The sequence below is a fragment of the Rutilus rutilus genome (assembly GCF_951802725.1).
Source record: "Rutilus rutilus genome assembly, chromosome: 12".
Lineage (NCBI taxonomy): Eukaryota > Metazoa > Chordata > Actinopteri > Cypriniformes > Leuciscidae > Rutilus > Rutilus rutilus.
In genome coordinates, this window is record NC_140217.1 from 21,535,034 (window position 1) to 21,607,122 (window position 72,089).

Sequence of the window (72,089 nt, forward strand, 5' to 3'; positions counted from 1 at the left end):
TATAAATAATCAGAGTAAAAGAAGTATGAGTGTTTGGTGTGCTGTCCGAGGGGAGGGCTCAGAGCGCGGAATTTGGCCCGGACCCAGAACACTCCCGCCGTATTCCTGACTGGGATTAGGAACCAGACAATAGTTAGGAGTATGGGTGGTTGAGTGATGCAGAAAACTGTTATGGAACACAGGCGAGTCGGCTATGTATATATAGTCCTTCTCTCATGCAGAAGTCTAAACAGTGGACATGATGATAAATAAAATTAGAATAAAAGACTAAATAAAAAGAATAAAAAACAAGAATAAAAAAATGTATAAGGTCATTTTGTAACTTCCATGTCACTGTGTCCTCTACTATATGATCTCAGACAATAGGTGATTTTAATATTGGGCGACTGACCCACTTCACACTTCCCTCGGCAGACTCGCCAAGTCTTTTGGCAGGTTTGCTAAATGTTCATGTCAGTGCATCTGCCTTTGGCTCCATTGCATTTGGCCAATATCATTTTAGGTAGCCCTCCCTTCCCCTACACAAACTCATTTCCTAAGCCCAGAGAAGTAGGCCGCTGATGTTGGCGGTAGGCTCTGATCACTGTACACTGCTTCCTTATATTGTCTAGCAGTGAATACAGGATATCTGAGTAATTAATACTCCATAACTGTTAAACGGCTTTGTAAGGACATGTTCATTTTAATATAATATATGGCTTTGTTTGACATTCAATACTAATATATTGACTAAAGTATATATCAATTCACCACTCATGTCATTCCAAACCTATACACATATCAGTATTAGTTATCTACATTATCTAAATTATTTATAATAAATACTATAGCATTTATTATTCTTAGTTAATGTTAATTTCAACATTTACTAATACATTATTAAAATTAACTAATGGAATCTTGTTATAAAGTGTTACCCCCTTTAATTATTAATTATTTTTCCATATAGAGAACAAAAATATATATTTTGAAGATCGTAACCCCAAAACAGCACAGAGACATTGTTCAAGATGTATTATTTTGTGTTCCACAGAATAAGTAGAGTCATACAAGTTTGGAAAAACAAAAGGGGTGAGTAAATGATGACCGAATATTCATTTTTGTGTGAACTCTCCTGCTAGCTTTGGTAATTGGTTTAGTCAATTCTTGCTGTTCTGATAGAAAGATCGTTGTCCACTGAGGCGTGCAGACTGGAAGGGGTCTTCCTCTCTGTGAGCGTGAAGTGTGTGCTGCCACTGTCCTAGTGTGGGGATTTCCACAGCTCTGCAGGCTGTCTTCCCATCTGAAGGTGTGTTTCAGAGAGATATCCTGTTTTGGGAGACGTTTGTAGTGGAGAAACAAAAATGGAACAGGAGTCCCTGTTTTCTTTCCTACTGTTTTTATATATATATATATATATATATATATATATATATACATCCAGGCCTTAACTTTAGACAGTAAAATGTTTTACATTTATGTTTGCTTTCTAGACTTTATTTTTACTTTACTGTAAAATGTGATATTATGCCTTTTTATATATAGGCTAAACTTTTACATGGTCTAACAGACATTGATATTCTGGGTTAAATACTGAAAGCTTTAGAATTTTAAAAGATATTGCACTGTTTCTATAGGTATCCAATAAAATAAACAAATTTGTCACGATGACCATGTAAATTCCACAGGCACATCGAATTGCCTTGTTCATTGAAATGTGCAAGTCTTTGGAACATTGTCAAATTATGATGGATACGATCATCAGGTTTTACACAAATGGTGTTGTCAGTTCATGCTGCTGTAAAGAGGAAATCATTATTATATTTATGTTAATCCATCAGTTCAACATTTCAGTCATGTTATTTTGCTGGCAATAGAAAACAATTATAATAAATTAGAAAAATGCTAAAATCAAAGCATTTTCACTTATCAAGTGCATCAGTTATCTGAGGTAGTACAAAGTTCTCAGAGGTGCAAAGTGCAAACTCATGCAGCAAAAGTTTTACTTTGCTTAACATTACACTGCGTAGTCTGTAGGACTACACAGCTGGGCACAGCAGCTAAAAATAGCATGCAGAGGAAGTGGTTGTTGTTCCTGTAACAGAACTTAGAACTCCAGTGTCTAGCTCAGATGAACCCACTCTTTGAACAGGACTGTCTGCATTTATCAGCTTCAAATGAAAACACTATAGACACTTGCTAAAAAAAGAAGAAGATGCTATTCAGATGCAGGGCTGTGAGTTCCGTCAGATTTCATCTCCTGAGACACTGGAAAGTCTGCAGCACCGAAGCTTGAATGAGTGGGCAGTGATATACAGGTACTGCACACACAACATTCACTCGAACGGTCTTGCATAAACCTGTTATCCTTTCTTTCTCCATCTCACTAACATAGCATAGTATGGTGTACTTGCACATGAATTAAGCCACTGTTTCCTCCCACATTTTTCATTTATCTTCATTTTTGTCTTGTAGCAGTCAATCGTCATCTGTAGTTGTTTTTTCAAATGTTTTTGCATGCTGTTTATTAGGCCTGTTTGCACATATTTATCTGCATGCATTTATGCCTTTTATTTGCTGTATTTGAATCAATTAGGCGTTTTTTTTTTTTTTTTTTAATGAATAATGTGGGCCATTGTCATGACACTCATTTTTGGGTAACACTTTACATTTGTTTAACATTAGTTAATGTATTAACTACTGTAGCATGAACTAACAACGAGCAATACATTTGTTACAGTAGCTATTTATTAATCTTTGTTAATGTTAGTTAATAAAAAATACAGCTGTTCGTTGTTTGTTCATGTTAGTTCACAGTGCATTAACTAATGTTAACAAGTACAACCTTTGATTTTAAAAACGTATTAGTAAATGTTGAAATTAATATGAACTAATATTAATAAATGCTGAAGAAGTATTGTTCATTCTTAGTTTATGTTAAGTTAATGAATGACTAACTAACGAACCTTATTGTAAATGCTACACTGTAAAAAAATATTGTGATTTTAACAGTCAAAGACTGTAAAAACGCTACAGTGACAAACTGTTTATTGGTTAAGAGAAAGTTTCCTTACTATATACGGTAAACAACTGTGATAGATCTAACGGTACATTTAATGTAATTGTACTGTAAAATACCGTTAAATTTAGTTTTTGGAAGTGAAAAAGAACAAGTCATTGTATAATTTACATTGAAAAATTCCCTGTGTGACACTTCACATTTGATGAATTTTTGTTGAAATAACTATGTTTCTTCATAGTTTTCTTCGTTTTTTCTAATCAGTTATGACATTAGGGTTTTATGTTACATTTAATGTTGTTAAATTAATGTTTATTGCATTTTTAAAACACTTTAAAAGTGTTACCATGATGGTGTTTAGTGTTTAGTGTTTGTGTGAATGACACTGTGCAGCTTATTAGAATTAACTTTCTTGTGAAAGAGCTGCTTGTGATGAGCAAGTTGAGCAAGTTGAGCAAGTTGATTATCAAGTGATTTTCATCTCCACTGTAATTGGTGGTGGTCAGTGTATTACTATGGTACAAAACAGATATAAATACTTCAATAGGTCAGTAAATTAACAATATGTCAGATAATTAAATACGGTTTATTACTGTAAATTTGTGCTACCGTATTTTTTACAGAAAATTTCTGGCAACCACAGCTGCCGGTATTTTACCGTAAATGTAACAGATTTTTTTTTACAGTGTACCCATTGTTGTCAGTAATTTAGCCACACATGCATTCAAATATAAATTCATGTATACAATGACTTAAACTGTTTTTAAGTAGGCTATGTTTTTATAACAGGCCAGTATTGCTACTGGGCTTTTATTTGTCATAGACCCTCATCTCCACACCTTAAGGTTATTATATGTTTAAAGAGAGTTCTTATCTTAAGTAAGACTGAACCTAAAGCGACAAAGTACAAGTAAAAGTGTAACTCTTTTTTCCCTCCTGGCTGGTACTAAAAATATCTCAGCCGTGTGTGTCGTCCGCCCCCACATTTATGGGGGAAGGATGTGTGTCAGGCCCTGTCATCTGTCTCTCTGAGAGTGAGGGCCAAGTGAGCGACAGGAAGCCTGTGGTTCAGCGAGCTGCTTTCTGTGCTGATACAGCGCTCTTGACCCTGTTTCTCTTCACTTGTTCAATGCCTTTATGTGCAGGATCAGGGGCTTAATCTTTGCACGCTGGTTTTGCCGTTCTGCAGCACTAGGCTTATGCAGACCGCACATGCATATGCATCACGCTGCTTGGCTGGATATGAGAAAGTTCCGCCTGAACTTGTCCAAAATTAGGTTCAAGGTGTTGTTTGAGTATATTTGCTTAATTTATCATTCATATTACAGAGGACTTTCCCTTAAGTTTGTCCACACACCCACTCTGCACGCTTCTTTCACACATTTCTCCCCCTAATCTTCCTTCTAAACTTTCCTCTGCCTTGCCTCTGTCAAACTCTCTCTCTCTCTCTCTCTTTCTCTCTCTTTCTTGTCCCTCCCTCGCGTTCACTCAGCTTTGAGTCAGAGTTGCATTTGTCCTCAGTATCAGCCGCAGCAGTTAGAGGAAGTGTTACATAGAGTGCAGCTCTCACTCTGACTGTCTGACCAGAACAAGTTTTTTTTATACACATGCCATACGATGTAGTCCATTAATATACTCACAAGGACGAAAGGTAAGTCAGTAAACTTTTTTTTTTCTCTTGAACTTCTACGTATTATTTCCCTAACAGACAGTTGCAGCTTACTGGAGGTAGCCTGAGTTCAGCAAGTGAGAAGCCAATTAGCTATCGGAAAGTTGCATAATTACGTGCTGTGTCGGTCACTGAAAAAGGCCCCTTTGTTTAGTTCCAGTTATTTATTTTTCGTAGTAGGCTACTACTGTTCGGGGGTTTTTTTTCACTGCTTTTTCATTTCCTCACTCTATTTCGTGGAAGTAGACTTAAAAGTGTCTCAGAAGTGGAGCAGTTAGTTGGTCAGTTGTAAACCGTATCTAAGAGGGTGAAATGAAGAGGAAGTTTTCTTGTGTAGCCTTCTCAGTAGTGGGTAAAAGTGCACCTGAGTCTGTTAGGCATGGTTGTGTCTTGTGTGTGTTTGCTTTTTGGTAAACAGCTTTAACTATCAATTACAGTAAAGAGTTCACTGTTAACACAGAGTGCAAATTATCATGCTCAAAATAACTTGATGTTACTGTGTTTATAAGCTGAAAAATATGTTGCAAACTCTCAGCATCATGAAGTGGAAAATAGAAGAGTGAGTCACATTGATATGACCAGCACGCTAAAGGGTTATTTCAGGAAACCATTTATTCATGCTCATGTCATTCCAAACCAGTATACATTTCTTTTGCCTGTGGAACACACACAAATATATTTGTTGGAAAATGTCATACAATGAAAGTTTGGACCCTAGCGTTATTCAAAATATGTTCTTCTGTGTTCCGCAGAAGAAAGAAATAGAACAACATGAGAGTGAGTAAATGCTGATTTTTTAATGCTTGAATGCTCTTTAGTCAATTTTCAATGTATAGTGTTCTTATTTTTTCTTGTTTTATGCAATAACGTTCTGTATAATTTGTGCTTGTCTTTGTGTCAGCAGTCACAGTGGTGATTATTTCCTTTTACCTCATTATGTAAGGACCAAGCTACATTATGGCATCTTGGAGGAATTCTAGCAGTATTAATATTATGGACTCGGCAGGTGAGACTTGCGCCTTTTGGAGAAACTCATAGTCTATTATAAATAAGAATGGGTACTTTGTGAGAAATTTCTATGTTAATATTTGATTATACATTTGTATCCGTTTTAAATGTACACTACTATTCAAAGTGATGGTAAAGCTGAATTTCACCAGCCATTTCTCCATTCTTCAGTGTCACATGATCCTTCAGAAGTCTAAAATGTTCATTTGATGCTCAATTAACATTTCTTATTGTTATTATCACAGTTGAAAACAGTTTGATCAATTTAACGCATCCTTGCTGAATAAAAGTTGTGATTTCTTTAAAAACAGTAGTGAACAGTAGTGTATCTCACACACGTGGTTTGATAAACATATCAGCATTCAAATGTTATGTTGTTGGCTTCTGTTTAAAAAGCTGAATATGCTGCAATCGAATCCGAAGTCTACCGTAGCCTGCTAACCATTATGAGAGAAATGGACACTGAGCAACCAGCTGTAAACAAAGGTAGGATTTAACAGATCACACTCACTAAAAGAACACACATAAAGACTAAACCTTGACCCAGTTAGATGGCCAGTAGTTTTAGTGAAAAAAAAAAAGATAACCGCCGTGGCCAACGTGTTTGTTCACTAGGCCTATTTGTGTTTCTAAACCACTGCTTTAACACATCTCTGGGTTTAAAGGGTTAGTTCACCCAAAAATGAAAATTCTGTCAGTAATTACTCACCCTCATGCTGTTCCAACCCCGTAAGACCTTCGTTCATCTTCGGAACACAAATTAAGATATTTTTGATTAAATCTGAGAGCTGTCTCACTCCTCCATAGGCTTCTCTGTAATTTAAAGTTAGTAAAGACAATGTTTAAAATAGTCCAAGTGTTTATCAAGCGATGAGAATACTTTTTGTGCGCAAAAAAATAACGACTTTATTCAGCTATTCTTTTTCTTCTGTGTGGGCCTCGTAGTGTAACAGTGCAGCGCTTCTGGGTTGTACGTCAGAACGTAGGTTCACTATTGCCGACGCTGGTCATGAGTGTGATGCTGGCCAATAGTGAGCCTATGTTCTGACGTACAACCCAGAAGCGCTGTGCTGTTACACTATGTGAACTCACTCAGAGGCCCACACAGAAGAAAATTAATAGTTGAATAAAGTCATTTTTTTGTGTACAAAAAGTATTCACGTCACATGATAAACTGAAGGTTGAGCCACTGTAATCACTTGAACTATTTTAACAATGTCTTTACAAATTTTCTGGGCCGGCAAGTTTCAATTACAGAGAAGCCTATGTGAGACAGCTCTCGGATTTAATCAAAAATATCTTAATTTGTGTTCTGAAGATGAATGAAAGTCTTACGGGGTTGGAACACCATGAGGGTGAGTTATTACTGACAGAATTTAAATTTTTGGGTGAACTAACCCTTTAACACACACATTATCTTCAGCCAATCAAAGTCTGTTAAGGTTATAGCCCTCTCTGCAATATTTTTGTTGGTTTGTTTGTTTCTATCTATGCATTCTGCCTAACATCTGATCCTGCATTAAAGCTGAATGCTTTTTTATAGTCACTTGTCATTTTTTGGTGTGCTGTAAATAATGGCGCAAATAGCAGTAAATTGACGAGCGCAAATCTTAGTAAATCTTGTTGCATGATTCATTTACTCTCCTCCCAATGCTCCCATAAATGTTTAATCTAAAAAGGAAACTCCTACAAATACATATGCAGTAAGGTCAGCAATAAATGGATCTACAATCTAATCAGTAGTGTCATCTGTTTATGTCAGCCTATATATAAATTACATGTCAACAAGTCACACTACTTTTTAAACATTGATATCATGGAACAACTCGTGTGCCAGTTTTGAGTGACAATATCAATACACAAAATCTGACAAATACATATTCTAGCTTGGTCTGAATTGTTCATGTTTGTTCATTCTGCAGGAATGCTGAGATGGACATTACACAAGAAAGTGCAAGCCAGTTCTGTCAGGAGTCTGGCTCTGGTGAGGGTGGCCATCAAGGAACTAGAAAGAGTGAGTCACCAGTTTATATGGCATAATGCTTGTTAGTATGCTGCAGTGTAATTCCCATTTTAGTGATTGACACAACAGTTTAATCATGTTTAATGAGTATAACATAAATGCTATTACTTTAAGAAATGACCATATAGTGTTTGTTAAGAGAACATTGGTTACTTGAAAATACCTGATTATCTGTTGCTGCTGGAATAAAAAAAAAAAAAAAGAAGAAATTTGATTCATTATAATAACGGTTAACTATTATTAGTTAGTTATCTCATAATTAATAATGATTAACATCATTTAAACCCACAAAGGACAGCTGTAGGCTGTGAGGATTTACAGAATTTTGTGAATGACCGGATGAATAGATGGTAAACATGATTTTCTGTTTTTCGAACCTTTTTGTACGTAGGCTGAAAGAATTGACTGCAAGAAACATCTCATTCCTCTGCTTAATACACTCATCTATGCTGTGATGCAGGTAAGAAAAATTGGCTATACTTTTATACCTTTTACGTTCCTTTCTTTTTCTTTTTAACAAGTGATTCTCAACTGGTTTTGCTCCATATGATCCAGATCCATGATTTCCAGTGGTGATCCAACACAGTCAAATTGTTTATCGCACAAAATGTTATATAAATAAAATTAAATATGTAAATGTGTTGTTATTACCATAAACTGAATCTAAACTGAGAAAAAAAACTTTACTTGACACACAATGAATAGGACATTTTAATTGTATTAGTGCTTACCATATTATAGCACTAAAAGAGTTTGATTGTTCTGATGTGATTTCTGTATATAAGTCTCAAACTCTGTACCAAAAATCACACATTCTCATTTCTAAATTTGGACGAAACTGCTTAACTAACACCCTTCATGAACACCCATGTGTTTCTTTGCAGACAGTATACATTCCTGATGACCTCTATAAAAGAGTTTATGACTTCTGCAAGAGGTTGTTGACTCTGCCTCAGCCGTACTGTACTGTGGGTTTCAGTTATGCTGGGCAAATGAAAGCAGAACGATTAGCTCCAGGTTAGTCACCTTTTTAAATCTTCAGGCAAAATATGACAAACATTCTCATCTCTCTTGATTTTGGTGTTGATTTTGGCTTGTTTTTTTGCAGCCAAAAAAACAAACTTATCAGTCAATCAAGTTGTAAACAAAAAATATGATCCCTACGAGTCTGAAGTACATTCTTGCTTGAGTTTGTCTTGTTGGTAACACTTTACAATAATAGTACATGAATAATCATGTACTAATACCTGAATTAATAATCACTTTACTATGAACTAATGATGAGTTAAGACATGTACTAATGAGGAACTAACCTTAACTACGACATGAGTCATATGAATTCCTGCATGAATATACCATCTTAACTACACGTTAGTACATGCTTGTTAATTAATATATTAGTTAACATTTCGGGTTTAAACTAAATCAAACATGTTCCAGATCAGAAGAAAGATGTACTAAAAGGGCACAATGTAAAATTGTTCATAAATTTGACACCAGCAACTGTCACAAACATCAGTGAATGACACTAGATGTCTTGCAATGTTTACATTTAACCTTACTCATTGAACACACAATGATGCATTCATCATTAAAAACGATTTAATCTCATTCTGTTTTAAGTGATTCCACTGCTGCCATCAAGAGTGAAATACCTACACTAACATGCAGATGCAATTTTCAAAATTAAAATCAGTGTTAGCACAGATGATGGTTATTTATGTGGTTATTTTATGGATTGGTTTACTGTCTTTATATCATAATGCAGTCGGATGTTAGTCAGTTAGGGTTCTTGCTCTTCTTTTGGGACACTAAATGTGTCCATTTTCTAGAGAAAGTTTGATTTAGTTTACCCCGAAATGTTAATTAATACATTAATTAACAAGCATGTACTAACGTGTAGTTAAGATGGTATATACATGCAGGAATTCATATGACTCATGTCGTAGTTAAGGTTAGTTCCTCATTAGTACATGTCTTAACTCATCATTAGTTCATAGTAAAGTAATTATTAATTCAGGTATTAGTACATGATAATTCATGTACTATTATTGTAAAGTGTTACCGTCTTGTTTCTTTTCTCATAGGCCTTTTGTATCAGAAAAGGATACTTGCAGAACAAAATCTAAAAAATGAACACTATCCCCAGGAGAGGTGAGTCCCTTTCATACCTTTGCAAAACTTAAAACATAACAGTTGTTATGTGCATTCAATGCCTTTGCTTATTTGCAACCTTTTGCATGAGGGCTATATCATCATCATCATCATCATCATCACACAACTGCTAATATATTTCATTGACCTATAGTGACCCTAAAAACTATTAAACACTTATTTAAACCTTATTTTAAAAAGAGTGTGTTTTATCTTTAAATAACTGGCAAATATTGCATAAACATACACATCGTTTAACAAAAGAAGTTTCTACAATGAGAAAAAATGTAGGGCGTAACTTGTTTTTGTCCATCGGAGCTGGCTGAATCATTGTCGGGTAGTTGCTGCAAACCTTTCATGTTAGTGTCACATTTCTGGAGCGTTTTTCTTTCTTATCTTTTTACAGCAACATTCTATAAACCAATACAAACTGTTCATTTTGATTTCATGTTTTCTTTAACATTAATGCAACATGAGCAATAGTTCAAGCTAATATGAAATAATAATACTTTTATAGCATTTGTTAATATTGGGTAATGTTCATTTCTATATACTAATACATTTCAAGTTAACTGAGTGGAGTTTCTGTGCTTACTAATTGTTGAAACTTGTACTACCAGATTTTTCAGTTTTTTGGAAGGATATCTAAATGTGTAAAGCTAGAAAGTAATAAGGAAACAACTGTTGTCACGGCTGTTTATTAAAAAGATAATACTAATTTGATTGGTTAGATTAAAACAAAGGTGTGCCCTTTTCTAAAGAACCCCACATAACATAGGAATAGAAGGTGAAAACTAGAAGATTAATTATTTGTAAAGTCAGCAGTTTTTAATATGTTGTGCATCCAGATATTTCAAAGCCTGTTAACCCAGTTGCTGATTGTTTTGCACTGGTAATAAATTGCTTCCATTCTACAGGGTTGATGTGGCTGCTAAAGTCAACAGGAAGCTTTATCAAATAAACCTTCACTTCAGCCCAGGCAGAAGTGAATCAGAATGTTTAGGTTTTTTTCACTGTGTGACTAATTGTGTCTGTGAGGTTTGATTGGCTATATTCTGTGTTCAGGGTGTTTGTGTTTGCGGATCCTGCGGTGTTTTCCGAGTCTCTCAGCACTGTCCTGAAGGCTGACATTGAGGCTCAAGGAATGGTTCGGACCCCGTTGAGCATGATGCGCTGTGTAGTGCAGCACAGTATTCAGGCGATTCTGGGAGAGGATTGTCACGGACCCTCTCTCAATGATGCGCTGCAGGTTGGTCATTTTATTTAGAAAAGCTGAAGTTTTGGACTAGCGTAGTCAACCACAACAACTGACCCTTTACTGAAAAGTTTCTTTGAAGAGAAAGCATGAATTATTTCTAAATGAAGGGGAAATTGCCTGTACCTACATTTAACTTCTGTATAACAGTGGAAAAACTCTATAATTTTAGTTGTTAGACTACACAATGATGGAGACAAAGGGTGAGCATTTATTGCAGGTCAGCATCTCTCTGTCTCTGTCCACATGTCATCTGTCTGCAGTTTGTTTTCAGAAAACTCAAAGCAACAGGACAGGACATCCACAGGACATCCCATATGTGTCTGTCTGAATTATGGCTATATGTTGTGTGTGCATCTGCACGTGTGATTTCATGCTGTGTGTCTATGCGTTTGTGTGTCTGATTATCTATGTGTCTGCGCTCATGACAGGACTTGGACCAGGACGTGGAGTCATACTTCAATGAAGTGCTTGCAACAGTAGAACAGAGCACAGATGTGAACAGAGGTGGACAGGGTCAGATCAGACAGAAACTACAAGAGTTATACTCACAGATCCTCTGTGACACCAACAAAGGTGCACTACACCTTCTATTCTATTCTATTATACACTATTTCTATATTCTTATCTATACTCTGTCTCACAAACACAAATAAACACTCTTGACAGACTCCATCTGTACCAAATTAGCTTTTTCTAAAATATCTTCTCTAAAAAAAAGATCTAGAACTAGATATTTTGTTATTTTTCCTTTTGATATCAGATGTGTTTGCCGGATCAGGAAGCAGGATTTGTTTGTGGTGTCATTGTGACGGTTTTGGGTTTCAGGTCTATTGTCCCATGGCTCCTTGTGCGATGTTCCACTTCCCAATCCGGAGATTAGTTTCCATCTGTGGTGGGAGGAGGAGGAGCTCTGTAAGTGGGATGCATTTACTAAAATATTTTGGCAGTGGCTATTTGCACTAATACTGTTACAAGACAATATTGCAAGTGTAATGTGTACACTTTTCTTTGCACTAAGTATTTGTCTCCATTTACACAGTGTATAAAATAGTATGTAATAACAACATATTCAATGCATATTTATCAAAATCATAAATGAATGCTGCCTTATCTGGACTTTATTTGCCCTATCTCTAAAGCCCACCCCCACCCCTACACCTACCCCCCAACTATATTGAACCTGCTGATCAGTAAAGGTGTCTCAAAAGTCCAGGAAGGGAGCCATGTTTTTGAGCATTGTAACAAAATGAGCTGCACACATTGCAGTCGATGTGCCGGCCTGTCCGATCGATGCGAGGATATCACATCCAGTTTCAATTATAGGCCTATTACATGCCCTTAAACACTTTATTCCTTCTATTAAATACCCATTATTGCTTTATTTACACTTTTATTTAAAATGAACACCTTTCCGAGCTGGTATGCAATGGGAAAAGAGATAAAAATGGGATCAGAAACAGACAGATTCAAACTTGGATCAGTCATGTAAAATCTAAATTGAGTGTCCACCACTGACCCCGCTACTGATTTGGTTTCTTTTGTTAATGTAAATGTAAGTTAGTGTAAATTGTCTTTGCCACACAAGATGGGCACTTAGTGTAAATAAATACTCTAAAATAATATTTTCTCCATTAATACAATAGTGTTGTGTTGTAATGTGTTATGATCATTTTTAACAGAAGGTACAACTTTAATTTCTTAGAATCTAAGAAACTTGAATTTCTTAGATTGCAGATTTTAGTATCTTGGCGAATCTGACCATAGTTTATGACACTGTTGAAATCTCTTATGATAATCTAGAAGGATATATTTGAGTTATTACACAGTAGTTTTTTGTTTTTTTTAAGAAGCCTAAAAAGAATAAAACAGTCTGCAACACAATTTTTCAGGGTTAGGCCACATAAAAATAGATCCTAGCACACATGAACTCATCCAAACCCACGAGAGTTACTGAGATGAGGCTGTTCACTAAAATACAACATATCCTTTCATCGTGTCTGTCACAGGGAGAGAACTGGCCAAATTCATCCGTTCCGGATCCTACGGTGAAAACCTCTCTCTCAACCCAGATGAGTTCTATATGTCGGACCTCCACACAGAGCTCAACTCAGAGATGCCACGGCACTCTGTCATGTCGACGGACAGCGGTATAGAGCGTGACATGCAGGGACCCGAGGCTTCTGACATGGAATTTACTGGAGGAAGCTCAAAGTCTGAAAACACCAGTGGGCGGCTCTCACGGCGTGGAGGAATCAAGGTGAAGCCATCGGTCACTGACAGCATGGCCCTGATGCAGGACGCACTGGAGGAGACGGGCACAGCTGGCAGCAGTGGCACACTGCAGAGGAGAGCAGGAAACAGTGGGACCACCTTGCCCAAAGAAGAACGGGACTACACTGCTAAAATAGTGGTGATGGGGGATGACCGGGCAGTGGGAAGGCTAGCCAGGGCGTACTACTGGTTTAGGTAAGAGACAATAAGCCATCTGTGATATTTGTTATTATTTGGGTCAAAGAGATACGAGAGTCTCTATGATAAAGAAAAGAAAAATCAGTAACACTTTAGAATACTGTTCAGTCATTAACGAATAACTACACAGGAGCAAATGAGTAGCACAGTATTAACACTCTAGTATTTACTATTGACTAACAAGAAACTCTGATTAACCAATTAGTAAGTAATAGTGCTTTGTCGAATGTGGTAATTACTAAGAAAATACTATACAGGTTCATAATTAACATGAATAATGCATAATTTATAATTAATTCTAAAGTGAAGATCATGGTAACTCACTAGTAATGACTCAAGTATTACCAAATACTTCAGAAGGAATTACTAATTATTTGGATTGTAAGGTTTTTGTAAGGTTTTGGACAGTAATTCCTTCTGATGTAACATTTGAGTTAATTAACACTTACCATGATCTTCACTTTAGAATACTGATCCAGATAATTAGTAGTTCCTTTAGAAGGATTTAGTAATACTTGAGTCATTCTAGTGGGTTACCATGATCTTCACGTTAGAATTAATTATACATTATGCACATTTACTATGAACCTGTATATAGTAGTTAGTCCTCTGGGAGGTATGAAAAAAAGGTTTTATTATTTTTTATTATTGTTTTATTATGGTTTTATTACACAGATACACAGACAGTTAAAAAAAAACAGAGCAATACAGTCAAGGGAACATTATCTGGACTTTTTCAAATCCCCACATTTAACTCTGAATGATAAACAAAACAGTTGGAAGAAAAAGAAGAAGGGTGAAAAACGGGTGAATTCAGACAAGAACTAGACAAGCCACCCCACCCCACACACACTTAAACCCCTCTGGAGGATTAACAAGACACTGCAATATCTATAATAATAATAACAATAATAAAGTAGCCTAGTAGTTTTTGATTAGCTAATAGTGAACTACCACATTTTACTAAGCACTGATACTTACTAATTCATTAATCAGAGTTTCTTGTTAGTTAATAATAGTAACTAGAATGTTAATGGTGATGGTAAATGCTCATTTGTTCCTGTGTAGTTGTTCATTAATGCAAAACAGTATTCTAAAGTGTTACCGAAATATCTAGTTTAAAACATTAAAAAAATATATAAAAAAAACTCATGTGGTGTAGCCATTAAGTCAGTCACACCACTTGTCTCAGATTTTTTTAAATATTAATAAGCTGTGTGGTAGTATAAGCTGATAGTCCTAAAAATGGCTTAAAACAGTAACAACATTCATATTTACTGCAGATTAAAGGTGACTTGATTTCTGTGGTTGTTATAGAGTAAACATAGTGTAAAGACCCTATAAACAGGTCACTTCAGTTAAGCCTCTTAATTATCTGTAATGAGGAAGTTATCAGTAAGTTTCCTTTTTTTAAAACACTGTCTATGACAATTGTTTGACTTTGCTTCACAGGAAACGGGAAGCCAGGAGACGGTTTCTGACTTCGAAAGTCAACCTACAGATGTACTACATCCCTGTTGCTCGGCAGTCGTCTGCAACCTCCCCTGTAAAGGTACAAAGAATTATACACTTTTTCTCTTTAGGTTCACGTGTGGCAAGTGTACTGTGATTAGTTTACTAGTGTAGGAAAAAAAGTTTTAAAAATACCTTCCATTTTAGCAGAACTAGCATGATCTTTTGTTTTAGGAGACCACCGTGCCCTCTACAAGCAGTAACTTCTGTGCTCTGGGCTCTTATCTTGGAATGGTGGATCCGTGGTATGACTGCAATGTCTGTAGTCTTGGACAGATGATTCCTGATCTTGCGAGAACGGTATGTGAAAAGATAGGCAGATATTTAGCATATTAGCCATTCTTGGGTACAAATATATGATCATGTATTTTTAACAAGTGATGCCAGTCAGAATGGAATGAGGAAGTTTGAAAGTTTCTCTTTCAGGCATTTTTCGTTTCAGTCATTTCCTTGTATAAATGCAAAGCCAGCAACTGTTCATTGTGAAGAACACTTAATTGGCATTTTAGCTTATACGTTTGTTTTAATTTGTTAGGTTGTTTATTGCTTTGTATATAAACAAATTTGTGAACAACTGACATCATTTAATCCCAAAAATATTTATGTCACAGTACTCATGACACATATTTCAACATCCCCTTACTTCTAAAAAAAAAAACCCTACTCATTATGAAAATAATATACTTTAAAGAATATTTGAAAGTGCAGACTGAATGTAATGTTTCCGGGTTCTTAATTGCATCTTAAATGAAATGAAATATATTATAGTTTAAATTAAATTAACTTTTTTAGACACTGAAGTAGAATGTCTTAAGTGGACCTTCGAAACAAAGTGTAACCTACTTTTATAGTCCTGGAAATATGGCTAAAGTGCACCTTTTAAAAGTTTACTTAAGTGTGTAAATAAACTTTGTCATGGAAGTGGCTTTTCATTTCATTAATATATATTATCTGCAAGTACAGTTTTTAAAGTATATTAAGTATATTACAAGTGCACATTCCATACAATTTACCGCACTTCTTTTTCACAAGAGTCAATAACATCTCTCCCAGTAAATGTTGTCAATGTAACTTTAAATTATAAATAAAAATAAAGTCATGTGACATGGTCTTGAAAAACATTTAACTAAATACAGAGTTTTGGACTTATTATCTTCAGATTTTAAACATAGAATGTTTAGACATGTGGCTTTAGCTGTAGTGCATTTCTAGATTGCTACAGTGCCAACTTCAATTTTATTTTCATGAGGATGTTTCATAAAAATTAATTTCTAGTAACTTTACAAAACTTTGAAGCTATTTATAACAATTTTTGTCATTATGACAATAATTAATTCTACATTTACAATAAACTGCCAGGTGTCAGCTTTCAAACGAGATCATACTTGTGCTTTTAGTGCAAAGGGTTCATGAACTGTATCTGTTTCAGTTTGAGTATGTCATTTCTGGGGATTTTTCAAAAGTGGGGTTGCAGCTTAACAGGTTAAATTATAAATAACTTTACATGCAAATGGTTCTACCATTTTTTTTTTTTTTTTTACTTTTCCAGGCCAACATTGGCAAACCACACGAATCTGACCTTTTCTTAGCTGACATCATCTCATACTACGTCCGAATGGGACAGCAGCCAGTGTACTTCAACATTTATTACATCAAGGTGAGAATGAATTACTTTTAGTAATGTTTTATGTAGTCAGCTTTTTTCAGCTATGATGCAATGAGAATAAGGTGTAATTTAGTAGTTTGCAGTAAATAAACAATACAAAATAAGCATAAAGGATGTGAAAGCGGTTTGAGAGAAGAGAAAGCATAAAGAGTTATCGATATTGTTTCATAATGAGCCACAAATTTGCCCAGAATGCCAAGCTGTTGAATATAGAACACTTTCTGACCTATAACATAAGTCTTGTTTTTATTTTCCGTTCTACTTGTGCAGATTTACTTTTCCAACAAGTCTTCCAAAGAAGCTTTGGAAGAAGTTTTTGTCACAGACCTGGAAGTGGATTTCCCAGACTTCAAAATGGCCCAAGTAGCACAAAAAGGTGTGTGAGAGACTTGCGTTTTTAACTTTTTAACTATATTCAACAACAAAAGTCAGGATAAGTATAGTCATTGGCACACACAAAAAAAGCCAGTGGTTTGTTCGTCCAATATTTAGAGCCCACATTCTTCCCTCAGACACTGCCAAACAGAAGAAGATGCCTGCTGAGCTGTGCGGGGCTCTGATCTCCTTTAGCTACTTAAAAGTGAGTGTGACTTATGCTGTCTATGCTTATATGATTATCGAAGTATTTAAACAGTATTTTCATGTAGTCACACACAATGTGACTGTCCTGAATTGTCGGTTTTCCAGTGAGTCACATTTTTACAGTTTCAAAGAGGCATTCTAGATTTTTTTCTAGAGTTAAAAAGTAAATGACCAGCAAATGTTAGTTTACCTCATATGACCCTTCACATTCCTTTTAGGTGTCTCTAAGCAACAGGGAGGTTGAAAAAGGGTTCTCTCTCAGAACCACTGGCGCCCAGATTTCAGCAATACCAGAAAACAAAACTGAAGGTAAAGTGAAATTATTTTAATGAAAGGTATTTGTTTTTGTTAATCAATTTAGATCAACTTAAATTAAAAAGTCATGACTATTTTTTTCTTTCCATTTGTAGATCTCAACTGTCTCACAGTTACTTTCAATGACACAAAACCAAAGAGTAACACGGTAAGTCTGGCTAAACCTTAGAAACTGTACAAACTGAGAAAACTGTATTTTAAAACATTTTGAGAGAATAGAATGGAAAATATTGTGCTGGCTGTCAGCTTGGGATACTGGTATGCTGATGCTCTGCTTGGCTATGCTGGTTAGACAAGCATAAATCCGAGACTAGACTAGACTGCCTGCTCAGCTGCTTCTTCTGCGGTGAACGAGGACTCATTGCTCGCCTCTGATTCTGACAAAATAGACGTGTTGTCAGTTGAGTTGGATATATCTAAAAGATCTGTTTCCTGCTTCACGCAGCAAAGCAATGAATACGATGAGCTATTGGAGCTTATGACTCATGCCACAGCCTGGCTAAGACTGGACTGGTCCGGCTCGAAACACGAGACTGCAGATGGTTGCTTAGATTAACCATAATCTCCCAGACCTGCACACTGAGGTGTCAGATTCGTGGGGACATCCATACTCTGCTCGCGTAGTTAGTTATTCGAATGTGGAGGGGCTGTGTGAGCAGGGTTATAGGAGAATGCATCCGGGGACATCCTCAAAATGCTGAAGGCTCCTGTTTTGCCCTCTAAGCCATGTCAGGCAACATTCAGGCTGGTGGGCATAGTGTATGCAGTGGCTGGTCAAACTGGTGGAGCTTTGCACACTATGGCAGTACTGCAAGCCTACCAGGCAGATCTGCTGATACAGTCTCTGAACTGTGTATAGCCACAGATCTAGCTCTTCGTACCATCAAGCATGTGGCCCGCTCCATTGGCTGGTCTATGATGGCTATGGTAGTGACGGAGAGGCATCTATGACTTAATTTGTCAGGCATCAGGGAGTGTGATAAAACGGTCCTCCTTGATGCCCCTGTATCGCCCTCTGGACTTTTTGGCACTGCAGTTGAGATGGACAGGTTGGACAGGTTTAGAGAGGTGAGAATACAGTCCGGCCACCTTTGGGAAGTATATCCCTCGCCGGGTCAAGTCTCCTCTTAAATCGTCTGGTTCCTCACCAGGAAGAAGTTCCTGGAGAAAGGAGCAGAAGGCGAGTGTGGCTGCCCGAGACTCTCCTACCAGGAGTGGAGAGCAGAGGAGCTGTAATAGCTCTCACCGCATTTAGTACCTTTTCTTGTTTTTCTTCCCTTTCTTCCAGTCTCCACATCCATCACCCCAAACCCCATCAGCCCTTCTTGGGTTGCAGGAGGTTGCTTTCAAACTAAAACTTAAGAAGGGAATGGCATCAGGTTGAACCTGCCACTTGTGGCCCCTCAATTATGTTAGTATTGGGGTGACCTAAACTGAGATTGGGCCCACTCCTTACCTTGAAGGAAAGTAAGCTAAGCTTGGTTTAGTATTCATGAGTACAGAATGGGTTAGTCGCTCCCCTTGTTGTGTCAGTTTATGTAGGTACTCACTTTCAGAAGTAGAACTGGATAGATGATTGAGATGGCTGAATAACAGTTATACTCTCTTGTCTGTCACCTTCTCCAGGACTGGTTATTAATCAAGGTTATGCTCCTTCTCATTGCCCCAGCCTATTGGTTATGGCTAGCCTATCTAGATGTGGGTCATGGACTTAGGCCAAGGCTATGTAGATTTACTGGTAGCTCTGCTCTAAGGGATCTAGACTCTCCTGGAGCATGGCTTGGACTAGTTTGAGAACCTCATTATATATGGTCATAGAAACTTCAGGGCTTTTCCTTACATTGCTATACTAGTTACTGTTAGCCATCAAGCTGTGTAACACTCGCCCTCTGACACATTATTGGCTCAGGGCTGAGGCCTTCGAGTTAGTGCCTAGACCTAGGTTGCTAGATTGGTTCTAACTACTAGAGGGCATTGGTCAGCAAAGGGTAGTCGGTGTTGATGTCCCCATAGCGTCAGAATCTGACGCATCATTGAGTTCCCTCGAAAAGGAATGTCTTGGGTTTACATATGTAACCCCGGTTCCCTGAGAAGGGAACGAGACACTGGATCAGATTCTGAAGCTATGGGGACGTCAATACCAACTATGTTTCCATGCTTTGGGCATGCGTGTGTGTCTTTTTTCAGAAAATACAAATCTGATGTGTAGTCAGGCGCCCTTCTTATACTTTAAGGTGCACCTTGTGACGCCATCACACTGCGTCGGCCAATGATTGGCTTGATGTTACATGTGCCTCAGACACCAGGTTCCGCGAGGACACGTAATACATACGTACATACGTAACGCTAAGATGTTTTACATTGTTGGACTGCAATTGTGAAGTGTTTTTTAGAGTAGGAAATGCAAATTATACCTGATGAAGTTTGGACATTTATGCTGTTATTTTTGTTATAAGGAGACAAAGATCAGAACATGCAATTTTAAATTGAAGACGCCAGACAAATCAACTTTCACAGTGCGTTTGGACAAAGACTTTCGAAGGAAATTTATGAACGTTGAGAGGTGAGAAATTCTGCTCAAATTATCATAATTTTAATCCAATCACCTACACTTTTGTTTAAAGTTTTGGGGTCAGTAAGTTTTTTTAATATTTTTGAAAGAAATCTCTTACGCAACAAGGCTGCATTTATTTGATTGAAAATACAGTAAAACAAGTCATATTATGAAGTATTATTACAATTTAATTACAATTTCTTTTTTCCTGTGATGGCAAATCTGAATCTTCAGTGCCACATGATAATTCAGAAATCATTTAAATATGCTGATTTGGTGCTCAAGAAACATCAAACACCAAAGTTGAAACGGTTCAAACTAAAGTTTAAAGGAACAACATTTATTTGAAATAGATATTTGTGTGTATTTACTGTCACTTTTGGTCAATTTAATGCATCCTTGCTGAATAAAAGTATATAAAAAAAATCTTACTGACTGGCCTTTTTCTGGTCTTAAAGTGATATTGATGTGTTTGTATTTCATTATATTTTCTAACACAGCATTGAGGTCTCTCCATGTCGGGACCCTGGATATTATATTCAAAAATCCTTAAAGTCAAAGTTCATGACAGAGGACGACATCGATGCTGGACTGAGCAAATACATGAGCAAAGGATTGCCTTTGCCCATTAACACGTTTGCGGGAATAATCGACTAAATGATCAAAGATCAGGATAGAGAGGTTGCTGCAAACTTAAAGGCCAGTTCTGGACTCTTGCAATATGTGTATTGTGTTTTAAACAATGCACTATTCAGTAGTGTCTGTATGTGATCAAATGATCAGCTAAGACACTTCACCAAGCAGGTTTTACTGCATTATGTACTTTCATTTGTGAATCACAAGTTGATCAATCCAGGAAGTATTTTAATCTGCAACTCGGCTAACTTACTAACACTAAATGTAGTCATGGTATTGAGTTTCTCAAAGACTTACGAGTTACTTGAACTTGTTTGACCTTGTTCTCTGCATTAACAATGTTCCTGTTCCTTAATGTGTAAAAATTAAGTGCATGTGAAAGAGAGAATTCTCCACACCAAGTTTTGTCTTTTATTAGGATTTTCCACCAGAAATTTTTTATTATTACAATATAATGCAGAAATAATGAGCAGTAGTTAGTCTGCACACCGAATGCCATTTGACCAAGTGTTTCAGAGAAACTGACATTACCTTAATCGACCCCCATGATTTGCACTTCTTTGATACATGTTTGATGACATGTTGGCTTGATGATATTTGTTTACATTTGGAGTTTCATGAGAAAGACATGTTTTTCAGCGTCAACAACATTATGTTTAAATGATAAAGTATAGTGGATATAAATGTTTCTTACTGTCTATGTGACTGATGTGTAGAACAGCACTATTGTTACACAAATGGTTCAATCTTTGAAAGGTTGTGTTGTGCATTAAGCTGGTCATGAGTGAAAATCTTTCTTTCAACAATTATTGGTGCAAATATTTTAATCTGACTTCCTCACATGATTGTCTGTACAGTATTTTTCCAGTTTCCATATCTTTTGAAGAACAAATATAATCTCAATAATATAATTAGCCAAACTAATTGAGCTCTATATCTTTTATTTTTATGGAATTCATTCATGCCAACATTTTGCACAGTTGTTGATTTGACCTCTGGTTTTGTAAATATTGTAATTTGAATTTGCAAATAAATGTAGCATTTTCAAATGACTGGAAAAAAACCTGCAAAACCCTGCAATAAGTTTGGATCCAGATTTATTCACACAGTTACGATGTATACAACTTTTACCACTAATAAAATAGAAACAAACGTATATTTCTAAGAAGAAGAAGCGTTATTATGATACTGTGCACAAAACTTTAAGTAACCCTGACTTGAATTTTGTTATTGTTGTTGTTCTTTGACCACACGATGTCGCCAACGAGTCAGGAACAGCAGTGTAACAGCAGTAATGATGTCCAAGTAATCCTCTGCCGTCGCTATTTTCCTCAGTAACGAGAACCGCTGGATCCGCTGCATTATTTTAGCGTGCTCTCTTGCTTTGCATATCTCAACTAAGTCAGGATTTGTTTATATACTCGTACAAAATAAGGCTTCAGTGACTCGTGATGGATGAAAAGCGCAGAGCATCCTGTCAGTATGGATCCCTGGAATGCACGAGATGGAAAACAGATGTGGACCAAACAGGTATCCCTACACCTGTCACTGTATCAAAACCTGTCAGAACACTTGCATTTTCTTGTCCATTGGACTTTGTGCAGATTGAATGCTACAGGTGGAACTTCAGCTCATGTAGAGATTGGGTTCAGGTTAAAATAGATGTTATGCTGAGATCTGAAAACAGCTCATAGTTTAGCCATTAATAACTTAAATGTTCTACTTTTGTCTTTTGAGATTGTGTGGCTTGAAATGATGGTATTAATAGTAACAGTTACAAAGAGAGATGTATGAAGGGGATTGGGGATAGAAGAAAGAACGTGTCTTTCCCGGTGCTGATGTTGAGTTTACTGTCATATTGGCTTCATTAAATTTGCTTAACTGTGTGTACCCCTCTGCTCTTCTAGCACAGGGCAGTGAACCTTCTGCTGTCTCTTACTACTGAACCGTTGTAATAGAGTTTTGTTAAATAATCTTATGGAGATCATCAGGGTAAAGCAACTGTGGTCCACTCAAATAAGCAATTCCATTTTGTTTTATTTATACTAAGCTACTAAAATGTTACAGTAAAACCCTGTTAATTTGTTACCGTACCATGATGAAAACTTGTAAATATTTAGTTCATATTTTACCGTAAAAATAGGCTACTGTCAAATGTATGCTTTTTTGAGGTAGCCTAAGAACTGTGAATGACCACGATTTATGAAGAAAAACAGTAAAAGGACATCTCAGCGTGACACAGATCGTATTTGATTTAGGCTTTATTTCCTTTACATGCTTTCTATTACATCTCTAAACGAAAAAAAAAATCAAGTTCAAGTTCTTTTCTGTACTGTATCAAATCCATTCTACTGCTTTCTCACTCAGAGTACATGCATTTGAATGATTTTTCCTTATCTATCTTGACATAAAAAGCCTCAATGCTTCAGTGGAGTTGTTAACTTGTGCACGAAGGAGACACTTGCTTCTTGGCTTTTGTAATCTAGATGTTAGTGTCTTCTCAGTACCTTAAGATGCCTGTTGATGGTTTGGAAATACAGACGGTCATGTGAGCCAAATAAGAAAGAGGAAAAGGTCAAATTCATACCATTAATATCAGTGAGTCAGACAAGAAATGTATTGCATGTTGTTCTTCTGGCTTGTAGAAAGTACAGGAATACGAAATGGCTGTTTAATCTGTTTAAAAAACACACACAAACACACACACACACATGGAGAGAGAGAGAGAGACACACACACACATTAAAATGTTAATAAATACTATAATAGTATATAAATAATACAAGAATAACAGTGCAAACAATACTGATCAGGCATAGCATTATGACCACTGACAGTTGAAGTGAATAACACTGATTATCTCTTCAATACGACACCTGTTAGTGGGTGGGATATATTAGGCAGCAAGTGAACATTTTGTTCTCAAAGTTGATGTGTTTGAAGCAGGAAAAATGGGCAAGCGTAAGGATTTGAGCGAGTTTAAGAAGGGCCAAATTGTGATGGCTAGACGACTGGGTCAGAGGGTCTCCAAAACTGCAGCTCTTGTGGGGTGTTCCCGGTATGCAGTAGTCAGTATCTATCAAAAGTGGTCCAAGGAAGGAACAGTGGTGAACTGGCAACATGGTCATGGGTGGCCAAGGCTCACTGATGCGCGTGGGGAGCTAAAGCTGGCCTGTGTGGTGCGATCCAACAGACAAGCTACTGTAGCTCAAATTGCTCAAGAAGTTAATGCTGGTTCTGATAGAAAGGTGTCAGAATAAACAGTGCATCGCAGTTTGTTGCGTATGGGGCTGCATAGCCGCAGACCAGTTAGGGTGCTCATGTTGACCCCTGTCCACCGCCGAAAGCGCCAACAGTGAGCAACAGAACTGGACCACGGAGCAATGGAAGGAGGTGGCCTGGTCTGATGAATCATGTTTACTTTTACATCATGTGGATGGCCGGGTGCATGTGCGTCGCTTACCTGGGGAACACATGGCTCCAGGATGGACTATGGGAAGAAGGCAAGCCGGCGGAGGCAGTGTGATGCTTTGGGCAATGTTTTCCTGGGAAACCTTGGGTACTGCCATCCATGTGGATGTTACTTTGACACATACCACCTACCTAAGCATTGTTACAGACCATACATTGTTTCATGGAAACTGTATTCCCTGGTGGCTGTGGCCTCTTTCAGCAGGATAATGCAGAGACAACCTCCCAAGATGGAAGTGTGGGTCTGAACTCTGAAGGCCAGAGGGTGAGCTGGAGCGACCGAGGGTGGAGGCGGAACCTGAGGGAGGGCTGAGCGTGGGCCGTAGTCGAAGGGTTGAAGGGGCGGAGAGCAGTGGCAAGTTCTGGAATCGAGGGCGGGAGGAGTGCAGGAGCCAGGGTGACAGGTCGAGGAGGAGTGAAGTCCGCTGAGGCTGTAGGCGGAGTCTCAGGCTCTTCTCACCCAGGAGGAGATGGCTCCCAGCAGACCCGAGGTGGAACCACGTCACTGAGAAGAGAAGAAAACACAGATGGATTGGTGAGAGACAGTGACGACTGTGTGGCAGGAGTGGCTGAGGACGAAACTGGAGAATAATAAATAGTCCAATGAGACCAGTCAAACCTTTTATAGTGGTTAAAAGAGATGGTGGGACAGGGAGGCTGGGCGGGACTGACGAGACAAATGAAGAAGATTCTGCGAACAAGATGGTACGGGGTAATATTGAATTATTTTCTCTCACAGTCAATATTTAGTGCTGCCAGAGTCTCACTCTCAGTGGCGGGAAGGCAGGCGGGGCTCTCATCCTTGCCCTCTGATTCCACAAACACTCCCTTGGCGGCAGATGTCGCAGACGGCACACGCACCTGGTACGACTAACGCAACTCAGGCTCCGTGGCGATGTTCAGCTCACACACCTTTGATGGTGTTGGCTCACAGTTCGTGGCAGAGAAGGGCTCGACGTCTGCGGACTTATGCTGCTCCACACAGTCTGATGGGCCCGGGCTGGGCACTGGGTTGGGAGTGGGGCAGGTAACGTCATCCACAGTGAATGCAGATCCACAGGATACCAGCAACCACTCCACAAAGGCGGCAAAGCTCCCTCGAGGAGCCTCCCCGTACAACTGCTCTCGTATTGATGTGTTCAGTCCAGTGAGCAAAAACGAGATGAGGCAGTCGTCCGGGAAAGTCGTTAGGTAGGCCAGATCGAGGAAATCCTCTAAGTGAGTTTTCCCTGCTCAAGGCACAGTAGCTTCACAGCAGGGATGTCCATAACAAACGAAAACAGGCAAACCGCTTACTTTCACTTTCCGTCGAGTCTTCTGTCACGGGTTGTGTGGTGCAAGACAAACACACAATGATAAAGATGAAGTATAACAGGTTTTAATAATCCACAAGGCAAATGTCAACTTAGAATAGCAGTCCAACACAACGTACACACTGACGAGAGCCCACAATGAATATTATATTATTTGTTATTATTATTTGAATATTTCTGCAAATAATATAGAGCATCTTCATTTATTTTCTAGTAACAGACCACTGTATATTGGCCAGGGCTGCGTTTCTCAAAAGCATTGTGAGCTAAGTTGATCATAGAGACAATTGGTGCCAATGGTTCTACAATCCACTTAGGCTTACGATGCTTTTGATATTGTTGGCCTATTGTTGGTTTGATTGCTTCTGTTTTCCTCAATTCTAATTTGCCTTGGATGAAAGCATCTGATTAAATGTTAATGTAAACTGACAGAACATGTTAGCCTCAGCCTTGCATAATGGTTACCATGCCACTCATGAGAAAGTAGCAGTTACATTACCAACTGTAGGATCAGACGAAGAGTTATGCTAGGCCTCTTGCAAGTAATAATTTGTTGTCTGACAGCCGAGGCTGGTAACCTCGACATGCTGCAATTTTCTGCTGCTGCTAAAGCTTTGATTCATTGTTGCAGGAGGGATACGGATGAAGTTGGTGAAGAGGTTTAAGAGGTTAAGAATCTATTAAAGAAAAGGAAGAAGGTAGTAATGATAGACCTGAAGGAATTGTATAGGTTTACTTTACACTTGCACTTCCTTTACGTATGCTATTAAAGAGGCTCAGTGGTTGTTTATTGATTGATGCATCTTCAAATGTACCTCACTTTTCAGAAATTCTGCACAAGCACTGCTAATCTTGAAAGAGAAGACATTGCATTAAATCTGAAATGTTCTATAGAACGCAATTTGAGCTGTATTCATCTCCTTGTGGTTGTGATGATCAGTGTGGTTTTAGTCCAGATCTTCTTGTTTCTGTGTTTACAGAGGCAGACGTGGTCTCAATGGCGGACTCTACTACCACAGTGGGAGACATTGAGGGGGAACTCTGTAAGATTGAACGGATCAGAGACATTTTGGTCAGGAGGGAATCTGAGCTCAGATACATGTGAGTAAACTGATTTTCACATGTAAATACCTATAATATATACTCTGAGACCCAAATATCTGTAACCACTAGTGAAAATACTTCTTTTTTATTACACATTATGTTATCAGGGCCAACAGTGAAACGTTTAATTAAAAAATGTATACATGAATTTCAGAATTTCATCTTTTTTCCTTTTCCTTTTTTTTTTTTTTTTTTGCCATTTATTAAGAGTAGTGTTAGTTCTGGCAGTTAGTCAAGCTCACATCAGCTGACTCTCAGCTGATCCATGTCTACCTATAGGAATACAACACCTATCACTGTATACATATATAAGCTCTTTCAGTATTATTAGTAAGTATCGCCTTCTCAGGAGCTAATTACCCTCCTCAATCCCCAGCTCCTCCTCTCGTGCAGTCAGTATCTGGCCTTCTGAGTGCCCTTTGAATCAGAATAAATTCTTGAATCATGTTGTACTTAAAATCTTGAATTAATGATATCTGCAATACATCCATGTTGGTTCTGTTCTGTTTACCCTAAGGGGGGGTTATTGCTGTTCTCCCTGCTCTTATCCATGCTAGGCTGCATGGATGCGCAGGGGGTTCTCGCCCAGAACAGAACCATACCGCCAATCCAAACTATATGCTGTAGCAAATTAGCTCAAAAGATATATATATATTTTAACAGATTATAATTAATTATAAATATTTGAATTATTTTTTTAGAATTGACTATAGCAGAATTAATAGTACAATTATTTTATCAGTTCATCCAATGAACAGAAAGCATAATCAATTAATTCTAGGAAATATATTATCTTCCTGGCCAAGAAAGAATAACTTTTTCCAACTAAAGTAAATAAAGTACTAGCAGGGCAATAGCATAGGTATCGCTAGATCAAGATGTTTAAGTGACTTTTTGTGAGTGGCAAACACAGAGACAATAAAGCGTGGATATAATGGTTTAATAAACGAAACTACGGTAGGCTACACACACAACTAAACTAAGCAAAGATTGTATACAGAATCAAGAAAGTAAAGAAAAGTGAAGAAAGAGAGAGAAGAAAAGAGAATGGCAAGATTACAATCAGTTAACCACAACAACCTACGAGAAACATCAAAGAATCAGGGTCAACTTAAAGGGGCACAATAACTTAGAAACGCATCTAAAGGCGGGTACTTGCATTGACTTCGGTTGCTGAACAAGTCCAGATGCTGGAGATTCTTAATGATTTTGCCAGGAGTGCGCTGAAGTGTTCGTTTGGGTTCTTGGGGTGGTCCACGTTGCATCCAAAGAAATTAACTTGGTCCATGTTGAATCCAAAGAAGTTAACTTGAAGATGAAGTTGCCAGAAGGAGACATCTCAAAGAGATTGAGCAAAGATCTGAACTAATCACACACTCTTAAAGGTCCTCTCAGTTCACACCCATTTGGTGAGGTGACCAATCATATATGACCAGGAGAAAGTCTTTGTTCCATCTTATCCCCATTTGCATGTTCATGCTGGCATGGAGAATTTGTGCAGTCTTTACACAGAAGTATGGTAAAAATAGCATGATGCAATTTATCATAACATATTGTACACCATTTATTATAAAATCAAAAGAGGATTCTTTTGATACCAAGAAAGAGGGGATTTGAAGATGTTAAAGCAGTGATACATCATCTTTGGATATCAACATTAGAAGTTACTCTAACCCTAACTAAAAAATCATTACTAGGCTAATAAAACATAGGGACATGCATAAAACACAGGAGAAATACTATAAACATTTGGAAAAGTTTGTGGGTAAGAATGGAGTAAATGTCCTTGTGTATTGGAAGTTTATCTCTATGTCTTTGACCAAATGGCTCGTGCCGTCTGGTCTCCTGTGCTGTCTTTGAGGGTTGCAGACACAGTCTCTTGCGGAGATCGTTCAGGGAAATAGAGGTGATAACGGTCTTTGAAGAGAACTGGTTTGAGGGGACGATGACAACAGGGGAGAGGGGGAAGGTTTTATGATGTCTAGAGCATTTTGATTAAGTCCATTCGTGACAATGCTAATGGCCAATCGTATTTGACAATAGTGGTCCTGACAGAAATGTATTTCATTAATAAATGTGCCCAGATCACCCTGCCTGGATTTATTTTGTGATAATATCCTGCTGACTGTAGATTATACCTTACATATTAATATTTATATTTGATTTTTTTTTTGTACATCAAACACTTTTTGAGTTGAAAGTGTAGCCATGTTATTGTTTTTTGATTAACAAATTATTATAATTAATATAAAAATTATATATAATATTATAATATTAATATAATTGTCAGGGTTGGTGGCTGTAGAAATCGCATGACCAATGAGAATTTAACCAGAATTATATTTAATAGCGCCGTAACAGTCAAACAGAGGCGGGAGGGGGCTCAGGTGGAGGATATGGAGCTGGACAGAGATGTAACCAATCAGGGGCAGGCAGAACAGTCCATGGGGAGTGGAGGGAAGGAGGAGCCAGGGAGAAGCCAGGAGCAGGAGGAGCCAGACGGGCAACCAAAGTGCAGCCAGGACGATGTCCCACGGCGGAGTTTAGGGAGGGAGAAGCCAAGGTGGAGGTTTTAATGATGACACCAGGGGGATGACTAATTGAGATGGAAGAGGAGACCAGGGTGCAGACAGAGAGCTGAAGTGATCACACAACACCAAAGGCTCTGGAGACTGAGGCGGAGCCACAGCGAGGAGTATCCGAGGTGAAACCAGGGCACCGGAGGAATGTGGCTGAGCGACCAAGGACCAAGTTGGAGCCAGGTGAAGCCATAAGGACGATGGTCCCAGGTGGAGCCGAGGGAGGGAGGAGCCAAGGAGGAGCTGACAGGCCGAGGTGGAGTGATGGGCTCAGAGGCTGGAGGCAGAGCCAGGGGATCCTCTTAGCTGGGCGGAGCTAGGTAGGTCCACACAACAGAGTGGTATTAGAGGAGAAATCGAGGGGCTGAAGGGAATGAGTTGAGGTGGGGCTGACAGACTGGCTGATTTTGGAAGAGGAGGTGGGAGAGGGAGGCTGGGTGGAACCCTGGAGACACAGGAGACTTTGAGCTGGGTGGAACTAGCGGGAACACATGGGATTTTGAGCTGGGTGGATCCAATGGAGACACAGAAGACTTAGAGCTGGATGGGACCAGTGGGGATGGGAGAATCAGGGAAATATGCTCTTCATAAATCTTCATAAATATTTGCAAAGGCCAGCTGCAGCTCACTCACTCACAGTGTTGTCGGCTCATGCTCCTGGTCAGACTCTATGTGGGGTTTGGGCGATGTTTGGCTCAGTCCTCATCTCTGGCACTGGCTCATGCAGAGCAGCAGACTCGGGCTCTCCATCTGCGGGGGGCTCTAATGTTAGCTCCGTGCAGTGTGTGGGCAGTGGCTGGCTGGACTCTGGGTCCGGAGTAGGGCTGGTGATGTCGTCCTCAGCATGACAGATGGTGAATGCCGATCTGGTATTCACCAGCACCCACTCCACATGTGCGACGAAATCTTCCCGAGGACTGTTCACTTCAAACCGTGCCTTGGACCACTCGCTGAGGCTGGTGGGGTAAAAAAAAGTGAAAGGTCCTTTTGCTCAAGGCAGAGCAGTTGGATGGCCGGCAGGTCAATAGTGAAGGGGGAGAAAAAAGCCTCAAAAATAAATCCAGTCTTGGTTCGGTTGGTGGCTATAGAGAACACACGACCAAGGAGATTTCAACCAGCTTTATATTTAAAAATATTTAAAAAAATATATATATATAAAAACATTTTTTCCAAACTTTTGTCTACTTGCCTTGTTACATGTGCGGGGCATCGTGTTTGGATCCCAGCACGTCGGCCTAGTTTGGTTTCAGTTCTGTGTCGGGATTCAGACATCCATGCTTCGTGTATTTGTTTGCTGTTGTGAGTGGACGGAATGGGCTTTCGCTCGTTCTCGTGCGCTCTGTCTTGTCTCGTGAGCGTGCGGTTTTCGAGTTCACTCGAGCCGTACGCTCTTCCGTCTGCCGTGTGTTGTGTCCTGTGTAGCACACGGTTCGTGTTTACGCCGGCCGCGTGCTTTCATGTCATGTTTTGTCTTTTGCTGTGTAGCACACAGCTTGTGTTTTACACTAGCTGTGTGCTTTCATGTTGTCATGTTTTGTGTGAACACGTGGCTTATGAGTGTTCTCATTGGCTGCGTGTTCATGTCTGGTTTTGTGTAAGCACATGGCTTGAGATTTGTTTTTGTCATGTTTGGTGTGAGCACATGGCTTGTCACTTTTCCTTGTGCCATGTGCTCTCCTGTCTATTGTCTAACCCCACCCACCTTGTTACCTGATTATTTGGTTCATTTGCCCCACCTGTCCTCCCTCGTTACCTGCCTTGTTTGCTCCCTATTTATTCTCCCTGTGTTTGCAGTCCTGTGCTGGTTTGTTGTTGTTTGCATGTTGAATGTACCTTATGTGCCTAGCCTAGCCTAGCCTAGTTTTGTTTTCCCCCTCTGGGTAGTTTTTGTTTGTTCTTGTTTTATTGTTTGAGTGATAAAAGCCTTTTTCCTGCAATTGAGTCCTTGCTCCCTTCACCCAACCTGACAGAACGAACCAGCCATTATGAGGACTGAGCAGAAGAAGGGCTTGCACCATCCACCAGCCTCCACTCTCTCCAGCCCCCTCTATGAGCTCATTCTCCAGTTCAAGGCCTTGAGCTCCCTCCGTCAAAGGGGGACTGATCTGAGGAAGTTTGCTCTAGAGTTCAGTGATGCTGTAGAGGGGCTGGGGTTCAACAACGCTGCTCTCAAGGATATTTTTAACGCTGCCCTTGATGACCCTCCTCAGCTGGTGGACAATGAGAGGCCTGGATCACCTAACTTTTGGGGGTTTTGTGGAGTTTCTTGCTTGCCAGACTGGGAAGGTTGCAGCGCCCCCAGTGGGTGCCGAAGAGGCTGCAACGCGCCCCCTTGCTCTCGGAAACGGAGGAGGAAGACTTCCTGCGTCCCACAAGGCCTGGATGTCGTTCCAAAGCCTGCTGTCGGCCCAGAGGCCGCCCCCAGGCTCATTGCCCTGCCGGTGCCTCCCAGGCGTCTTGCCCTACTGACGCCGCCCATGGTTCGTTGTTGTTTGCATGTCATTTGTATGTTGAATGTACCTTATGTGTCATGCCTAGCCAAGTTAAAGTCAAGGCATGTTTTCCCCCTCGGGGTAGTTTTTGTTTTATTGTTTGAGTAATAAAAGCCTTTTTCCTGCAATTGAGTTCTCGCTCCCTTCATCCAACCTGACAATTTATTTTATTTAAAAATTGTCTAATTCAATTAAATGAATCCGTTTTAGATTTAGCAGAGTTTGGATTCACTGGCAAAAGGTCTCAAACCTTTAGTCTGTCAATCATGACTTGCTTAAAACCGGTGCTTTTGAAACCGGTGATGTGCTGGCTTATTTTCAGAGCCATCCAGTTATTGAAAGCCTGTAAGACTGCTGCAATTACTGCAGAAAGTTAATTTTCTGCCTGTGACTTAAGCAAATACTCAGGAATATGAGAAGTCACAACCACATCAACATAAATGCAAACGTAAGGGCTTAAATACAGACAGGGCTAATTAACATAATCAGAAACATGTGCGAGCTCAAACAAAAACCATGGAGATAAACTGGCAAAGGCAACCAGGAACAGAACACTAAAAATAAAACCAGAACAATATTACGTTTATGAATATTCTTTTATTAGTATACATTTTCACACTCCAGATATAATAAAACACAATAACTACATGGACAATGAACTACTAATGAATGCAAAAAAAAAGTTTTATAAATCAATTATAAATGATAGTCAACAGCCAAACTCACAAGCCTTGAGCAGTTTGTAAAGTTGATCTGAGATCACATCTACAGTCATCCGTCCTTCTTTTTCCCATTAACAAGAGCTACAATCAGCCAGCTGCCCCTCATTAAAATGCTAATGCTTTGCTTTTGATGCTGCCAGAGTGTCTAATGCATGTATATCGGTTTCCCCTCACAATCGTTTGGGGAAGAGCATTGCCTATTACAAAATCAGTGGGGCATTTCTTCCCGAGTGTTTTATTGGTGCTCAGCCTCAACTGCTTGTCTCAACTAAACCAGAGAGATATAGAGAGAAATCCTATTATTACCATTATCCTGCATATTTTCTTTAAAATGGGACTGAAATGCGGATTTATAGCAAACAGCGATATTGGCAAGAATGTTGACATGAGCAAACAGGTTTACGGACTAAATGCATTCTAAATAACTATCTGGCTATCTGACAACTCATTGGATTATACTTTCAACATGAGGTCATGTGACAACAGTGTAGAAAACTGACTGTTTAAATGTTAATGGTAGAATAATGCCTACTGTTTTACTTCTTTTTTTTTAAGTAGGCAGTGTACAGTGTTTGTAATGATTATGTTTGGTTTTGACATTCTGCTCAGTTTCCTTTAGTTCCTGTTTCCCACTCTGTTTAGGGGCCATTTACACGACAACGTTTTCAACTAAAAACGCGTAATAGGCGTGTAATGTTTCTTTACAAAGTGTCGTCGCCAACTATTTTTACCCGATCCTTCACTTAAATTTAGCTTTGTTGGTTTAACCTAGGATATTTAAGTTGGTTCAGTGATGTTAAATAACATTTTTCATTTAGAGTGAAATAAAATTAATTAATTTAAATGTTATGAAATTAAGCAGGTTACCAGCTTTATAGGTTATCATTGATGTTGTTTTTAGTGAATCATTTAAATGCTTCTCATGCTTTAGAACAGTATGAACTTAACATGTTTGCGTGTCCTTTTATTTTGCAGGATGGATGATATCCAGTTATGTAAAGAAATTACAAGACTGAAGAAAGAGCTTCAAAAGCTTCTGTCTATCCCAGGTGAGATCTGGAAATGCCTCTGGCATATATTACATAAAAAAAAAAAAAGAAAAAAAAAAGGCTAAGTAAAACTTTATTAGCGATCAATGTTTTTGTTTTTACAGTTTACCGATTTAAAAGTCCCTTTCACTGTACCTTTACTAAAGTTACCGATACAAATTTGAGATCTCTCTTTGTTGAAATGTTTTACAATTTTCTAAAAGTAACACAACAAGAAAGCATGCACTACTACTTAAACCACTAAATCCCAACCTCATTTTGCATAGATTATTTTGTTTTGTTTTGTCTGTTAGAGTAAGAAGTGTTAAAATCCATTTTCAGATAATGACAAGTCTAATGAAGACAAACAGAAGGAGGAAGAGTTTCTGAAACAGATTCATAAATTAGTGGAGGCAAGAGACTTCCTGGTAGATGACGTGGAGTTTGAGCGCCTCAGGTGAGCCAATATCAGCAATGCTGGAAAAAGATGGAGGCTGACACACAATTCATTTGCACCCTTTATTAAATCTCTGACTGAGCTCAATTCCGAGGCAGACAGGATTCTGTCGAAGGCCTGAGGGGAAAAAAACATTACTCACCCTATATGTACATAAGTAATAGGATTTTATTTGTAATAAAGCCATGCTGCTGTGATTTCAGGAATTTAATTCAGGCTTGTGGCGTCTGCACAAATTTGTGATTGAATCTGGACTCAGTGTTTATGTTTATGCTTTGCCTTCCCTTACGAAAAATAAGTATACTTCAAGTTAATTTTATTAACTCTACTTGAGTAAAGTTCAAGTATATTTTTAAATATACTTTATATAGTAAGTAAACTAATATCAATGTAGGCTACTAGAAGTATACTTGTAAGTTTACTGTTTCAATACTACTTGGGACTAAATTTGCCCACTTTTTAGGGTGTGTTCACACTTGGCATGTTTGGTTCGATTAAAACGAACGCTGGTGTGACTGCTCTATTATTGCGGTTCATTTGAATAAGTGTGAACGGTGCGATCCGAACCCCGGTACGCACCAAACAAGCGGACTGCTGAAAAGATGGATCTTGTTCCGCTTCCAAACAAACTCTGGTGCGGTTCGAATGATATATGGACGCAACATGAACCAAATAGCCTACATGTAAACGAACCAAAAACAGGAAGATAAAACACTGAAAAGGACAGAATGCTCACGCATATCGTTTAGTAGTAAAAGTAGTAAATGTTTAGTACACAACTAGTTTTCATTTGTACTGCAACTATACTACAAGTACTTTTACAGTCAAATATACTGTAAGTATATTATGTCAGTAAGTCGAGTATACTTTAGTGCAATTTAGTGCAGTGTAAGTATATTTTCTGAGAAGTACATAAAAAGTGGACTGAAAGTATACTTTCTTATTTTTAGTTATAATAAGTATACAAATAGCACACTTGAATAAACTTTTTGTAAGGGTTGTCTATAATTATGGTAGATATTGATATAATTTAAAGACAGCTGACCCCAAAAAATGCTTCACAGACTTTATGTATTATTTTCATCTATTCTTCCAGTTTTAGTACATTCTTATTATGGGTGCTAAAGAACAATTACTATATTGCTGCACCATGTTAAGAAGTTTCAAATGAGGAAAGATTGAACAGTACTGGATGTATTTTTAGTCCAGCTGGTGTTAAAGATGCAGTGACCATCCTGTTGCCGGCTCTTTGTAGGTCCATCACCAGCCAATTCTGAAAAGCTGAAATATAAGTCATGGAACAAGTTGCAAACTTTTCACTTCCACTGAGCAGAAATCTTTTTTAAAGCCGGTAGAATACTATGAATAAATACAGAAACATAAATGCATGATAAATGAATGCACATGTTATATTTTTAGATTACATTTCCCAGCAGTAATATCAAACCTTGAACTAACTGAAGGACATGAAAACCATGCAAAAATGAATGAAATAGTCAGTCTTCACATAATGCTTTGCACCATAATCATCATAGTTACCTCTGCTACACAGGGAACGGGAGGAGGACAAAGAGATGGCTGAGTTTCTTAAGTCCAAATTACCAAAAAGCTCTCAAACCAAGAGTAAGTCATTCTTTTATGGTTGGTTGAACAAAGTAATGTTTACTTTAATGTTTAATGTTAATGTTCATTTAAATGTCTTTCTAATCATTTGTCATTGTCTATGTTTTAAATATTTCAGTATAAAAAATCTAAAATATGAAATATTATCGTCAAAGCTGGCAGCCCTTACTGGCAAACTGTCAACATTTGTTTTTAAATGTAATTAATAAAATGCATAATAATAATAACACAACAATACAACTTATTAACAATAAAGTAATTTTAGATTCCGCTGATTTAACGCCTTCATTGGCCTGTTCTCAACACACATGAATTATATGAGTTAGAAATTGTACTCTTATGACAGTCAAGTACACATTTATTCCCCTCATTAAAATGACATAAGTGGATTTCCCAGTTCACCAATAATGTATTGTCACAGTTTAACAAAACACTGTGGCCAAACTGGGACCGTGTCAGTGTCGCATTAGACAAAGAAAATTAAAGTTACATGAAAAATATTATGAAATAAATCTGATTTGCATACAATATTGTTCAGAAGTTTGCGTTCACTAAGATTTCTTAAAATGAATTAATACTTTTATTTAGCAAGGGTGCATTAAATTGACCAAAGGTGATGGTAAAGACATTTATAATGTATTTTTTTTTATTTATTTAATACTGTTATTTTGAACTTTCTATTTATCTAAGAACCCTTAAAAACAATCATGTCATTGTTTACGCAAAAATATTAAGCTGCACAACTGTTTTCAACATTGATAATAATAAGAAATTATTGAGCACCAAACATTAAATATTGCATATTATAATGATTACCACGAGTAATGGCTGCTGAAAATTCAGCTTTGAATAACACTTTAAAATGTATTAAAATAGAAATCAGTCATTTGTAAATTGTAGGCCTAATAATATTTCACAGTATATAAAAAAAAAAAAAAAAAAAAAAATCAAATAAATGCACCCTTGGTGAGCATAAGATAGTTCTTTAAAAAAAAAATATATATAATAATACCGCCCTCAGTCTTTTGATCTGTAAAAATTATATCATAATTACAGTATACCCATCATATTTTGTATTTTTATAACCTTAGGATGGATGGGAAAATATCCTAACTGTCCTCACCATGATAAAACCTACACATTTTCCCTTGGTAAAATCGCTGCATCTTTGTGTATAAAAATCTGTTTGTCTATGAACCTCTTCAATGTAGATGTTGGGAGGAGACCCCCCAGAGCCCAGCAGAACACTACTCCCTTTGCAACCAAGACTGGCCTCACTTTACTGAAAGAGTGCTGTGGATTCACCTGCTCTATAATGTAAAAGACTTTTGGCAGTGGCAGCAGGAACACAATGCGATTCTGGAGCCTTGGAAGAGGGTGACCTTTTAGTGACATCAGGAGACTCAAAGAATATAAGCCAACACTAGAGTTCTCTGAAAGACGAAGCTATGAAGCTGTCTGTTAAAGAAAAGCGGTCCATGCGTCTCTCTTAGATTCTTTCGCTCCCATTTGCTATAGCTTTCTACCTAACTTCTTTCTTCTGTCCAAAATTCTGTTTCACTGTATTACAAAGACCATTTTCTCCAGGGTCCTGCTGTCAGCAGCTCAGCTGGTTTGCTGTCATTCCCTACCCTTATCTTTTCCCTCAGGAGACATTGCTACAGCACTTCAGTACCTGTGACTTCATCATCCATAAATGCTCAAGTGTCTGTAGAGATTACATTTCGTACCAGTGGTGTGTACCTGTGGTGACATTTCTACAAAATGATATTACATTGTTCTTGCAAGTTTCATGACACTTTCAAAGTGAAATATCCACTGAGTGGGGCTAAAAAATATGAATGTGAATCTATATTGCTGAGGTTTAGAACTGAAATGTCTAGAGAGTGGCACTAAAAGGTTAATGCTCTGTTGTGGTTAAAAATAATGTAGCACCTAAACCCTACCTTAAACCTAGACTGACAGTGTTAACAAAAGCATAAAAATGCATTTGCTGAAGCAAGCATGCCATTTAAGCTTGCTTCTTTTAGCTCTTTTATCATGACTTGTGTCCCAAAGCTGTACCAGATGAGCTACCAAGCAAGTTAACTATGTCAGAAAAGCCTTACATATGGAGCTGGTTATGCGATGGGAACAGTTAAATGTATTAGTTCACAATCCATGCATATGATACAAGGGTTTTAAGGTCATTGTGTTATTGTGCAAGGAGCCATGCGAAAATAAGCCTTTATTATTCAGTAATCTGCCCCTATAATCATACTTTGTGTGATAAAAAATTGTTGGCATTTTACTGCCTCTAATGTTAATTTCAGATGGAATTGTATATGCATAGGTACGTTTTTGGAGTTTTGGCATGTATTTCCAAAGAGCCTATGTTGTACAGTGTCTCAATGGCTAATGAGATTGCACCACAAGTTGAACAATTAAGCTAAATTAGTTCTTTTATTATGTTACAACAATTTCCATAATTGACAATATAACAGTTTTCTCAGTAAAAAAATTCACAGGAGCGCAGACGCATTCACAAAAAAAAAAAAAAAATTAAAAAAATTAAATGAAGAACATTTCATTCTGTTGAACATCATCTGATAGAGTCACACACCAGGAGCCTGTATATCCACAGCTTGAGGTCCAGCATCACTCACAGTGCCAAAGCACTTGTTTATGTTCTCTAGTAGAGTGCTTTCAACATGTCAAGGGCTCTTCTCTGTGGAGACAAGGTTCCATAGCAACCAGCGCATAGAACAATTCATCTTTAGTCGCTTTAGTGGCTGTTTAGTAGCTAAAAATGCTGTTAATCAGGAGTCAATTCACACACCTACAGAGCTTAGTTGTAGATGCCAATGGAAAAGATCAACAGGCCATTATGACCAGGTGGATCCAAGAACAATGGTTAGCAGTTTGGATTTTGTTTGCATGAGTGGAGGACTGTACTAAAACGTATAAATAATTCAACTAATCAGCTTTGACCCCGAATTTAATTATGCTTATCTACTTTATTACAGGATTAATTACGGTATTAATAAGCATCATGAGGCATTGCTTTAAGAAGCCTTTTAATTAGTATGTTAGACTGCGACCCACAGTTCTCAGCGGTGAGCATTGTGAGTGGAAACCCCTGTTGACTGTGGTCTTAGTGAGTCTTTATCGCTAGATAAAGGTCGGTCCTGTCACTCATACACTAATCACCTGACTGCAGTCTGTCTCTTCTGAGCGGACTGCTCACATCAAACTTAATGGTGTGATTCTCAAACATGAAATGAGCTGATTTTGAACTTCCATTTTCCATTTTTGTTAAACATTTCCATTTGGTTTTATGTTGTACTTTCTTTTCTTTCTTTTTTTTTTTACATATGAAAGCGATAAGCCATTAATATTGAATTATGTGATTTCTTTTTTTCTTTCTTCATGTGTAAAGTCTCAAAATTGCAACCGAAAATGTATGAATGATGTATACGGATTTATATGAATTCATTATTTATCAATTCGCAAAAAAGTGAATTGTCATGAAAGTGTGTCATCAGTGTTATATTAGCATTATTTATATAGTTTGTGTTAATATGTTGAATTAGCTCCAATTTTAATTTAATACCTTGCGTTTGTCATTTTTGCTTTTTAATATTTCTAAATCTAAGTCATTTTTAGTTTTAGTTTTATTTCATTTAAACGTCTAACATACTTAATTTCAGTTAACAAATGTGTTTTATAATAATTTTAGTTTTAGTTAACTATAACAAACACTGGTTGTCATTTCAATTCTGTTCCACAAACAACAGATATCCATTTTCAATGTGACTGTGGCCCGAAGGGATTTCCCTTTTCATCTGGAAAACATCTGCTGCCTTTAGTAGCTGGTGACTGGATGTAAAAACATAAAGGCTGTGTCTCTGAATGACTTGAACTACTATAGAACGCTGCAGCTACAATTAGAGTAACTGTTGCCCCTGAGGTTGTCTCCTTTATGAAATAATAAAACAGTCAGTTTACACACTAATGCGTTCTTTCATATCGCTCTCATCTCTCTTTTTCTTTTTCTGTGGTAAGACACTGATGTAGTCCATGCACGAGCTTACAGTTCAGTACCAGATTACATCAGGTTGTCTTGCTATGCTACACTGTCAAATTTATTTCGATAAAACTGCTGAAACAAAATTTTAACTATTTATGTTGTTTTTAGCAACTGGTCTCCCGTATCTTTATTTAGTATATTTACATTACAGTTGAGCTGGATGATTCTGAATAATTGTTTTTACATTTTTTTGCTTAAAATATAGAAATCATGATTCTCCCACTATTCTAAGACAACTACCCTAAACAAAATAACATGTAATTTTACTAGAGGTTCTGATAAAATGTAAATATATATATGTATGTATTTTTTTGTATCTGTTTGAATGGATGATTCAATGACTCACTTATAAAAACTTCACTTGTTTCATTACAGGATGAATCAACAAATCTTTTGAATGAATGATGCAATGACAAATACATTTTTAACAGTCACTTGTCGCCACCTATTGGTGTAAAAATGTAATTGATGCAATCTTAATTAAAGCATCAAGTTACATTCATAAGGTGGTTTACTCTATTTTGATCGCTACCAGACATCAGCGCTTTACATCCGAACTATAAACTTTTATCAGGACACCTGTGATCAATTACTGTAACACAAACTGAGTGGTTGAAAAGACTGTGAAGTTGTCTCATACATGTCAACTGCTCTCTCTGGGTCCAACCCAGATTTGAATGTTCTGCTGTGATTTTGTCAAAGATTTAATAGACAGCCGAATCAATGTAATTTAATCGTGCAGCTCTACATTACATACCAACATGAATGATTATAATTATTAATAATTATGTAGTATATACGTCATTTGCTAAGTCACAATATAAGTTGAAGTATTAATGATGAATGATGAAAAAGCTGATGGCATTAAAGGTTGTATCAGCGATTTCAGGCCCAAACATAAATGATCACATTCATCTAATCTTTCCGCTAGCTACCCGCCCCATAAGCATCACCGACAGGGGTGGGTGTTGTGAGGTTTTGCGCTCGTGCACGGCTGCCTATGACGGCTGCACGCGAAAACCTCACAACACCCACCCCTGTCGGTGATTGGTTGGAACACTATTTATTTTGGTTTTGAGTGGTGGTGAAACCAACTGTTTTTGTGTGCAGATCTCAGAGCCTACAGAGACGCGTTTTTTTGACGGCATGCTTATGGGGCGGGCAGCTAGCGGATCGTTAGGAAAGATGAATGTGATCATTTATGTTTGGGCCTGAAATCACTGATACAACCTTTAATACTGTACATCGTCACTGTAGTAGACTATTACCATAGTCATCGTCTTAGCACTTCCACTCTTTAAATTTTATTGAACTTTTAATACCATGAAGTTTTTTTTTTTTTCCTATGTAAATTCCTTTATTTACCGTTTTCTTTTTAGTAGTATTATTTTTTTTACATATTTGTATGAAAAAAAATTGCTGCCATGCTACTTATTTATTTCTTATTTTGGCAGCAATTGCATTCCATACTTTTGTGCTTGCGTTAAGTTTTTCATTGTTTGTGTTAAGTTTTTCTCGTGTTGTTAGGGGTCTATTATATTTTTACCACACAAATGTTATGCTTATCTGACTGTCAGTTGCTTGAGGAAAAACAATTAAATATAAATCATTGTTCTAAGATAAAAAGCGATATAGTCACTGATTGTATTACTGTAAATATTTATTTCATGATTATTATTTCAAATAATGAATCTCTAAATGGTCTATTGCCGTTTTCCATTTAGATCAGACATTGGTTGTGATTTTGGCATTTTAATTATATAAGAAGGATACATGTTAATGATAAATGAACACACTGAAAATGATGGCTCCCTATCTTTTAGAATGGCACACATTTATATCTGATCTCTGCACAGTACAGGCTACACTCCGATAAATCCAGTCCCTCTATCATGAAATATGCATGCTAATAACCCAAGGGTGTCTGTCTCCCTAATTAATGACACCAGCACGTCCGTCAGTCTTATTCACTTACACTGTATGATGTGTGAAATCTCATTTTAAGTCCTTGAGAGATTTTTCACTTCATATTCTATTTACAGATCTATACAAACCCACCTGGACCAGCCAGCTGTACCCACCACATTTCCCCATTGTGAAGAAGAACAGTGGTTAATCTGTAAAAATCTGTATACATATGTTCAAACAAAAGAGTTTGTACTTCAGCTGTTTACAGATGTGCTCTGACAGCAGAGCCATGTCTCTGACTCCTGTACTCAGGGCTAAAATAAACCTTAGATTTACTATGATAAATGTGTTTTGTAAATGAACCATTCCAAGGTTTTTGTTTGGATGCTTCCTGCCAATGAGGTACTCAAGAGTCCAAGTGCACATGGCCAGTGCGATAAATCCATTCATTCAGATTCAGGGTGACACTAATTCATCTCACTGCTTATTTTTCTCACATTATGTAGACCAGAATAGCATGCAAATGCCTGATTACACATAATATATGTATGCATGTGCTTACTGAACACCAGGGTAGTCTGAGACATATAAGGTTGCCATAGTTTGAGTGTTTAATCATTCCATTTTGAGTATAGAAGTCGTGTTTAACTTGTGCATACTCTATTTTGCCTAAATAACTTATTTATTCAGTCACATGTTATATTAGGTGTCTTAAGCTATGTAGTTACATCACAAAATAAGTATTTTTGTGTTGATGTATTGCAAAACACTTTTGCTGCTATTGAGGTGGGAGACGCACTGAAAAAAAATATTTTAGCTGCTTGTTCAAATTGCTTAGTTAAAATGAGCTTAAGCAACACAATTGCTATACAATTTGTCCTAACTTAATTTGGTTGTGTTCAGTCTGCTTAAATATATGTAAAATGTAAGTTTACTTAATCCGTTTGTGTTGGATTAACTGAAACTGGGCGGTGCTTGTTAGTTGGGAACTAGTGGGTTACAATTGTGGAGAAGAGTGGAGCATTTGGTTAGGCTGTGGACTGATTCAGATACTTTTAACTGTTTTGGCTAAAGGAGCATGCAAATCTTAGCATTTAAGATGCTAATAAGTGCTATTATAGTGCTAATAGCTAGCTATAGTCCATCAATTCAGTTGTGTGACAATAAAATAAATCAAATCTTATTGGGATGATTGTATAAATGAATTTGAATGCCTGAATCATATCAGAGAGCTTTACAAAATTCACTTTGAGGAAAAGGCTTCTGGGGGATGTTTGGCTCGAGGTCATGGTGCAAAGGACCCTAGGTTGATTTTACTCGGAACCATCCCTTTAATTGGGTCACTTAAAATGAATTCATTCCATGATGTTGAAGTTACATGAACAAAAAATGTTTGTATAACTTTGATTCATTGATTCATGTGGGACCGGTGTACACTATTAAATCATGTAAATCCAACACACTTTTTGGTTTGGTGGGTTAATGGTTAAGAGAACAGCAAACAGTGTTATAATAGATGTAATTACAGATGTAATTATGTGCAGGTATTTTTTAAATGTAAGTGCAATTTAAAAAACATGCATGTACACAATAAGTGCATTATATCAAATTATTGATTTAAATGTTAGTACATAGTAGTTAAAGACACCCCAAGTAGGCTACCTTTTATTATTCTATTTATCCATACATAAATGACAGGGGATGATTAACGTAACTTAGGAACAAGCGCAAATGCAATGAATAACCATGGAAACCATGTCTTATGTGAATTGAGGGTTTTTTTGTCTTGTGTGCTTTTTTTTTGTTTTTGTAAAAAAAAAAATGGCAAAGGAAGAAAATGATAATTTGATACAAAATTTAGATTTTTTTTATTTATTTTTTAGTCAATGTGTGACTTAGTGAGTCTCCTGCATGATATTCCCACAGAAAATGGCATCATGGAAAACTGAGTAGGCTACATCAGACTGGTCTACATCTGATCTTATGTAGTTTGTGTCTGTGGTGGAACCAAAGCTCTCATGGGAAGCTTCTGTCAGTCTCCACCCTCCCTCAGTATAGGTTATTGTGGTGCATTGCAGAGTCTGATGACTCACCCACAGGTTTCACTGATCACAGGAAATTGAAGGGTGTGAACACATGATTTATTAACATTAGCATTAAAAACCAGTGCATAAATAATAGGAAACTGATGTTACAAGTCATCCAGGACTGGGAGCATATTGAAAAGCTGGTAAATACAAATGTTTATAGCTATACACAATTATTTTCCACGAAAAGTGTTTAACTGAAGATAAAAAAAAAAAAAAAAACCCGAACAACAGAACAGACCCTTGAAGAGCAAACAACAGACCACAACAACTCCCACCTCTTGCAATATGTCTAACACCTCAACTTTTTCAGTTCAGATTGTTACCATGACACTGAGGCTTTGCTTTGGTTAACTGCACTTGAATGCTTCAGTTAGTTAAAGTAAGTGCGACAATAGTGCATTGACAGAGTTCAGTGTAACCACGGCAATATCATATTCAAGCCCAACTGGGTAATAATCCCACAGAGGAGAATCAGCAAACTGGCCTGTCTAGCCTCCTAGCTCATTAGTCTCTGTGCATTAATTAAGGAAACATATTCCTCACACTGCCTGGGTGACAGGGATTGTAATGCCATTAAGTGATTCACTCCCTTTCTTATTCCACTCTGATGCTTTTTCAACATATGTGTAAGGTTATTAAATCTAAAAAGATGTATCGCAAGTTAAAGCTTAGGCCTATTAAAATGAAACAGCTGGGTGGCCTTTATGACTTGTAAGAAAGCAAGTATTAAAATGAACATGTTTCGATATTTACACAAGAATCACGTCAGAATGGCATGACGTGGTTAGGATGAGGATTTGGTGTGAATGGAGAAGACGCTTACGTTGATTGTTGGTTGGGTAGAATCGGGTCATAGGAAACGGTCTCACTCACTTTTTCTGATGGGCAGTGAGTCATCCAGCTCTACGTCACTGGACAGTGACTACTCTTCGTGCATGTGAACGAGAGAGAGAGAGAGAGCGCGCGGGGGGAGGGGGCCTTGTAGATGTGTTTGCATTATGGTAGCCTATGTAACTGCTGAATTCAGTATGACCCAATGCAATAATAAGTTAGACAAAATCTTTAGTTTAATAAAAACAGACGTCCAGTATAACGATAAACACCTATGTAAATGTTTCTAAGACAAATATTTTAGATATCTTTCATTGTGGGCAGGATCACCGTAAATGCTGGATCTCATGTGTCGCTTTAGTTTCACTAGAAAGCATGAAATTAATAAAGCGTAGAGCGACATCTTGTGGACATAGCAATCAATTGTTTGACCTCGTTCATATCCTGTCATTTACAACAGACATCATAAAAGACATCCCTCCACCATTATGTTTAATATCTAATATTAACTAACTAAATAAAAAAGATTAATTAATAATAATAATAATAATAATAATTTAATAAAAATAGTCCAGAGGGGGTACTATTTAGAGCTGGAGTTGATTGTCACTCTTGAGCCCCTCTTTTAGAGACAGGCAAGCAAATGTTTAATCCTACCAAGCTTTTTAAGGACGATGTGAACTCGTGAAATTTGTTTTCCTTCGGTCATTGATGGCTAATATCCATCTTGTTACTTACAGAATATGCCTCATGACTCATTTTTATCAAAGCAGAAATTGGCATAGGCCTATAACATTTATTTTGTTGTTGTTGTTATAGCGAGACCTGCTCCAAAAACACAATTTATTAAGCTACTGACATGACTAGAATATTCATCTTATGTAAATATATGTGATGTTAAACATCATTTAATTGTTCGTTCATCCATCCATCCATTCATCTCCAAACCGTTTGGGTCACAGGGATGCTGGAGGATGGATGGCCAGTCCATCACAGGACTCAAAAAAAGACACACAAATTCGCTCTCTCATTTACACCTATACGGACAATTTAGTGTCTCCAATTCACCTATGCTGAATGTTTTTTGGATTGTGGGGGAAACCAGAGCACCCGGAGAAGCCAACACAGGGCAAACTCCACAGAGAAAGGCCTCCTGGCTCAGCCGGGACTTAGAGGATCTTTTATCTCAAAGGCAACAGGGCTACCCACACTGAGCCTCTGTAGCCTACCGCTCCCATATTTTAAAAATTATGTTTAAAACTTTTTAATAAACAAAAATTTGTGCACCTTTAAGAAAGCTAAAAGATCAGACCACTTTACTTAAATTGCTGGGAGAACTACAACATTCATTATGGAGAGTTGCTCTATCCTACCCAACTTAAAGGAACACTCCACCGTTTTTTGAAATAGGGCTTGTTCACTTTCTTTCCTACATTTAGATAGGTGGGCAAATGCATTTTTGTCTCAGTGCATGGATTGTTTTAGTTTGACAGGGTCGGCGCGAGCTTAGCTTAGCTTAATGAATGGAATCCTTTGTTGCCAGCTAGCATGTCCTGAGTAAAAGTGATTTACTTTTTTTAATTTACTCTCATAAATGATTTATGATTTACTCTCATAAAATCAGCCATGTTCATCGCCATTCATGTACTGTAGGAAAAATAGCCAGCTACTATTCACGCCGGTATGTTGACGGAAGTCGTGGGATTTCATGTGTTGCGTGATATCTCTGCGCTGCTTCGGCTGTGCTTCCCCCTAAAATAGTCAATATCTGCCTAGGAAATCGCCTAGTGTTAATCTGCATCGCTATTTGTACTGGTTGTGAATACGCAGGCCACAAGAAGTAATTAGGGTTTTTTGGGGGGTTTTTTTTATAACTTTTACTCAGGACATGCTAGCTGGCAACAAAGGATTCCATTCATTAAGCTAAGCTAAGCTCGCGCCGACCTTGTCAAACTAAAACAATCCATGCCCTGAGACAAAAACGCATTTGCCCACCTATCTAAATGTAGGAAAGAAGGTGAATAAGCCCTATTTCAAAAAACGGTGGAGTGTTCCTTTAACAAGGCACTTAATTACCAGGAAGGTCCAGGATTATTACCCCTGCAACCAGTACAGGTGTTGTGCCGAATTTCTACCATTTAGACGCGTAGAGCCGTCTCGTAGAGGGAGCTCTAGACTGTGTGATCGTGTTCACAACCCCTTTTGGCAGGTCAACGGGTATTCGTTGAGTATCCATGCATGCAGAGACCAGCGCTCTGGATGAGGATGCCAGATCGAGCCGCGGGTTTGAGAGAGGAGGTCTCTTCTCACCGGGATCGGCCATGGGGCTGTGTCTGCCAGCCGCATTAACTCCGGGAACCACGTTTGATTCTCCCAGTGCGTGGCTATGAGGAGCACCGAGTGGCGCGTTTCCCTGATTCTCCCGATGACCTGTGGCAACAGTGAGACCGGGGGGAAAGCGTACAGCGGGCCGCTGGGCCAGGCTTGGGCCAGCGCATCCTCGTTCTTTGAAAAGAACCTTGGGCAGTGAGCGTTGTCTTTTGACGCAAAGAGGTCAACTTTCGCTTTGCCGAAAAGGCGCCACAGTAACTGGACTGTCTGGGGATGCAAAGACCATTCCCCCGGGGGAACATTGTCTCTGGACAGTCTGTCTGGACCGTCGTTCAGGTGACCGGGCATATGCGCGGCTCTCAGCGAGCAGAGTGAGTGCTGAGCCCAAACGAGGAGGCGTTCCGCCAGGGCGCAGAGAATTTTGGATCTGACACCGCCCTGACGGTTCACGTAGGACACCACTGACGTATTGTCCGTGCGGACTAGTACATGGTGATCCCGCAGGTATGGGAGGAAGTGCTTCAGCGCATTCTCGACCGCCAGCATCTCTAGACAGTTTATGTGAAGGCGATTCTCCTGGTCTGACCAGAGGCCATAGACCAGTCTGCCCTCGAAAAGAGCCCCCCAACCTCGGTTGGAAGCGTCTGTCGAGACAACTTTTCGGTGCGAGACAACTCCCATTGTCACTCCCGTGTGGTACCATTCGGCCGCCAGCCAGGGCTGCAGGGCTGAAACGCAGCCATGATTCACACTGATTCGCGAGCCGCTGGCAGTCCAGGCTCGGTGAGGCACTCGCGCTTTCAGCCAGCGTTGTAGCGGGCGCATGCGCAGTAAGCCCAGCTGGAGCACAGCTGCAGCTGAGGCCATATGGCCCAGCATTCTCTGAAATGTTCTCAGCGTGACCCGACTGCCCGCCTGGAAAGACGCGGCGAGATGTCGAATGCGGCGCGGGCGCTGCGTTGACAATCTGGCCGTCATAGCCACCGAATCCAGTTCTATTCCCAGAAAAGAAATTGACTGACGGGGCAGTAATGAGCTCTTGGTCCAGTTGACCGAGAGACCCAGGCTTTCCAGATGGCTGAGGAGCGCTGTTCTGTGAGACATCAGCTCTGTCTCTGACTGCGCCAGTATCAGCCAGTCGTCCAGATAGTTCAATATCCACATCCCCTGTCTTCTCAGGGGAGCGAGGGCCGCGTCCATGCACTTCGTGAATGTACGGGGTGCTAAAGACAGGCCGAACGGCAGGACGGTGTATTGATATACCTGACCGTCGAAGGCGAATCTCAAGAATGGCCTGTGACGGGGTATAATCTGGATCTGAAAATATGCGTCCTTCAGATCGAGAGAAATAAACCAGTCCCTCGGGCGAATTTGCGCGAGGATTTGTCTGGTTGTGATCATTTTGAACGGTCATCTCATGAGAGCTTTGTTCAAATATCTCAGATCTAAAATAGGTCTTAGAGCTCCGTCCTTCTTGGGTACGAGGAAATAACGGCTGTAAAAGCCCGTCTCGCTCATAGAAGGATGCACCTGTTCTATAGCCCCCTTGCACAGCAGCTTTGCTATTTCTGCCTGAAGTAGGTGCGCTACTTCTGTATTCACTCTCGTCTCGGTCCGTGCTCGAAAGCGCGGGGGACGGCGAGCGAATTGTAGTGAATTGCCCTGCTTTATAGTATTCAGCACCCATTCTGACACGCCCGGGATCGCTTCCCATGCTTTCGCACGCATAGCTAGGGGTCGAATGGTCTCTGGGTTCAGATCGCCGCGCTGTGCGGGATGGGGAACCTGTATCAGAGGGGATGGGGCGGCGCGCGCGCCGATGCTCGAATACGGAGGCTCGCTGACAGCGGTGACGGGCTGGGCAGCACACAACGGCTCGGCCGCTGTGGACGGAGAACATTTTGTGGCGAGAAACCCGTGGCGCGAGAGCGGCGTCGGGTGTAGCGTGTTTATTGGTAAGTGCGCACGCTCGTGAGCGGTCACAGGGCTTACGTTCGCAACACGCCCAGTGTTTGGGAGCTTTAAAGGAGCCAGTTTGGGAGCCAGTGTTTCACGGAGCGCTCAGATTCACTCATATCTGCGAGCGTCAACCAAAGATGTCTTTCGGTGACGGTGAGCGAGGCCATGGATCTCCCGATGGCTTGTGCCGCGGACTTTGTAGCGCGAAGCGAGAGGTCCGTCGCGCTGCGCAAGTCCGTCAGAACAGTTTGATCCGGGCCTTTCTCGTCCATTTCGCGAAGGAGATCGGCTTGAAGGATCTGGAGAACAGCCATAGAATGCAGGGCGGAAGCAGCCTGGCCGGCGGCAGCGAAGGCGCGGCTGACGAGAGCTGATGTGGTCCTGCAGGCCTTGGACGGCAGGGCAGACTTTGAGCGCCATCTGGCAGAAAACACCTGTCGAGTCTGTCAGGGGCGGGCACCTTCGGTGGGGACCACTCGAGGCCCAGTTGGTCGACCGCCTTAGTGAGGAGGCGGAGAAGTTCCGCGTCGACATTGGCGTGGGACCTGCTAAACTCCCGTGTCGAAGAGGAGGCGGAGCGGTGAGATCCGGACCACTCTTCGCTGTCCGAGGCTAGGAGAGAGCAGCTGTCACCGATAGCAGCCTCGTCAGCTTCATCCCCTGAGGCGATGGCAGTGCGGGCGAGAGCCGGCAGCTGCGCGTCGGAGAAGGGGGGCGGAGAAGGAGAGAGCGAGGCTCGCGGGAAGGGATCCAGCGAGCACTCAGCTGCTGCATCGGGTTCCGGTGGCCTCTAGGAGAGGCGCTTCTTCTTGCGCGGCCCGGTGGAGGCAGGCGGAGAGACAGCGAGAGCGTTGAACGAGGCGAGTCGAGCCTGCAGGGTCGACATCGGCAGTTCTTTGCAGAATTCGCAGCCCCCCGAAGAGAGAGCGAGGTCTCGTCCCAGGCAGAGAGCGCAGATCACATGGCGGTCCCTGTCGCTGAGCGGGGCTCTGCAAGAGCCGCAGGAAATGCGAGGCATTTTGAAACAAACGCCTCGCGCTCTTTTAGAATAGTGTGTCGTGGAGCGAGCACACAGTGAAGCACAGCAAAAAAGGATACTGTCGCCGGATAGCGAAGCAGGCACGGATGGCTGAAGGCGGCGAAGACGACCGGCTTCCTCAGACTCTATCCTCGGCTTGCTGGTCGCTTGTTTCGACGGCGGCTTCTCTCAGAGTCCAGCGATGCGGAGAGCTTCGCTGAAGAGACGAAAATCAGGGGAGCAGCCTCCGAGCCTTCCTTACATACGCTAAACCACGCCCCTTCTGACGGGTTGTGACACGTGAGGGCGCCTAGCGCCCTCATTGGGCGTGACGTCACGCCAGGCTCAGTGGTAGGCTGCTGCAGTTGCCGCAGGGCAGCCAATGAGCACGCTAGATAGCCTGCTCTAGGTCTGCGTGCTGCTGCACTGCATTGACAAGATTATATAAATGAAGGAAAAATTTTTGGCTTCATATCTCGAGAAAAGATGACTTTACCTGTAGCATAAGCAACTTACGCAATGCGAGAGAACCTCTCGTAAGAGAACCATGGTTACATGCATAACATGAGACGTTTTTATTTATTTTTGATTACTGATGTAGGTTATACTGACACAAACTGAAAATTACAGTTCAGCATGGGGCATTTCTAACGAAACACAGTTGATTAATATTAAACCCGGAGATCTGGACTGGAGTAGTGTTTTTTTTTATTTTTTTTTATGTTTACAAAAAAACATATGCATACCCTGTTTTCTGCTCCGGACAGATGTTTTTTGGAAGCCATATAGCTAAATGTCAAGACTCATGTCATTATCTGCCGCAATGCATGATGTCCGAGTTTTAGAAAAAATACATTTCCACATGACTCCGCTAAAGTTGAATCTGCATTTATATTTGAATATTACTAAAAAATATGTTTACATAGTGATATGCTACTTGATATTTAAGAGCAAGGGGTCCGCAGGTGGCAAGCAACCCAAAAGCCATCACGTGGTAGAATGGAGAAAAAAAAAACTTTGGAGAAACCAGGCCAGTTCTCTGGACAACGAACGAACACGGTGTCATTATAATTCAGACTGCATCATAATCAGAAATCAGATAGGCCTAGGTAGCATTCAAATATTCATCCCGTTCCTTTAGCTTGGAAGATCAGATTCATCACCCCAGTATTGAGATATAGCATATGGCAGAGGACCTGTCTGGTTCTTGTAGTCTCTTCTGAAGATCTGTGCTGTCATGTCGATGGGGCCTTCACAGGGAATTGTCCATACAATCTCTGCTGACATTCAGGTGTGGTCGTGTTTAGGTGCAGGTCGACTCACCCTTTAGCCTACCATGTCTTTAGTTTCATAATATGCTCTATTATACACAAGTAACAAAGAGTCATACAATTTAGAAGAGTTTCACATCATTTACACTATGTGATCATACTCTTTTCTTCCAATTGCATTCCACTTGAATATAATTTTCAAACAAGACTTTGTTTAGCCAATAAAATAATGATTAAAAAAAAAAGTTTATCAAAACTCAAATAGTACTCAACACTTTGCACAAAACCTTTGAAATACAGTGTTGTCCAAAAGTCTGAGGCCACTATAATGAAAATTGTTTACTTATTTCTGATTTAATATGGAGCCAGGAGCACAACAGGAAATGCCCGTTATTCGATGGATCAAAATGGAGGACCTATCTGAATGTTGACCTTTAGGCAGTGAATTGTGATTAGTGTTTTTATTAGGTAGGCTACGTCTATAATATTTCACGTACAAAACTTTCAGCTGTGCACGTTTGCTGTTTCCACAACACCACTAGAGTGCGTGATAGACCGGTGATTGCTTAAAGCCTCTCTTTTTTTCTTGAAATCGACAGTCGTTTTACTGGCTGGTTTGCATCTGGTTTTACTGAGCAACAGTGCTTTGGTCAGTGGACGGTCATTATGTTCAACTAATTATTAAAAGATGATGTACAAATTATTTACATCAACAGAATATTTGATGTTCTTTGTCTAAGGAAGACATCCTGAAAAGAATGGGATGATCCGCCCATTTTCAATGGGGTCCAATCATGAAAGGATCATGTAATATGACGACACCTAGCCAAACTCAAATCACGTTTTACTTCATCCAATCAGCAGCGAAAGGATCTGAAACCCACTTTAAAAGTTCGGCCAAAGCAAGCCCTGTTAGTTTGGAGGATGAGAGGCAAACAAACAGGAGTATTTTCTAAAACCCTCTGGAAATACAGCCACTCCTTTAGTGACTATTTATACTCGCTTATAGGTTTGTATCTTCGTTAATAATTAAAACTTGTTTATAGTAGGAGTGAATATTCTGGTTAAACGATGTTTAAATGGCATGTTTTATTCTGAAGGGTGTAAATGGGTCATTTCGTAGTTAAAATCGAGGGCTATAACATTTATGTGTTAGCCGGAAGCGCTTTGAATGTAACTTGAGTTGCTTCGATGTCGTCACAGCAATATGTTGCATCAGTTATATTAGCCAATGCCAAGCATTTAAATGGCTTAGTTGAACATTTGTTTGTTCCACCGGTTAATTTCTTCCCACTGATCCTTATTATATTCTGTGGTTTGTGTTAATGACGTTGGTTTCGTTTTATTCATTAACAATAAGGCCGTATTAACTTAAGAAAATTGTCGCTCGCGCTCGGTACTCTATTGTCTGAGTTATTGCGTAATGACCTGAGTGGCTCAACCGGCCACGTTGTTTCTGGTTATAGGGATTTCTATGCGAGCGCTACCGTCAAAAGTTTGGAATTGGAAACATTACTATTTGTAATCTTTTTAAAAGAAGTCTCTTTTGCTCATCAAGCCGGCGTTTATTTGAACAAAATACTGAAAAAAAAAAAAAAAATTATACTGTGAAATTAAAATTTATTTTAAATACTTTAAAATATAATTTATTTCTCTAATGCTAAGCTGAATTTATCAATCATTTACTCCAGTCTTCAGTGTCACACGATTCTTTAGAAATCATTATAATATGCCGATGTATTATCAATGTTGGCATTTTTGGAATCTGTGATAAAAAAAAAAAAGTAGTTTTTTTTTCTTTCTTAGGATTCATTGACTAAAAATGAAAAAGAACAGCATTTATTTAAAACCGAAATCTTTTGTAACAATATACCGTTCAAAAGTTTGGGGGCAGTATTTAGTTTATTTTTTATTTATTTATTTTTTAAAGAAAGTAATAGGCCTAGGCCTACTCTTATTCAGTAAGGGTGTGTTAAGTTGATCAAGTGAAAAAGAAAATATTTCTATTTTGATTGAATGCTGTTCTTTTTAACTTTTTATTCATCAATAAATCCTGAAAAAAGTGTCACAGGTTCCAAAAAAATATTAAGCAGCACAACCGTTTCCAACATTGTTAATAACTGCGAATCAAATCAACATTTTAGAATATCTGAAGGATCATGTGACACTGAAGACTGGAGTCATGGTTGATAAATTCAGCTTTGCATCACATACATTATTTTAAAGTATATTAAACTAGAAAACCATTATTTTAAGTTGTAATTTCACAATATTACAGTTATCTGTATTTTTGAGCAAATAAAAATAATGCAGACTACTTTTATAAACATTGTGTATGTATGTGTGTTTTTATATATATATATCACACACCCTTTTTGAATGCTGTGAGTTAATTTACAGTGTTGTCTCCTGATAGGTTTGATATAGCACCACCATGGCCACTTCAGCCAGTTCCAAGCTGAGCAAAACTGTGAAACAGCAGTACTTGGACCTCCCTCAGGGAAACGAGGTTCAGGCGATGTACATCTGGATTGATGGAACCGGGGAGGGATTGAGGTGCAAGACCAGGACTCTAGATTCAGAACCTAAGACCATTGAAGGTAGTTATTGTCAATTCAGATTATCATGTTTCTAAAAAGAAAAAAAAAGGTTTACTGAAACAGTGTTGGAAAAATGAGTATTTGTGTTCTTATGTGTCTCTGTAGAGCTTCCTGAATGGAACTTTGATGGCTCTAGCACATATCAGTCTGAGGGGTCCAACAGTGACATGTACTTGATACCCCAAGCCATGTTCAGAGACCCTTTCAGAAAGGATCCCAACAAACTGGTTCTGTGTGAGGTTCTCAAATACAACCGCAAACCTGCTGGTAAGTAGATTTCAATACCATAATTGATATTGGATAATTCGTTATACTGGATGATTTTACATTTGAAGGTTGCATTAATGTTTCTTGTGTTGCTCCCTAAGAAACCAACCTTCGTCAGATGTGCAAAAAGATCATGGGTATGGTGCAGAACCAGCATCCTTGGTTTGGAATGGAACAGGAGTACACTATTCTCGGTACAGATGGTCATCCATTTGGTTGGCCCTCCAATGGCTTTCCTGGACCTCAAGGTAGATGTCACCTATGGATGTTTTTTTTTTTTTTTTTTAAATGACAGGAAGACTCCTGTTGGTTTAATGAAATTAATTTGATTTGATTTGTTTGATTAGGTCCATACTACTGTGGTGTGGGAGCTGATAAGGCCTATGGACGAGATGTTGTAGAAGCCCATTATAGAGCCTGTTTGTATGCTGGAGTAAAAATCTGTGGCACTAATGCTGAAGTCATGCCTGCACAGGTAAAGTTATACATTTAGAAAACCATTTTTCAATCGAATATAGAAATGAGTTGCTGAAGTTGTCTTGTTATTCTTCAGTGGGAATTCCAAGTTGGCCCTTGTGAGGGTATTGAGATGGGAGACCATTTGTGGGTCGCCCGCTTCCTCTTGCACAGGGTTTGTGAAGACTTCGGCGTTGTAGCCTCTTTTGACCCAAAGCCCATTTCAGGGAACTGGAATGGAGCTGGCTGCCACACCAACTTCAGCACCAAGGAGATGCGTGAGGAAGGGGGTTTGAAGTAAGTGTGTGAAAGAAAGCCTTGCATCATGTGCACCAAACAATGTAGAGCTGACATAAAATGGTTTTTGGTTATGCTAATCAAATTTAACTTAATTTTAGATATATTGAGGAGTCAATTGAGAGGCTGGCCAAGAGACACCAGTACCATATCCGTGCCTACGATCCTAAAGGAGGGCTGGACAATGCCAGACGACTGACTGGCCATCACGAGACCTCCAATATCAACGAGTTCTCTGCTGGAGTGGCTAACCGTGGTGCTAGCATACGAATTCCACGATCTGTTGGCCAAGAAAAGAAGGGCTACTTTGAAGACCGCCGTCCCTCAGCCAACTGCGATCCATACGCAGTCACCGAAGCTCTTATTCGCACATGTCTGCTCAGCGAAGAGGGTGAAGAGCCAATGACATACAAGTGAAATACTGGACATTTTAAGTAATTATCTCTTACTGATGGCTTGCATTTTGTTCATTAGTCCATGTGAAATGAGGGATGACACTAAATGGATCACTTACTTGTTGGTTGTAGAAAGGCACAGTTTATATCCTACAAATTTAGCTTTCTCACTGCCAGTTACTTTTTAAAACTGATTTTAATGATGAATTATATCTGATTCTGGCAGGAATCCTAGTTTGATAGAGGTAAAAGTGTGCACCCAAGATCACTATAAATTCTTCTACTTGACCTTTATGACTAAAGCTGTTCTTGTTTATTGATCCGTTTTAAGTATGTTATACAATTTAACATGTTTTTTTTTTTTTATAAACTAACTGTAGATATTTGAGTTCTTACTGTAGGTTTTTTTTTTTTTACCAGTTTATAAATTATAGTACTTTATCACAGGGACCAAAATGCATTGTTTGTACTAATATGGCTCTGACTGTTGCCTGTTCAAAGGGTTGTGCATTTTATTTGTGATGCCATGGTTCAGAAAAATGTAACTTTGTCTCTTTACATTAAAACACCAAGAATTTTACCAAGATGTGATTTCTGTGTGTTTTTTTCCCCCTCCTATCAGTCCTCTTTGACTGATTGCTGCAATGTTGATTTTTGTAGGGTAGCCTGGAAGTTCGCATCACCCTGGTTCCCTTGACAAATACCAATAGGATTTTTTTTTTTTTTTTTTTTCATTAGACTTGGATCATTGCAGAAAATAAGCTCTGTGACCAACAAAAGTTTGATTCGTACATGTTTTGTTCATTAAAAAAAAAAAAAAAAATTCAGAAATTAACAAGTTTTATGAATTTGGAAGCCTAAAAATAATTGCTTGAAGTAAAATGCTACATCGAGGCAACTATATCACAGTTGCAATGTCATCTCTATTAAGGCTCCCAAAAAACTCATTCAATCTTTGACTAAAAATTTTTTTTCCTTAAAAGTCTGAGTGAAAATAGTTTGAAAGTATGAGTATGTAAAAGTGGACTAGTGGGTAGGTTTTCCTGTTTGGCATGATTGTTTAATGTCCCCAACAAACTGTTGTTAGCTACCGCCTTTTCCAAGAAAAGTAAACGCTTGAAAATCATAAGGTGGTGTTACTTATGTTTTTTACATAGAAACAATACAATATGAAAATATCTTGAGCTTGTCTTAAGCACAGATGTTTTTTCAGGCATTTAACCATAAATCCATTGACTTAAGGATGACAACTGGAAGGGCTAAAATGCTAACTTGTTGCCAGCTTTTAGACCACAAAAAAAAAACACATCCGTGCAATGCTTTATATTCATGTTTTTAGGAGCTTTAAAGATAAATGATGGTAAACTCTTAAAATCTTTAAACAGTGGAGTACTGAGGTTATGGGATGGTTATAAGAGTAGAAAAACTGGTTTGGAGTTGGACCAAACAGTATTTGTGTATATAATGTCATGTGTTACTTCTATTTGTGTGATGTGCAAGACTGTGAGTACTAAAGTGGACCAGAACAACACTGCCAAACAAACTGACAATAAATATTTTTATTTGACTGTGCTGGAAAACCATTTTGGATTGTTCCTTCTCAAATTTATCCCAGTTTTATATGTGCTTGTTTGTGAACCCTGCCAAGACTCATGTTTTGATTTCCAGAAATGCAATTATAGGATTAAAAGATGTCAGTTCTCAGAAGGTAAGCAATGTCAACAGTTCTCAGACGGTAACAAGGAGATGTAGGCTTAGAAATATTCAGGGAAGTAACTTGTTTTTATGAACCTGTTTTTGTATGTTTTCATATCACCGAATTCCTCAAAATTAGTTAGTTTAAGATTGCGTAAAACTGAAAGCATGTTGTTTGGTATGCAAAAGAGTTGTCATTCATTGTTGCCTGTATTTACAGTATTCTTCAAATAGAAATCAAAACTGCCTAACCTTTTATCACGTGAGGATATGTTGTGGCTATATCTAGTGCTGTTCGGTCATTTTTCCCCCAACATTTTTTACTTCATCGGAATGGTGCAAAACTTAGTAAATGTTTTGGCACTTGCTATGTGAACACGCACACACAACACACACACACAAAATTGTGAACATGATTCAAAATGGTTAATGGTCACACTTGTACTGTTTGCAGAAACGAATGACCACATTGGAAATGAATGGGAAGCAAATGTCATCTAGTGAAACGTTTGGTACTCTGCCCAAACAAAATCTCACTGAAAGCTCAACTTGTTTAGATTTATGGCTTTGATTTTATGACAGTTTTAGAGTAAAACATGTTTTGGAAAATATATATTTCACCTAAAATTTAAAAAAAGTATTTGTGTGCACTTTTCATAATAATAAATTCAACTTCTGTAACTTTTATTTTTTTAGTTTAACTTTTATTTTTTTAATTTCACTTCACCAATAATCTGCCAAGTGTCTTCTTTAAAAAGAGATGAAACATGCTCTCCAAATCATTCAAGATTTACAACAGTTTAAGTTGGAAATTGCATTTTCAGGTCTATGCTCAAAAAGTGATTAACAGGTTATAATTGGATCATAACTATTCCATAAATATAATTTAGCACCATAAAAATACTAAATATTAAATAAATAAAAATATGCTCAAACTAAAATATAGAGTATACATTAATTTTATTGAAAAACAAATCTGTAATTTTTACAGCAAAGAGGGTTAAGATTGTGACTGTGATTTGGCAGAAAAAAACGGATTTGAATGACTACTCTGTAGTCTGCAGTCCAAACACACAGGCCTGTTTTGCATCCCATATAATTCAATGTCACGTTTTAATAAACTGACCATAACCCTTCCAAATGAGCTCACTGGAATGAGTTCACTGGAACTTCAAATTTGCTGGAATAATTGTCCTGATGTTCCATTAAACAAACAAAATAGAAATTTACAGATAAAGGTGACTAATGAACCAAACTAAATGTTCCAAAGAAAAGGGTAACATTTGTGAATGTACACAGCTGAACACCACTCAACTTCTAACCAAATAAAGTTCTTTCACACAAACATGGCAACATTCTGGGAAGACAATGTTCCAACAGAATTTACACAGTAAAACAAAGAGAACTACAGCCACATAAAAAAAAAGTAATGGATTTCATTTCACTCTCTGAATTTTCTCAAAGATAGGAAATTAATTCATCATAAATATATAATCAGTTTCTTTTGCCTTGAATTATAGTTGCACAAATTTAATGGTACAATTTTATTTTCATAAATATTGACAGATGCCATAGACTGCGCACAATCCGTCAGATGCACACAAAACTGGAAAGTTAATTAGCAGCCTGTTAACTAGATATTCATGAGCAGAATTGTAAAATTATATATATTTTAGCATCATTATTGTGTGTTAAAAACACACAAATCTGTGGTTGTTCACTTTGCGTTGGTCAGATAATATCTTCCTAAGTGGGAGGTTCCAGCAATTTGGTTTTGTATGGTTTTGTGTTATAGTTTCAAACTCCAAAACAAATGGAAATATCTGAAATCAGTGCTCCAAAGAAAAATTCCAAAAAAAATAGTTTTTCACTTGTTTTGCATATATATATATATATATTGGAATTTTTATATTCGAAATATTGGAAATATATATTGGAATATATATATATATATAGCCGTTTTTCCATTTTGTTTGTTTTTGTTTTTCATCCATGGACTTTCCTGCAGTTCAGTTACTCTGCCTGGAGCAGGGTGACTGTCCGCTGGAAGATCATACACGGGACTTTATACATCTAGCATGTCTCAAGCACTGCCCAGACCGCTCGGCACGGCTTCCAGCGGACGGTCCCAGGAAAGACTTTGCCGCATTCGTGGAGTGGGTGCTGGTAAACAACAACTCCCTGTTTACCATCGGCCTGGCAGAGGACCACACTAGCCCCACTCCACATCCAAAGACCAGCCATCCGCCACCGACGAGCTGCACATTAAATTTGCAAGTGCTCACCGCAGACAAGGGAGATCTTCCTGCCGCGATTGACGAGCCTGAGCATGCAGAGAGGACAGGAGAGGATATAACCCCAGAGCCTGAGCACGTTGGAGAGTCTGACCAGGTACGTGAGTTGGCAACAACATTCATCGCCGTTAGTGGAGTACAACGGAATGGAGGAAAGCCCCACCCAAAACCTTGCCGCTGTAGATTAATGGACATGACCTCTGTAAGTCATTTTGAGGATTTGATGAGATCTTTGAGGAGGTAAATTACCTGTTTCTCCCAACCCCTCTGTTTCCACCCAGCCCAGAATCTCCTGTTTTCTCTCTGATTCAGTCCAGCCCTGACTCTCCTGTCTCCTTTGACTCTCCCTCCCATCATCTTGGCGGCTCCACCGGGCTCCCTCGTCCCATTGGCTCCACCTTGGTCAGACATCGTCTCGCCAGTACCTTAGGCTCCGTCTTACCCCCTGCTCGGCCTAAATCCTCAGTCCCACCGGCTCTGCCTCAGTCTTCAGACTTCCTGGTTCCATCTCGGACGCTCGTCGCCGCAGCTCCACCTCGGTCTCCAGTTCCAGAAGTGTCGTGTGGGCTCTTCGGCTCATGGGTTCCACCTGGGTCACCATCTCCAGTAGCTACATCTCCGTCGGCCATCCCCATGTGTCGTCTGGCAAGTTTCCATCATGGCTCCTCCCCCCTAGACTCCACCCTCAGGTCTCATCCTGGCTGGTCTCTGAACCACCACCTGGTTTCACCTGGCTCCTCTCACCCTCCACTCCCCATGGACTGAATTGTTTGCCCTGGAATGTTTTTGTTATTCTTTTGTTCCTTGTCCCCCTCCAGAGCCAAGTGCTGTATGACTATGTCAGTGTTGATCAGTTTGCCTAAGTTTCCTGGAACAAAGTATATTTGAATTGCATCTCCTTTGTCATGTGCTTGCACAACCACCCGTAACAGCAATATGCATACAACATCTTTAACAAATTTAAAAAATACTTTATTAATATTTGAATAAAGGCTAAAGATGTCAATATTTTTCTAGGCCAGACATTACTTTTTGCCACTACTGTAGATGTAATTGTATGTCATATATGTAATTGTATATCAAATAATATGTTGATCAAAACAGTGATTTGTTGTTTTTGTACCCGTAACTGTTTCATGTATCATTTTGCATTTTATTACTAAATGTTGATGTAAAGCTTGATTTATGGTTTCTGTCATTGGTTCTGGGGAAGGGTGTCTCCATTGATGTGTTGATGTGTGTCCTGTGTTGTGTTTACAATGTTGTTGGCATCTGGTGGTGCTCTTATTCTGTTTTTGTTTTTAGATATCCTGCTGCACACTAATTTCCTTTCAAGGATAAATAAAGTGGAACTTGAACTTGATTGTTTAATGTCAGGTTTCATTATAACATTTTAGTAGTGTCTGTATTCTGTAGCCAAGACTTTAAGTTTGTATACAGAAATGAACTTTCAAACGCAGCTAAAACAGTAATAATCAGAAGACACTGTGTATATACTGTAAAGTATAATCAATGTGTATTCGGTAATACTCGTTTGTAACTGCAGCATGAAAAAGTGACTGTTGTTAATATTGGTCTATTGTTGATATTATATAATGCCTCTGTGCATGTGACTCAGTTCAACATGAGCAGCAGAGCAAACATGGGCCTCGAGCCTGGATCAGAACAATCTCACCAATAAGTGTTCAGTGTGCTTCATGCTCTGAATGAGTATCAGCACTGATTGGGCTTATTAGAATTCTGTTCTCAGCGAGTGACAGGAGTGCTGACCCATTTGAATGCATCTTCTACCCTGCAGGGTTTAAAAGATTTTTGCATCTTCTGCGTCTTAGTGTGTCTTTACTAATGGGTAGTTGGTGGTTGTAACTGCTGTGCAATGATAATTAAATATTGTGCTCCCTTTAGACAACACCTCTCGTGCGCATGCATAAACAGACAAACATGAACAAAGAGAGACAGTTGCAGGGCATGGCTGATTGGCGGCATGTGCAAATCACATGCGGCATCAGTGAGAGCCATGTGGCGGAAATGCAATTACACTCTACGCCCTTCAACCACGAAAGCCATCATATTTGAGATCACACAAACACACACAAAAAAAAACAGCCAATTCTTTCTGGATGAAGCTGGAACTGGAGTTTCAAGAGATTGTAAACATTGAGAAACAAGCAAAACTGTGCAAAAAATTTTAAATAAAGTATGAGGTTGTGAGTTAATTTGGTTAAAATGCTAAACGTGAAAAAGGCGGAATCTGCTCAGTTGCTATGGCAGCCATAGAGCCAAGACAATGTGTGTTTTGTGCAGCTAAGGTGGAGGACGGGGGTGGGGCGTTGGTAGTTATGTAACAGATCTGGGTCAGACATACATTCCCCCACTAACAAAGATCTGGTCATCTGCTTGGTTGAACAACCTAAATAAAAATGAGCAAATTATTCAGAAATCATCATCAGTTATGGAAAGCTGCCAATCGTATATCAGGCTCTCATTGCAAGAGATCCCAATGATCACATCAGTGCTAATCGTCTATAATTGTCAGGTTATACAAGGGCAGAATCCATTAAAGGATTAGTTCACCCCAAAATGAGAATTTCCTAATAATTTACTCACCCCAATGCCATCCAAGATATCCATGTCTTTCTTTCCTCAGTGGGAGAGAAATTATGTTTTTTGAGGAAAACATTTCTGGATTTTTCTTCTTAACAATGGACTTCATTGGTTACCATCGTTTTTAAGTCCAAATCAATGCAGTTTCAAAAGTCTTTGAAGTGTTTAAAGGGACACTAGGTAGCTTTTTAACCTTAACTGAACAGCTTCGGAGTCAGTGGAATGGTTATATTACTCATTTCGGGTTGAATGGTGGTGGTTTCGCACCCCCCTGGTGCCCGAGAGCGGAAAAAACTCACTTGCAACTTTGGGACGCGGGTCGGTGTCAGGAAGTATCGCGTGATATCAGGTCTCGCGATGTAACGAATTGCTTGACGGCACTGCACACGTACACGCCCCTATTCAAACACCGGCGGGCTAGCTATAAGCAAAGGGCAACGATAGATTGAGTTATGGCTGAGGCTGAGCCTGTAAAAAAGAAGCAGAAAGCTAGGAAATCTTTGTCGGAGGACCAACGAAAGAGGAAACGGGAGACTGACCGAGCAAGAAGTCAGACTCGAGTAAATATATCGGACCGGCTTTTTCAGAATGGTGAGAACTGAGAGAAACAGAAGCCTGCAAAACGGATGCTGATCCTGCTGTTGCACTTGTAAGTTAAGTATCTTTGGAATAAACTGTGTTTAATATTTAAATTTCAAGTAATTGCGACCTCAGGATGTTTGCTATTGTCTGTAAAGGTTTTTATTATGATCGCTGTCTGTTAGGGGCTTACTAGTAACATTACGCTAGATACTATAACTTTGATGTTAGGCATTGTCATTAGCAAACACGTTTGATTTCTGTAGTTGTGTGGCCGTTCCTCTGTCGGTTTTATTTGTGTAACTTACACTTTTATTTTATGTCACTAAGTCAACGCGTCTGATAGTAGACAATATCAGACGCGCAAAATGTTGCACATATCATGATCGAGCTAGAAAAAACGTTCTGGTGTTTTCTTAGACAAGCAAAGGTAAACCATCATTCTACCAGATGAACTTATAGACCTTGCTAATATAACTTTAGACAAATATTAGCCTCCGATATATATATATTTTTTTATGCTCATGCCCATTCTCCCAAAAACAAACAAACAAACAAACACGAAAGCAATAGTTCGCCTCGTTCATATCGTTCGTTCCCGGTAAAAATACTAGTATGCATGACAACACAATAAATAAAAAAATCGCCATCAGTTGGAAAGAAAGTATTGCTTTACTTGCCTCGGTAGACATAACTGGTTTTGAAATAGCCGGTTCCTCTGCTCAGCTAGGTTGACAGCTGATCAGCTGGGTTGCTCGTGGCGAGGGGGGAGGGACAACAGTTCGTTTTTACGACAGAGTGTTTGAAAGCATTATACTACCAGACACTAGGGGGAGCTCGTAGAGAAAAAACACTCAGACTTGCATAATGCCCCTTTAAACGGGCTGTACGCGATCACAGCTGAAGAAGAGGTTGTTATCTAGCGAAACGATAGGTCATTTTCAATTTCTTTTTAGAATTTATAGACTTTTTACCTTCAATAGTTCGGATTGAGCTGATCAACAAACAGACAGGGAACTACGCCATCACGTTGAAAGGTCACGCCGGCGCCGGCAATACTATTTGAACTACTATTCATATTCATCAGAATGTTATTCATATACTATTCATATTCACTGAATACTATTACTATATATATAATAGCAAACAATACTATTTGAACTATCCTCCTACGTACGGTCGCATTGTAAACAGTGGCGCGGTACTTCTGCCGGCGCCGGCGTGACCTTTCAACGTGATGACGTAGTTCCCTGTCCGTTTGCTGATCAGCTCAATCCGAACTATTGAAGGTAAAAAGTCTATAAATGATTAAAACATTTTTTAAATGACCTATCGTTTCGCTAGATAACAACCTCTTCTTCAGCTGTGATCGCGTACAGCCCGTTTAAACACTTCAAAGACTTTTGAAACTGCATTGATTTGGACTTAAAAACAATGGTAACCAATGAAGTCCATTGTTAGAAGAAAAATCCAGAAATGTTTTCCTCAAAAAACATAATTTCTCTCCCACTGAGGAAAGAAAGACATGGATATCTTGGATGGCATTGGGGTGAGTAAATTATTAGGAAATTTTCATTTTGGGGTGAACTAATCCTTTAACAGTCTTTATCAGCCAAAATACTGAAAATGTGATCTGTATTGGATCTTAGGAATGTCCTTTTATTGTAAAAATGAATCACCATGGTTAACTTGTTGAGACCTGTTAGCCTAGACACCACGTGAACTGCACACAGCTCAGAGAATATTTGTGAAATGACTAATCATTGCATCTGAAGAGAATCTAATGAAAGCTAACACAAATTCTAATAGAATATATTACAATACTATGTGTTGTCTGACCTTTCCGTATCGTCAACAGTGTTTGTTTGTGTAAAAAGTCTGATATGATGCCAAGGACAAGGCTGTTTGCAGCTGAAAAAGCAGTTTGCTGTGAGAATAAAACAGGACAAAATGTCCATCAGATTCTTTAACGTCAGTCCTCTGCAGCTGTGTGTCAATTATCAGCATGCGCTTTGGAGGAAAGTGTCTTCTTATGACAGGGCCATGACGGTCCATCAGTGGTATGGAAAAAATTGTTACCGTAACAGATGAATGTTGTGTTATCGTATACTATGAAAGGTTGATCTGTTGATGAAGAAAACATGATTTTGCATAAAATGCAGTTGTGCAATTATGTTCAACAGTGTTTGTTGGTTCAGCAGGGTGATGCATTGTTTTTACAGCTGTACTGCTTATGCAAGATCAGACTATCTGGGAGAAACACAAGCAAGATACAGTAGAGTGGAAGGTGAAGTTTGACTGAAACGGGAATGTTAAATGAATGTTAAATAAAATAAGGCTTGATCTTGCAGTAGTAATGACCAGAACAAGTGGGTACTAAGAGTTACAAATGAAAGGACAGTCGGCTACACAGTCTGTAAACATTAAGAAACAAACTCCGGGCCTATAAAGAAATTGTTGTACAAAGAGTAAAGAGAAATAATTTTTTTATCTTGTTAATGTCTTGAATTTGATGCATTAAAAGGTAATGATTACAAAATAAGCTGTTTGAAATCGTGGTGAATTTAGGCAAAACATTTTGCCTATACTTTGAACTCTTCATGAGATTCTCCAGCATTCCATCTTGCCATATGAGAACAAAGAAACTGCTGACATCCGAGGTCAAGGCCCAAAAAAAAAAGGGCACGTGGGATCAAGGAAGCTCCCCTGACATGGAATTAGCATCAGAATAGCAGAGTTTTTATTGTGTTAAAGTCACCATGAAATCAAAATGGACCCCACGCAAAATATTTGCCATGTTAAAATGACGTGACCCGAGGTGATATACTAGTACTGTATTGTTATTTGGTAATGTGAAGAGCAAAAATTACACAATGGAACACACTTATTATCGTGCTTTCCCATCGGAGACAACAGGATAATTAATACTGTACAGGACAGTAGTGTATAAGTTAATAACAGCTTAAATTTTGTTTGTCACACAGTGACTTCAGAAGATTTGAAATATTAGCTGCTTGAAATAACCAAATTCAGTGGGAAAAAATAGCAACATGAGGGTTAATAAATAATGACATATTTCTAATTTTAACTATTCATTTAAAGTCACCGTGAAATCAAAATCGACAATAATTTTTTTCTCTCTCTTTTTATGCAGTTTACTATAACTGTATGTTAAACTATGTTTTATCCTTGCACATCTTATTTTTTTTTATTTAATATGCCCTCATAATCTTTAATCAAAAACGTTAAATTCCCCTCCCCCTTGAAAAAAGCATCTGTTCTTTTCATGACGTATGTCTCGACGGAGGGTGGGACTAATAAATATCCTGCACAACTGATTGCAAATTGCAACAACTTTCAATGATCTAGTCAATTAGCGAGGACAAAATCCAGTTTTATGTCAAAAAGTATCGCAACTTCCGTTCCATGCCGAATTTTTTTCTAAATTATTTATTTGGAAATTCCAGTTAAACTTGTAAACACATTGCCATAAGACTTACTGATCACCAGGATGTAATGACTCAAATCTATGTGCAATCAAAACTGAACCATGGTGCAACTATACTTGACCGCATTTGGTTGAAAACTGTAAACAGTTGTGAAAGATCTCTAACAGTAGACTGTGCAATAAAACTAACTTGTTTAACTGCAGAACAGATCACGGTGTCAGGTCTGCAGTGTGTAAAAGCTGCTGGTCTAGAGGTTGTAAACACGGGGGTTGGGGAGTCTCACCTGTTTTTCCAGCACAGTCCCAACACCCACCCACCATACTTGTTTCCTGTATTTAAAATCTTCTCCATGCCGGTGTCAAATAGCACAAACACTGAACAAAATGTTCTTCACAAACACCTCCCCTGCACGTTCAGCCCGATGCGCGGACATCTTGGCTGCACTTGTGTAACCCTAGCCTGGCACGTTTTAACTGGCAGGAGCTTAGATTGTGATTCTGCGTAATATGAATGTTAAGTTTACCATGTCCAGTGTTAAGGGCTCAGTGTATGCCACCATCTATTGCTTGTGCACAGATGCGCAAAGTGTAAAGACACTGTCAACAGAGTAAAATGACAGGGATGCACCATACCATTATAGGTATCGGGCCTGATATGGCACTCGTGTACTCGTACTCGTGGAAGGATGTCTATGAATTAAATATATCAAATTAATAGAATGTTAAACAAATTAAAGATTTACGCCTATATAGCTGCTGTGCGCTATAAACTAGGAGGGGATTGAGTGTACAGCGGTCTTGTCGAGCTTACGTTTCTTTTTTACAGACATATATACAGCGTTATTCTACTTCACTTTGGCCTATATTAATTGAGTTAACATTAATTAACAAAACCCGCCTATAGTTCTCTCACTTGAACATCATTGGCCGTCATAGAACAACGGCGTTATTCAAATCAAGCTTCAGTATTTTCGAGGAGATACGTTTTTCCCCATAGTGTAAAACACATACCTACTTCCCCAAACACATACCTACTTGGAAATAATAAATCTCAAAAACCATGTACATTGAACAGTTTGAATCAATAAACATTATTGCTGAAAAAAGTAAAAAAATTTAAACATTTTTGTGGAAAACATGATAAAAAAAATTTCGGGATGCTTAATTGCATTAGAAAGTTCTACATATTTTATATGAAACTGATTTTTTTACTGTCACTCTTTGATCAATTTAATTCATTCTTGCTAAATTCTTGCTAAATAAAAGTATTCATTTCTTAAAAAAACTCTAACTGTCCCCAATCTTTTTAACTATTATATACGTATAAAACATCAAATCTATCTCAGGTGTTTTTCTCACTCACTCACTCTCTTTTTGTCTTTCTTAAGATAACAAGATAATGTGACACCTCAAATAGAGTTAGTTGCGAATCAGGTTTGCCAGCATATTGTAGTAATGAAACCAATCCTGCTGCCACATCACACAATCAAACAGCTGAGCTGCGTACGTCAAACGTGGGCCAAGTATGCTTACAATTTACAATATACTTATTTACTTCAAAACAATTTACACCCATATTAAACGGTAAAAGATCCTAGAGAACTTCAGGAGAAACATCTCAGACAAAGCTGATACTGAAATGACACATAACGTTATGGTTACTCGCGTAACCCTGGTTGCCTGAGATAACGGGAACGAGCATTCGGAAGCCTGATTGATTCACGTCTGTGCATTTGCACAGTTAAATGGTGTTTCAGCTCGCCAGAATGGGCAGGGTTGTCTGCCTATAAAGTCACGCAGAAACACTGCTATTTCAGATGTTTCGACTAAGAAGCTGGTAGCATGACTCGCTGGGCAGCGCAGCAGCACGGCAAGCTAAGCATGCTTGTTCCTGTTATCTCAGGGAACCATGAGTAACCATAACGTTCCCTTTCGATACGGTTCATTCACATTGCGTTAGCTCTTAGCAGACTTATCTGGAACTAATCCAATAGCGCTATGCGACAGGCACAGAACGTAATCCCCTAGGCAGCTAGGGGGCGCTCAATTGAGGTCCCCAAAGCCAGCTGTATAAGGAGAGGCTCGGACACGGTTGGAGCCTTCTACACGATCCATAAGCGTCTCAAACTGACAACACTCGTGCTTGAAGAGCAGGGATGTCCAGGTTATAAAATCTGATAAAAGTGGATGGTGATGACCACCATCGCACATATCTGTGATGGAGATTCTGATGGACCACACCCAGGAGGAGGCTATACCTCTAGTGGAGTGGGCCCTGACTCCCAGTGGACATGACAAGTCCACAGATTTATAAGCCAGCATTATTGCGTCCACAATCCATCCGGATAGTCTCTGCTTAGAGACCAGAAGTCCTTTGCTGCGGCCTCTGAAGCAAACAAACAGCTGCTCTGATTACCGAAACTGGTCAGAGACTCAGAGTGCTAGATATACACTCCCAAGGTGGATGGGGTGCTTGTTCGCTTTTTTGCAAGCGGCAGAGCGAACAGCACTATCACCTGCGTTCTGAACGGGGTGGAGAGCACTTTTGACTTCTTTCAGCCTAAGGACCCTTACGGTCATTGGGGCCAAACTCAAAGAAGGAAAGTTCCACAGATAGAGCCTGCAAATCACCAACTCGCTTGACTGACGCTAGAGCCAACAAGAGGGCAGTCTTAAGTGAGAGGGACCGAACGAGGGTGGAGAAACCTAACGGGGAAACGACCAGGTCGTGTTTCCCAATCGATTGGCTTAAACCCGGGGTGTGGTTCGCCGCAATGGCTGCCACGTACACTTTTTTAGTGTGGAGGGGGCGTGCCCGCCATCCAACAGCTCTTGCAGAAATGTGAGAATAGTTATGATCTCGCATTTAGCAAGGTCTGATTTCAGAGCTAGGCACCAGCTAGAGAAAACTGACCATTTCTGAGTGTAAAGGCACCTCGTGGACGGGGCCCTTGCCTCTGAGATCGTTCTCATGACCCCAAGGGGGAAGTCTGATGGCTCCCGTCGAGGAGCCAAACATGCAGGTCCCACAACTCCAGTTGGGGGTGCCAAATCGCCCCCTGTGCCTGAGAGAGAAGGTCCCTTCTCAGCGGTTTTGGCCATGAGATAGCAAACAAATGACAGCTACTGACAGCAGCTGGATCAGTTCTGGGAATCAAGGCTGGTTCTGCCAGCGTGGTACACCCAGGAGAACTGAACATTTCTCCTCCCTGACCTGACTCATGAGCTGTGGCAAGCAACGCGTAGACTAGAGGCACAGGCGAGGGAAACTGCTCAGACGTGAACCAATCAGGCTTCAGAATTAGGAGAAAACAGGAGTATAACCCCATATGCGTCATCAGCTAAAAGCAGAAAGGGAACCTCAACCACAATTGAGTCACTAAAACAGGAACCATTGGGCAATAAAAGTTGGCCACACTTTATTTTAAGGTGACTCTGCATTGTATGTAGGGCCTACTCAAATAAGTACCACTGAGTAATATTAATGAACTACATGTACTTAGAGTTAAGGTTAGGATTAGGGTTTGGTTTGTAATTATGCATAATTTTATGTTTTTGCTATAGTGAGTACACATAGTAACATGTAACTATGTCACCTTAAAATAAAGTGTAACCTAAAAGTTTCCTCTGAACACTATCACTGATTTTCCATGGTTTATGCAAATATACTGTATATTTCATGCCACATGCCAATCTTGTATCATAAAAGTACACATTAAACATCCTAATGTTTAAAGAAGAGTTTGTTAATCATCTTATGAGTTTGATAATCACCATGACTCATAATACAGTTTACTGGTCACACAGCAAACAACAGTGAGGTAATGACTTCACAAGTACTAAAGTTCCTGGCAAAGAAACGCCCTCTGTCTCACCTTATATGCCATATTAGATGCTTAAATTATCAGATAAATTAATGCACAATTAGACAGTAAACCTAAGCATTAAAAAAAAAAATCTGTATACTGAATAGCATTCCAATGACCTTCAAAGGGTTTTATGATTATTAGTAAATCTATTAATTTGATAAAATTAGGTACTGAAAAATGGGGAACACTTTACAATAAGGTAAACTATGAGCAATACATTTGTTACAGTATTTATTCATCTTTGTTAATGTTAATAAAAATCCAGCTGTTTGTTCATGTTGGTCCACAGTGCATTTACTAATGTCAACAAATACAACTTCTGATTTTAATAATAAATCAGTAAATGTTGAAATTCGCATTAAATAAGATTGATAAATATTGTGGAAGTATTTTTTATCATTAGTTCATGTTAACTTAAGTAGTTAACTAATGTGAACTAATGAAACCTTATTGGAAAGTGTTACTGAAATATGAAACATGGCATTAGGATTAGTGTAATAACCTGTTCAAATATTTGAACATTACAGGTTTTCCTTCTTAACTCAAAGACACGTCAGTAGTATCCTGTGCAAGAGCCAAAGAACATTTCAACAACACACCACTTTACAGTGAGATTAATTTTTTGACTCGGTATAGTGACCGATCAAAACGTTACTCACATCACACATTCCATCATGAGACTAGTGAACACACTAGTGTTTGTTTTTGTGTGCCTGCACAAAACGCCCTCTGCTCATAAAAGTCTTTGTGTAGGAGACAGTGGAATATTTGACACTTTTAATCTCATAGCTTCAGGGCACTCCCTACTCAGGCCCTCCTGTGACGTCATTTCGAGTATGCATGGATTATCTATTTAGAGTATGGTATATCGTCAGACTTGCTTTGTTTATTTCTGCCACAGAAATCTTATTGTGCACTGATCCCTGTTATGTAATGATTCTTCACACCTATTTATTCAAGCACACAATATGAACAAGCCACAGGAGTTCATGAACATTGGGTCACACTGTATCCAACAGTTGTGAAAGTGTACTTAATTGTATAAAATATGCACTTGTAGAACACTTCAAATCTTAAAAGTATATTTTTAACTGTACTTACAAATAATATAATATTAATGAAATAAAAGGCCACTTAAATGTATATAGAGAGTACACTTTATATACTGTTTATTAACAAACTTGTGAAGAAACATTTTTCGTAAAAGTTTTACTTTAAAGTGCATTTTAAATCACTGTTTTAATTATCTTTTGTCATTCTTTAATGAATCCAACATGTATGTTGATGTGCTGACTACCATACTAAAATACTTGAAAAGTACTTGATTTTAACTGTAGTGTTATTTGATATTATTTCATTTATTTTAAATCTACTAAATTGTAACTTCATCATTACAAATGTGTAATATATTATATATTATATTATAACTATATTTAAATTACATGACATACATCTTTCGATAGAAATTATATATTAGATTACCATTAATGCTTGTCAGTACATTCAACACTTTAAGCATATTTCAAAGACAAAGTAATTATGAAGTCCTAAGCGGTCAAAAAAAGCAATCTAAAGTTCTAATTTCTAATTTCAACTAATTTTATTTCATTTAAACTATCCGTAATAAGTACTCTTTTTAAAAGTTCTGAAGTTTTGAAGAAGGAATACATCCACTTGGTGTGGTATAATGACAAATTTCTAGTTTAACTGTCTTTCTTTATAAAAACCTTTAGTCATCAAAGGTCAAAATTCAGTTTTGCTTGCTTTAAGCCTCACTAACTCACTTGTTATGAACTTGTTGAATAAAACTCTTTCTCTCTTTAATGTATGGTAGCTCTAGAGCTGCATCCTATACAGCCATTTTCTTCATAAATGGGTCAGCTCTAAGCTCTTCAACCTTCAGCTTGCTTTGTCTTTCTTTTAGAACACAGATGCATAATAGCTGAGAACTGAATTTACGAAACCAAATGGTGCAACATCTGACGTCAAACCGTTTCAGATAATTACAGAGCTATAGAACTGAACCTGATGAACAGGTATTAAGAATGACTCCAAACAAATTGGTTGCATACATACATAACTATTTACAATGAGGTGGTGGGAACAGATAGTTCACCCAAATTTTTAAATTATATTATATACTTACTGTCAATGTTTCTCAACATTCTTTCTTCTGTAGACCATACAAATACATCTTTTATTTTATTTTATTTTTTATTAAAGTCAATTAACCAAAACTTTCTTCAAAATATCTTCTTTTGTGTTCCAAACAATGACATGAGGTTGAGTAAATGATGACATAATTTTAATGTTTAGGTGAATTATCCCTTAGAGGGATATTTGAGGCAAATTGCCAAATACCCAAATATATGGAACGTTGGAAAATTCCAGTGAATATATAACAAGCTGTGCTCTATCAAGGCCTAGTCTTCTTGAACACAATCGAGGACCAGTGAATGTGAGTGAGCATTTTTC

The 72,089-nt window shown here is 38.8% G+C and overlaps 3 protein-coding genes across 8 annotated transcripts; all 3 read left to right on the plus strand.

The window, feature by feature from the left end:
• Positions 1-2,050: 2,050 nt before the first annotated feature.
• Positions 2,051-22,000, plus strand: pik3r6 (phosphoinositide-3-kinase regulatory subunit 6). 6 transcript variants are annotated; one of them, XM_084426587.1, is made up of 21 exons: positions 4,518-4,649; positions 5,420-5,444; positions 5,569-5,673; positions 6,072-6,161; positions 7,598-7,689; positions 8,090-8,158; positions 8,583-8,715; positions 9,786-9,852; positions 10,918-11,101; positions 11,539-11,683; positions 11,936-12,022; positions 13,117-13,576; positions 15,032-15,131; positions 15,266-15,391; positions 16,641-16,748; positions 17,028-17,133; positions 17,270-17,337; positions 17,558-17,648; positions 17,750-17,802; positions 20,111-20,217; positions 20,709-22,000. In XM_084426587.1, exons 3-21 carry the CDS (start codon positions 5,625-5,627, stop codon positions 20,863-20,865), a joined length of 2,292 nt encoding a protein of 763 aa, XP_084282713.1. In that variant the 5' UTR covers positions 4,518-4,649; positions 5,420-5,444; positions 5,569-5,624; the 3' UTR covers positions 20,866-22,000. The 6 variants fall into 6 exon arrangements, with proteins under 6 accessions (XP_084282718.1, XP_084282715.1, XP_084282713.1 ...); XM_084426588.1 differs by having other exon boundaries at positions 5,572-5,673; XM_084426592.1 differs by lacking the exons at positions 4,518-4,649; positions 5,420-5,444 and adding an exon at positions 2,051-2,297 and having other exon boundaries at positions 5,572-5,673.
• A 159-nt stretch (positions 22,001-22,159) lies between these two features.
• On the plus strand, positions 22,160-38,158 carry pik3r6a (phosphoinositide-3-kinase, regulatory subunit 6a). The gene is made up of 6 exons (XM_084426593.1): positions 22,160-22,374; positions 26,609-26,729; positions 33,501-33,574; positions 33,896-34,010; positions 35,563-35,633; positions 36,845-38,158. The coding sequence occupies exons 1-6, from the start codon at positions 22,296-22,298 to the stop codon at positions 36,952-36,954; spliced, it is 570 nt and encodes a 189-aa protein (XP_084282719.1). The 5' UTR covers positions 22,160-22,295; the 3' UTR covers positions 36,955-38,158.
• A 13,806-nt stretch (positions 38,159-51,964) lies between these two features.
• Positions 51,965-55,709, plus strand: glulb (glutamate-ammonia ligase (glutamine synthase) b). Its single transcript, XM_084425231.1, has 7 exons — positions 51,965-52,119; positions 53,527-53,710; positions 53,816-53,977; positions 54,079-54,225; positions 54,325-54,452; positions 54,531-54,730; positions 54,832-55,709. The coding sequence occupies exons 2-7, from the start codon at positions 53,545-53,547 to the stop codon at positions 55,145-55,147; spliced, it is 1,119 nt and encodes a 372-aa protein (XP_084281357.1). The 5' UTR covers positions 51,965-52,119; positions 53,527-53,544; the 3' UTR covers positions 55,148-55,709.
• The last annotated feature ends 16,380 nt before the right edge of the window (positions 55,710-72,089 follow it).

Excerpts from the sequence above, each read along its gene's own strand:
- pik3r6 (XM_084426592.1), top strand. The coding sequence starts at position 5,625 with ATGGCATCTTGGAGGAATTCTAGCAGTATTAATATTATGGACTCGGCA. Across the intron at positions 6,162-7,597 it reads GCAACCAGCTGTAAACAAAG|GAATGCTGAGATGGACATTA; the intron begins GTAGGATTTAAC and ends TTCATTCTGCAG. Across the intron at positions 8,716-9,785 it reads AGCAGAACGATTAGCTCCAG|GCCTTTTGTATCAGAAAAGG; the intron begins GTTAGTCACCTT and ends CTTTTCTCATAG.
- pik3r6a (XM_084426593.1), top strand. The coding sequence starts at position 22,296 with ATGGATGAAAAGCGCAGAGCATCCTGTCAGTATGGATCCCTGGAATGC. Across the intron at positions 34,011-35,562 it reads GTGGAGTTTGAGCGCCTCAG|GGAACGGGAGGAGGACAAAG; the intron begins GTGAGCCAATAT and ends TCTGCTACACAG. Across the intron at positions 35,634-36,844 it reads AAAAAGCTCTCAAACCAAGA|ATGTTGGGAGGAGACCCCCC; the intron begins GTAAGTCATTCT and ends TCTTCAATGTAG.
- glulb (XM_084425231.1), top strand. The coding sequence starts at position 53,545 with ATGGCCACTTCAGCCAGTTCCAAGCTGAGCAAAACTGTGAAACAGCAG. Across the intron at positions 53,711-53,815 it reads AGAACCTAAGACCATTGAAG|AGCTTCCTGAATGGAACTTT; the intron begins GTAGTTATTGTC and ends GTGTCTCTGTAG. Across the intron at positions 54,731-54,831 it reads CGTGAGGAAGGGGGTTTGAA|ATATATTGAGGAGTCAATTG; the intron begins GTAAGTGTGTGA and ends ACTTAATTTTAG.